This window comes from Scleropages formosus, chromosome 3 (assembly GCF_900964775.1).
Source record: "Scleropages formosus chromosome 3, fSclFor1.1, whole genome shotgun sequence".
Taxonomy (NCBI): domain Eukaryota; kingdom Metazoa; phylum Chordata; class Actinopteri; order Osteoglossiformes; family Osteoglossidae; genus Scleropages; species Scleropages formosus.
Window position 1 is genome coordinate 38,381,210 of NC_041808.1, and position 72,089 is coordinate 38,453,298.

At 45.4% G+C, this 72,089-nt stretch overlaps 1 long non-coding RNA gene and 3 pseudogenes across 1 annotated transcript; 2 read left to right on the plus strand and 2 right to left on the minus strand.

Moving 5' to 3' along the window:
• Positions 1 to 14,361: 14,361 nt before the first annotated feature.
• LOC114910277 (uncharacterized) lies at positions 14,362 to 14,480 on the minus strand (annotated as a pseudogene).
• Positions 14,481 to 23,408: 8,928 nt separating this feature from the next.
• LOC108927536 (protein NLRC3-like) lies at positions 23,409 to 34,386 on the minus strand (annotated as a pseudogene).
• Positions 34,387 to 43,142: 8,756 nt separating this feature from the next.
• LOC114910216 (uncharacterized) lies at positions 43,143 to 50,013 on the plus strand (annotated as a pseudogene).
• Positions 50,014 to 69,057: 19,044 nt separating this feature from the next.
• Positions 69,058 to 70,254, plus strand: LOC108927538 (uncharacterized). Its single transcript, XR_001965598.1, has 3 exons — positions 69,058 to 69,110; positions 69,624 to 69,694; positions 70,180 to 70,254. It is a non-coding gene; the product is annotated as an uncharacterized LOC108927538 (long non-coding RNA).
• The last annotated feature ends 1,835 nt before the right edge of the window (positions 70,255 to 72,089 follow it).

Below are 72,089 nucleotides of genomic sequence, written 5' to 3' on the forward strand. Positions count from 1 at the left end.
GCCAGTCCGTCGCAAGGCACCCCAAGCGGGACTCGAACCCCAGACCCACCGGAGAGCAGGACTGTGGTCCAAGCCACCGCACCCCCGTGTGTATATATACACACACACACACACACACACACACACACAGACACACACACAAAAATTAGCTGCAGCTTTTTTGTATGTAATATTAGGAAACAAAAAATTAATAAATAAAAAAATGGGTACTGTATCAGTCAAGAACTCACACACTTTGTCTGAAACCACTTGTCCCAAGCGGGGTCACGGCAAGCCAGAGCCTAACCAAGCAACACAGGGCACAAGGCTGGAGGGGAGGGGACATACCCAGGACGGGACGCCGGTCCGTCACAAGGCACCCCAAGCGGGACTTGAACGCCAGACCTACGTGAGGGCAGGCACAGGCCAAACCCACTGTGCCACCACGCCCCCCACCAGTCATGAACTGTCCAGCGGAAAACGTCTTACATGGGGTCAATTAGAACAAAAGAAAAATATAAATCCAAAAGGCAGGAGAAGTGTTTGCCCTGAAGTCCTCGGAGTGATGCACAGCTTATCTGAGAACAGTCCACTACTAGGAAAGAATTTTCTGCAGTGGACAACTCAGATGGAACCCCTGCAAGACTCGATACGTGGAGCCGCACAGCCACTTTGACCACTGTACACCCTGGGTCTCTGGCACGCGCTCCCCTGTATATACATTTCAATGGGCTTCCGCCCCAAAGTGCATTGTTCTCGTAAAGTTTCATCACAATGTGGCAATGATACAAAAAGATATGGCACCACAGTGTTATTAATAACCTTCCACAACAGAATGAAAATTAATCAGTTGCATGTTACACAATCATCTGCCTACAACTCTGCTCACAGTTGCCACACTACTCTGCATGTTTGGTATTTATTTGTCTGTTATATTAGTTTCTACACAAACAGGAGAATAGGGACGCTCACACTGGTAACCTATATATTCAAGATACACAGGAAAAGATGTTATACCCCGTACATACTTTTCAACAGCTGCACACAAGGACCCAGTCCACCCACCACCTTAAAACCACAGAGAACAACACCCAGCATAGCCAACATACATCGTCATGCCCTGAAACTAAGATGCTTAACTGACCTAACCCACCCACCAAACCGAAACTAATCCCACCAACAAAATCCAAACCAATAAACCAGATTTAACGCACCAACAAATAACCAAACCAAGACTAACAGACTAATACAAAACACCTAAAGCAAGCCTAACCCAACAAACCAGCCATCCAGCTAACCACCAAACCACACCCAACAAATCCAAGCCTACAGGCCAATGAACAACCACCAATAGAAACAAACCAAGCCTGCTCCCACCAACACAAAAACTAAGCAACAAACCACACAGACCAGGTCTAACACGTCAACTCAGAACCATCCACCCATACCACCAGCAAAACCAACCAACAAACCAAGCCTAACAACCAACCATCAAACCACACCCGCCAACAAAAACCAAACCAACAAACCAAATCTAACCCACCAACACAAAAACCAACAAACCATATCCACCAACAAAACCAAACCAACAAACCGCACCTGATCCACCACCAAACCAAGGCTAACCATCAACCAACCCCAACAAAGCCAAATCAACAGACCAAGCCTAACTCACTAACCAAACCAACAAACTACACCAGCCAGGCACCAACATAAGTATTTCATTGAGGTTATCAAGTGGGCACCTCCCTTCATCCTTCCAGTGAAAAACAGCGTCAATCCTTACATGTCCACTTAACTTATAAAGCTGCTTTGGTAAACAATTCAGTACTAAGTTACAAGTCCAGTCTTTTCTTTTCTTACCAAAATGTGGCTCAGTGACTCCCACATGGTTCTGTCAATTGAAGATGCTCCAAAGAAGCAGAATTGGGGATGGCATGGTGGCAGAATGAGTAGCGCTCCTGTTTGACAGCACCTGGGTAGTGCAAAAGGATGTGGGTTTGATCCTCTGCTCAGTCTGTGTGGAGTTTGCATGTTTCCCTGTGTCTACATGGGTGTGCTCTGGTTTCCTCTCACAGTTCAAAGACATGCTGTTCAGGTGGTTTGATGACTCTGAGGAACCCATAGTGTGTGAGTGACAGTGTGTTCCATTGATGTAGGGATGAGTGACCCATTGTAAACAGTGTACAGTACTAGCAGTGTAAGCCTCCTTGGCGAATAAGGTGTGTGTGGGCTGAAAACACTACATGGAGTTCACTGAAGGTCATTTTGGAGAAAAGCGTCTGCTAAATGAACTAATGTTAATATTCGTATAGATATGTTGTGTGATACTTTGTCAAAGTGCCATCGGTTCTAATCAAGTTAACGGTCCCAACAGTTTCATGGTCAAAAGTAATCCAAAATATTATTTTTAAGAAAAAAAAAAGTACAATTCATCCAAAAATCTGTAAAAATCATTTGATGAAACTACTTGGGTATAAAGTCAGTAAGATTCAAATTATGCTTTTTAATTCAGGAAGTTTTATTTCATTTAAAAAAAAAAAAATGCTTTAATACATTGTCTTTATTCCTTTTCTTAATTTTTATTGGTTCCATGAACAGCACAGGGTCACAATGGCCAACAGGGACAGTACAACATGTAACTGTGCACATATTGTACATACAGCAAGGGCTCAGATTCAACAGGTTGCAATATTTCACAGATATGATCATGATACATGTGGTATAAATACTGTATATATACAGCATTGTGACACCTAAGAGCATGAGAAAAGAAGCAGCACCATGGACAGCTTTTAGAGGCTTGGGCCAACAGCACTGAGAGCTGTCTCAAACACTCAGCTGAGGGCAATTGGCTCATTACAGGGGGAGATGAAAAGCACAGGAGATGCTGGAAGGATGTCCTCCTTGTTCCCTTATCATCAGAGCAGTCTGGAGGACCTGACACGGTCGACAGTACATGTCATGCCCTCCACCTCCGCGCAACAGGGAACACATAAAAGGGAGCTTGAAGCACAGCAAGATGCGGAACCTCCGTTCAGCCTTAGTACTCACTTGTGCATCTTACCTCAGCTCTCCTGACTTCCCAGATTCCTCGTCCCCATCCTTGTTTCCCCGTTCCTTCTCCTGTATCTCCACAGCTTCCTGGCTTTTCTCGAATTCTTGCTTGTGTACTGGATTACGACTCTCAGACTCTCCCTTCGGATATCGTTCGCACATCGGTGACCATTTGTCTGTTTATTTGACCATGTCTTTTGGAATACCCCTTGAGAAACCTTCCTGTGCTCTGCACTTGGGTCCGGTGCTTCCGCTCCGGGAGGACACCGTGATGCTACAGAAATTGTGAAAGCCAACCCAATGCAGTGGCATTTTACCAGGAGCACAAATGGACTGTTCCAGAAACTTCTACAGCAGATCATATCACAGACAAAAATAAAACACAGCGATAAGTACCATCTGTTGAATGATATAATAAGTAAATCTAAAAGTAAAACAAAAGTAATATAATAAAAGGAAATCATATTATAATCAGAGTAATGATAACTATGTAATAAAAATAAGCAGCTGAGAGGACACCGAAAAAGGGAGTAGTGACCAGAATAACAGAGGATCACTCTAGTAAAAACCCAACAATTGAAGTGACCATGGACCTGACCTCTTCTGTTTCTCTCCCCAATGTGGGGAGGAGGATGGACTGGTGACCCAAACCTTTTCCTGTCTATGGAATTTCTGTTTTAGAGGGAAAGGAGCAGTACAAAACACTGTGATTAAATGCAGTGACATTTTTAAACCCTAACCTGGAGAAACGACACCTTTCAGAACTGTGCTGGCAAAGAGGGCTTCAGGTATTGGAAAAACTGGGTCTGTGCACAAATGTGTTCTTGACTGGGGGAAAAGGAAGTACTTCAGGAAGAGATTAAGTGCTGAGGATGTCACCAACAGGATCATCACACATGTGAAGTCAACAAGGAGTCTCTACATCATGTGTCATATTCCTGTCTTCTGTTGGATTCCAGACACTGTCCTTGAGAAACCTGCAATACAGACTGATGAAATCCAGGAAAGCTGTGATGGTCACTTTTCAGACAATATTTAGAAAGGTTGATCGATATGAAATAATTCTAAGTGTGATGAATATGAATACAGTTTGAATGTGTATTTGTTTAATTTTTGCCTATTGTCCCTCATTGAAAAAGTTCAAAGAAAGCTAAATTCATAGTTACTGGGACATCTGTTTCTTAGTGTTAGAGTATTATTACATTTTGCATTTACTGCAATCTCTCTGAATGTCCCACCATCTTTTATTAAGGAGGTTAACAGTAAAATTTTAAATTTCACAAGGAGAAACACACCATAGTATCTACAAAACCTATCTCACGCAACCCTGTAGAAAAGGAAGGCCTTGATGTGCTCTGTTTCTATATTTCAAATATATTTAAAAACACAATTACATTAAAAAATAATGAAGATAAAATTTATATTATCACCAACCATATTCAGACAAAGAGGTGGTAATAGATTTAAAACACAATTTTGATGTACATAACATCCCAGTTAAATTATATGATTTCCATTAACAAGTTTTGATGTCTTGGAAGCTTTTGCATAAACACAACTTCTCACTGCAGATGTGCAGAATTTGGAATAACATATTAGAGAAAGAAAACTACTTTTCAAATCATGGTATAGCACTAATATTAGATTTGTGAGGCAGTTGCTTGATAAGAACGGCCTGTTATTTAGTTACTCTGAATTCCTTCAAAGGGCGGTGCGGTGGGTTGGACTGGGTACTCTTGCGGGGAGGGTCTGGGGTTCAAGTCCTGCTTGGGGTGCCTTGCAACAGACTGGTGTCCTGTCCTTGTTGTGTCCCCTCACCCTCCAGCATTACACCCTGTGTTGCTGGGTTAGGCTCTGGCTCCCTGCGACCCTATACAGGGCAAGCAGTTCAGACAATGTGTGCGTGTGAATTCCATCCGAAGTATGTGATCTGTACCACAATTAAACAATTCAGAATTGTGTTGGATGTTTTTCCCCAAAGTGCTCCCCCCCTTACATGAGATGGTATTCATACATCTGACAAGAAATTTAATAATGCATTCTTGAAGTCATCATGTAGAGAAAATACCATTCCATGGTGTAAATCACAATGGTGTTCAAAATACAGTGATGTACAATGGAAAGTAGTATGGACTATGTGGGAGAGACTGCCTCACTACATTGATATTCATTTAGCAGATGCTTTTCTCTAAGGGACTTCCAATGAACTCTATAGTATTACTAGCCCACACACCTTACTCACCAGGTGACTTACACTGCTAGATACACTACTTACAATGGTTCACGCATCCATACATCTGTGGAACACACTCTCTGTCACTCACACACTGTGGGTGATCCTGAACAGCATATCTTTGGACTGTAGGAGGAAACCCACCCCCACCCACCCACCCACCCACCCACACACACACACACACACACACACACACACACACACACACACACAGCACCACCCTCTATTTCACCTGACTGAGGGTGGTGCCCTGGGTTCTGTTCTAACCAAAATGTTATATCCCCATCTAGTATTTCAGCAACAGAAAACATTAAAATTCTCCAAACATCTTGTAATTAAAACCCAAAGAAATTAACAAGTTATTGTCCAATACAAAACCCCAATCCCATCAATGATCAAACAAATCAAATGCATATTAACGAAACGTAAAGAAAACGAAAACTTCACAAATTAATACACTCCAATATATTACAAACAACGAATGACCTCACCACTACACTTCAACACACAACGCAACGGGCTCGAGAATTTATCTGCAGAACCTTCTTTTTGCGCGCACACATGATTAGTGCCTCGAATACTCCGGAGTATTTCAAAACACCCCTCGTTGCAGGCCTGATGATCGCCGCTTGTGTACGTTGAGACCCAAAATGGTCGCTTCACCCTTGCGAGTAGTGCAGAGTAAAAGGACCGCAGTTTACTGTGTCAGCCGTCTACTTGCGTTCAGGGCAGGTGAAAACTCCAGCGGAACCCGAGGAACTTCACGCGTTGTCGTAACACGAAGCGCTAATCGGGTTCACCTCAGTCCTCCTGACTCTCGCAGCTCGACGCGACGGGCTGAAAACTCGTCGTTTCTTCACGGACTGTCTCGTGAGACCACGAGTACACCACGGCACTTAAACCTTGGTAATATGCAATCAACGCGAAATGATATTTTGCCCCTTGGTTGTTCTTCGAGCAACCAGGAAAATATCACCTCACACTCTGGAGCGCTCTCTCTATCCCCTTCTCAAAAAGTTTAGAAACTTTTCCTATTCGCTGCACCCCTCTTTTCTCTCATTGGTTCTACGCCAAACCGAAACCCAATCAATTTACAATACATGCAAAACTGACATAATTGGTAGGTTGCACCTGTTCCAACATATGTTGGTATGGCTTCAACCAAACTATAAATCAGATTGATGAAGCTTTAGTTACACCTTCCTAATGAACACACAACCAGTAGTGCACAGGGACAACATGCAAACTCTGCACAGACTGAGCGGGGATCGAATCCACATCCTCTTATACCACCCAGGCGCTGTGAGACATCAAATCAAATCACTTAATTGTCACTCACCATACCACAAGTGTACAAATGGTGAAAATCTTAGGTGCGTTCTCCGCAGCTGCTCGGCATGATAAGTTACAGAATATACAAACAGCAAAAAATATATACAATATTATACACAATAAACACCTATACAGTATGTACAGTGTACAATATTCACATAATAAAATATACAGCATACAATATCCAGTGTTGGCGGTAAGTGCAGTGCATGGAGGTAGAGTGAGTAGTGCATGTGGTGGAGTTATTAGTTATTTGTTGAAGTTCAACAGTCTGATGGCCTCTGAGAAGAAGCTGTCCCGTATCCTGCTGGTGCAGAATCTGATGCTGCCATACCGTGTGCCTGATGGTAGCAGAGAGCAGTCGATGGCTTGGGTGGCTGGAGTCTCCGATGATCCTCCGTGCTTTCCTTACACAGCGCCTGGTATAGATATCCTGGGGGGAGGGGAGCTCACCTCCGATAGTGTGCTGGGCTGTCTGCACCGCTCTCTGCAGAGCTTTAAAGTTGAGGGTGGTGCTGTTCCCATAGCAGGCGGTGATGCAGCCAGTCAGGATGCTCTCCACGGTGCAGGTGTAGAATGATTTGAGGGTAAGGGGCCGGTGCATTGTGATTTGGGCAGTGATCGGGGCCGAGTACCCGGCCGACCCAAACCTCGGGCGCCAACTCTGGTTTTTGGGACTTGGAATGTCACCTCACTGGCGGGGAAGGAGCCTGAGCTGGTGCGGGAAGTTGAGAGATACCGTCTAGATATAGTCGGGCTCACTTCCACTCACAGCTTGGGTTCTGGAACCACTCTTCTCGACCAGGGGTGGACTCTCCACTATTCTGGCGTTGCCCAGGGTGAGAGGTGGCGGGCGGGTGTGGGCTTATTAATAGCCCCCCAGTTCAGCCGCCATGTGTTGGAGTCTACCCCGGTGAATGAGAGGGTCGTCACCCTGCGCCTTCGGGTCAGGGAACGGTCTCTCACTGTCATTTGTACTTATGCACCTAGCGGCAGTGCCGAGACCCGGCCTTTTTAGAGTCCCTGGGGGGCGTGCTGGAAAGCGCTCCCACTGGGGACTCTGTCGTTCTACTGGGGGACTTTAACGCCCACGTGGGCAGCGACACTGACACCTGGAGGGGCGTGATTGGGAGGAACGGCCTCCCTGATCTGAAACCGAGTGGTGAGCTGTTATTGGATTTCTGTGCTAGTCACGGTTTCTCCATAACAAACACCATATTCATGCATAAGGGTGTCCATCAGTGCACGTGGCACCAGAACGCCCTAGGTCGGAGGTCGATGATCGACTTTGTAGTCGTTTCTTCTGATCTTCGGCCATATGTCTTGGACACTCGGGTGAAGAGAGGGGCTGAGCTGTCAACTGATCACCACCTGGTGGTGAGTTGGATTCGATGGCGGGGGAAAAAGCTGGACAGACCTGGCAGGCCCAAACGCATAGTGAGGGTTTGTTGGGAACGTTTGGCGGAGGCCCCTGTCAGAGAGGTTTTCAACTCCCACCTCCGAAAGAGCTTCAACCAGGTCCCGAGGGAGTCTGGGGACATTGAGTCCGAATGGACTATGTTCCACACCTCCGTTGTCGGGGCGGCGGTCCGGAGCTGCGGCCGCAAGGTCTCCGGCGCCTGTCGCGGCGGCAATCCCCGAACATGGTGGTGGACACCGGAGGTAAGGGATGCCGTCAAGCTGAAGAAGGAGTTCTATCGGGCCTGGCTAGGTCATGGGACTCCTGAGGCAGCTGACGGGTACTGGCTGGCCAAGTGGAACGCGGCTCTGATAGTTGCCGCGGCAAAAACTCGGGCCTGGGAGGAGTTCGGCGAGGCCATAGAGGAAGGCTTCCGGTCGACCTCAAAGAGATTCTGGCAAACCATCCGGCAGCTCGGAAGGGGGAAGCAGTGTTCCGCCAACACTGTTTATTTTGTCCTCAGTGCGTGTCTAACGCAAATCGATAGATAGCTAACAAGCTTCCAGAGAAAGTCAGAGGCTGGAGTAAAGTTGAATGCCTTTACTGTTGTCTTCCTTCTCATGAAAGTACAGTCTTTTTTGTAAAACTAAAACAATACAAAGCAACACTAATTACTAAACATTAGTTACATATCGTTAAATACAAATACCCATAAATACACCAAATAATGTCTACACTATTAACATAACATAAATATTACATTCACGCTACTATAATTTACTAAAAACGTAAATGCAACTTACAAGCGATGCTTTCCAAGGCACAAACAAGGAGGGAAGGCACTGGAGCCGCAAGCCGACCACATGGCACACATTGACTGAAGACACTTCCCAATTCTTACACCATATCCACGCCTGTGTCACGTGGCCCATCCATCCAATAATGTAACAGTACGAAATAACGTAAAGAATAACGTTATTCTCCCAAATGACCACTAGGTGGCAGAAACCCAAAACAAATCTAAAAAATATCTCACAGAACAGTACACTGTTTACAGTGGAAGTGGTGCGCTGCTGACCTCAGCTGAGGATGTCCTCGGGCGGTGGAAGGAGTGCTTTGAGGATCTCCTCAATCCCTCCGACACACCTTCCGTAGAGGAAGCTGAGGCTGGGGACTCGGAGGGGGACTCGTCCATTACCCTGGCTGAAGTTGCTGAGGCAGTCAAAAACTCCTCGGTGGCAAGGCTCCGGGGGTGGATGAGATCAGCCCCGAGTTTCTCAAGTCTCTGGATGTTGTGGGGCTGTCTTGGCTGACACGCCTCTGCAGCACTGCGTGGAGTTCGGGAACGGTGCCTCTGGACTGGCAGACCGGCGTGGTGATCCCTCTTTTAAGAAGGGGGACCGGAGATTGTGTTCCAGCTATAGGGGGATCACACTCTTCAGCCTCCCTAGGAAAGTCTATGCCGGGGTACTGGAGAGGAGAATCCGACCGATAGTCGAACCTCAGATTCAGGAGGAGCAATGCAGTTTTCTCCCTGGCCGTGGAACACTGGACCAGCTCTATACCCTCACTAGGGTGTTAGAGGGTTCATGGGAGTTTGCCCATCCAGTCCATATGTGTTTTGTGGACCTGGAGAAGGCATTCGACCGTGTCCCTCGTGGGATCCTGTGGGGGGTGTTTCGCGTTTATGGGGTTCGGGGCCATGGTTCCTCACTATCTGCTGCCTGTCTGTCAGAAAGTTAGTGATCCACCGACAGATGGAGGCGGGCTCAGAGAGTTGTGTTAATTTGGACAGGAGGAGGTGTGGGATGACGGTGTTGAAGGCTCAGCTGAAGTCCACGAACAGGATTCTCGCATAAGTCCCTGGTTTGTCCAGATGTTGTAGAATGTAGTGCAGTCCCATGTTGACTACATCATCCACAGACCTGTTTGCTCGATAAGCAAACTGCAGGGGGTCCAGCGATGTCCTTCAGGTAGTCCAACACCAGTTTTTCAAGTGACTTCATGACCACAGACGTTAAGGTGACAGGTCTGTAGTCATTAAGTCCTGTGATTTTGGGTTTCTTTGGAATGGGGATGATGGTGGAGCGTTTGAAGCAGGAAGGAACTTCGCACATCTCCAGTGATCTGTTGAAGATCTTTGTGAAGATAGGGGCAGCTGGTCAGCACAGGTTTTTAGGCAGGCCGGTGAGACACCGTCTCATTATATATGTATATAATATATATAACATCATTGTAATTAAAAGCGCGACCTCCTACTGAAGTCTTATTGATCACAGGTACTTTAAGGTAACCTGTTTCCAATAAGCAAAGATATCGTCCTGGGATATAAGAATCAATAATCTCACAAAGGTAAACCGGAGCAATGCCATGTACTGCCTTATAGGTCAAAAATAGGATAATCAACTCTATAGGCGACCGGGAGCCAGTGCAAGGATTTAAGTACCGGTGTTATATCGTCGTACTTCCTAGTTCTAGTAACAATTCTCGCAGCAGCATTTTGTACCAACTGTAGCCTGGGTACAGTCTGGTATGGACAACCCGACAATAAAGCATTACAGTAATCCAGCCTGCTGGAAACAAAGGCATGAACCAATTTCTCAGAATCCCCTATACAAAGGAATCGCTGCATTTTAGCTATGTTTCTTAATTGAAGGAAGCACGACTTAGTCAAAGCATTTACATGCGATACAAATGACAGCTTTCCATTCAGCAGGACACCCAAATCCTTGACACAATCCGGATGCTTGAAGGTAATACGATTTGTTGTAAAGATTGGTGTGATTATGTCAAGAGTTTTAGCATCACCACCCACCGCAAGTACCTCTGTTTTACTGGCATTTAGAGATAAAAAATTTTTACTCATCCATAATTTTATACTGGTAAAACAATTAGTTAACAACACCATATGTGATGGATCATCAGACTTGAACAATACATAAAGCTGTGTGTCATTGGCATATGAATGGAAATTAACATTGTGCTTGCGAATAATATCACCCAGTGGTAATATGTAAAGTGAGAAAAGTAATGGACCCAACACGGAGCCCTGCGGCACGCCATACTGAACCGTAGTAGAGATGGAGGGGGTGCAGTTGTCAGATTTCAATTCAAATTGTGCATGGTTAGCTAAATACGATTCAAATCACTTCAGAACGGTACCTCTTAGTTCAACCAGGTTTCCAAGTCTACTCAGTAGGATACTACGGTCTACAGTATCAAACGCAGCACTCAAGTCTAGTATGATAAGAATAGAGATCTGACCAGCATCAGAAGAAATGAGAATATCATTAACAACACGTATAAGTGCTGTTTCAGTGCTGTGACCAGCGCGGAAAGCAGACTGAAATTTTTCAAATATATTATGGTGATTAAGATATTTTACAATTTAGGACGCTATGTTTTTTTAGAATTTTGGATAAAAACAGTAGATTGGAGATCAGTCTATAATTACATGGTTTATTACAGTCCAGATCCGATTTCTTTAGTAGGGTCTAATAACAGCGATTTTAAGAGCTTTTGGAACACAGCCATTTAGTAACGACATATTAACAATATTAACAATACGGAAACTGCGGCTTTCAGTAATTTAGTGGGGATTGGGTCTAAAGGACAGGTAGTACTTTTCATAGAGCGAATTAGCATGGTAATTTTTTCTACAGTTATTACGTCGAAGTTACTGAGATAGCGCGGACAACTAATATTATTGTCAGAAGCGCTCATGTTTGCTAAAACCGAACTAGAGGGCTCTATGGATTTGCGGATATTCACTAATTTATTATTGAAAAACGACATAAATTCATCATTAGTAATGGTAGCAGAAATACATTGTTTATCTTTGTGTTTACCAGTTAAGTAAGCGATGGTATTTGTCATGGTCGGGTCTGAAGGAAGCTGCAGACCCAAGTGCGGCGCGGTAATCGTTGTAGTGTCTTCAGAGAAATCCAAGAGAGGAGGTCAGAGGACGGACAAAGGGTCTTCGAGGTGCAAACGTCGTACAGGGAGGATCCAAAAGGCGAGGTCAGTACATAGGCAAGAGGTCGATGATCAGAAAGAGGTGGTAGATCGGGGGAACAAGAGACGGGTTCGGGGAAGGCGTTCGGGAACAGGAAATGGCTGGAGAAGGTCGCTAACGAGGAGGCAGATCAAGGTTCCGCATCAGCTGGTGGTCTGACGCAGCCTTTTATGCTGTAGTCTGCGTTGCGTCCCAGGTGTTCCGTGTTGGCCCGAAGGTGTGGGCGTGGCAGTATTAAACAGGAAGTGAGCGTTATTGTGATGTTCATCAATTAACTTTGTGTAGTATTCGAATCTGGCATGAAAAAGTGCCTTTTTATATTTTTTTAGACAAGCGGGCCAGGTTATATAATAAACGTTTAGTTTAGTTGAACGCCATTTACACTCTAATTTACAACATTCTAACTTCATTGCATGAGTTGATTCGTTGAACCATGGCGAGTATCTTACAGTTGGAATAAATTTAGTTTTTGGTGGAGCCGCAGAGTTTAGGGTGTAGTGCCTTGTGTAGTGCACGGATGTACAGTGAGTAAGCTCATTAGCAGCAGAAACTGCACCATGATGAAGGACTGCAGCACCAGCCCTATGCTGTGGCTCAGCAACCCAGTGGACAGCTGCATGAAGCTGGGACCCCATTAGAAGGGACCTTATGAAATTGTGCAAGTTACAAATTCATGTGGAGAACCTGGACTGACTTACCATATTTTCATTCCATTTGACTCTGATGAGAGAGTGCAGGTAGTGCATTATAATAGACTGAGGTCTTATACACTACCTGTTTCAAGTTCGAGTTTAAAGTTTCAAGTTTTTTGTCATAGATACAAGTACCATGTACACGTATCATGAAAATCTTCCTGAATGCTTCTCCACAGCCCGTCCTGGGTGTGTCCCCTCCCCCTCCGGCCTTATGCCCTGTGTTGCCGGGTAGGCTCCGGTTCCCCCGTGACCCCGTATGGGACAAGCGGTTCTGAAAATGTGTGTGTGTGTGTGCTTCTCCACAGACTATGGACAAAGACAATAGAAATACTGCACAAACAAAACAATGACAATGACAGTGAGTAGTGCAACAGCAATAACAATAAATAATGGTAACAGTAGTAACAATAATGCCAGTAGACAGCCAGAGAACTCAGAACATGAAAGTGCTTGAAGTGGCGGTGTAATTTTCCAATGTGCTTGGGTGGAGCAGTCCAACTCTAGTTACTAAAGGTAGCACATTGGTTGGTGTTGTATACTCTTACAGTACACACACACACACACACATTTTCAGAACCGCTTGTCCCATACGGGGTCACGGGGAACCGGAGTAGTGAGGTAAAACTGTTCCTGTACCTAGCTGTGCAGGTTCGAATAGACCTAAGCCGTTTTGCAGATGGCAGGGAAGAAAAAAGTGCCCGTGCGAGGTGACTATGATCTCTCATGATGCGCATCGTCTTTCTGAGGCAGCGTGTGGTGTAGGTGTCCTAGACTGCTGTTGCAAAACCATACATTGTGCGACATTCCTGAGTCATTGCCAAATTCCCATTCTTTGAGTCAGACAAATCTGCGGAAGCAGAGTGCATTTCTCCCCAGAAAGAATTGAGCAATTTACCTGAGACAAACTGTTCATGTGAGAGGTCTGCTGGGTTAGGCCCGAGCATGAATCGGACTGGGAGGATTTTCAAACCTCCTGGCAATTGAAAAGACTTTTTCATTTACTAAATAACTGCTTACTCTGTGTCTGGGTTCCCAAAAAAAAGAAAAAAAAAAATTTTAAGGAAAGTGTTCTATTGCAAGACTGTTGTAATTTCTGGACCTTGTGCTGTATACTTTCTGTTTTCATTGCACTTTTGTGGTTGTTGATTGTTTATTGCCGTTTACAGGGGTTATTGTTATTGATAAACAAGGATGTTTATTCTGGAAGGGGGGACATGTATAAAAGATTAATTTTGGTTGTGGTGACGTTAGGACACTTCACTAGTAGGTCTTATGTGTGTCTAATGAGTTTCTTCTCCCCTCGAGGCTTGCCATAGGCGAGACTTTGTACATGCATACTGGTGTACATCAGCCAGTCTGCTTGTAAGTTACACACGTGTTGCATCTAATAAAAACTTGGAAAAGGTTTGTAACCAACCAGGACAGGTATCGTTCGTTATTTTCTGGAGCCCTAAATGTCTAGGCGACCCCAACAAGAACGCTCAGTTACACATTGAAGATTGAGTGTTTCCAGAAAAAAAAAAAAAGCCCTTCTCCTGCGTTTCCAGGTGGGAGCCCTGACTGGAGCCTGAGAAAGCGAGGGGTGATGGAGAACGGTTCTTCGCGTGCAAAAGAAAACAGAAAATAGAGGAGAAAATAGGAAAAAAAAAAAAGCTTGCAGCACCTGGTATTCCCAGGTGGAATTCCATCCAAGTACTAACCAGGCCCGACCCTGCTTAGCTTCTGACATCGGACAAGATCGAACTTATTCAGGGTGGTATGGCTATAAGCAAGGGAAGGTGGCGTTTGCACCCAACTTGTAGTTGTTCCCCCACCCGCGAAAGGTGCACACAAAGAGCGCTCGAGCATGCGGCGCATACTTGGGCTTTGGCCACATGAAGAGGAGCGCACTTTTGCCTGCCTCTTGTGAAACGCTCACGAGAGTCCAATGAAAAGTAGTCATGACTTTCAGTATCTGCGATCAATGTCACATATTAAAATCACACACCAAACAGGACAAAAAGAAAGTAAGGAGAAGAATAAATAGTTGTGACAAAAAGAAAGTAAAGAGAAGAATAAATAGTTGTGAATAAACTTCGAGAGTCACAAAAGTGTTAAACATGCCAGACAACAATTAAAATCCAATGAAATCCTGCTACAGAAATGAAACACTGAAGAGAGACTGTTTCCAGACAATAATCGCCCGTCTCCTGCCCTCCCAGGTGGGAGCCCTGACTGGAGCCTGAAAAAGTGAGGGGTGACGGAAAGCGGTTCTTCGCGTGCAAAAGAAAATGGAGGAGGAAAAAAAATACATTTTTAAAAAAAAAAGCTAACAGCATCTGGTATTCCCAGGCAGTCTCCCATCCAAGTAGTAACCAGGCCCCACCCTGCTTAACTTTTGCCTCTCTCGTGAAACAGAGGAAGGTTTTTTAAGGGGAAATCCAAAAGACATAGTCCAGAATACAGGCAACCGGTCACCAATGTGCTAACGTAAGAGTCCGAGAGTCGTAGTCTAGGAAACAGGCAAGGAAAACCAGGAAGATGTGATGACACAGGAGAAGGTACAAGGAAACGGGGACGAGGGCAGGAAGTCGAGGAACGCAGGAGAGCTGAGGTAAGGCATGCAAGCAAATTCAAGGGCTGAACAAGGTTCCCCATCAGCCTGGGCTCCGAGTTCTCCTTTTATGTGCCCGTCCCGCGAGCCTCCACAGGTGTTCCTTGTTGAGATGAAGCGGAAGGCGTGACAGAAGTTGTGTCCTTTTCACAACCCATGCTAACGGCTGCCAAAAGTTATATGTCTTTGGATTGTGGGAGCAAATCAGAGCATCCAGCAGAAACCCACACAGACAGAGGGAAAACAAGTAAACTTCACACAGATTCAGTTGGGTTTGAAATTATGCCCAAATAGCCCAAACACTTTGAGGTGGCAGCAGTACTCTCCGTGCCACTATAGCAGAGAATTATGTTGAGAGAAAAAAAAAATCACCACTTACAACATCAAATCATTGGCTGATCGTTGATAGTTGTGTCCATGCAGACATTGACGCAGAGAGCGTTCCATGTAGGATGTCAGTCTTTAGAAGGAATTGGATGCTCAGCTCTGTGTGTGTGTGATATATTCTCTTGGCTCAAGGACCACTTACATCGCACAATACGCCAAGAGTGGACAAGTCACTGGGGAGAAATGTTCTATCAGCGCATTGACCCTCTTTACCACGGTGTCCCTCTGAACCAACCCCTCCTGGGATTCCAGTGTAGTCCATGTCGGCTTTCTCTAACTTGGAGGAGACACCTTTTGTGAAACATCACACCTGAGCTTCAGCAATCCACAAAACACCATTTAGGTTTTCAGTGTTGGCCGGACTCAGGATTATCACTAGGACAGATGATTCAAAGTGTGAATATGTGTGTGTGTGTGTGTCCCAAAATTACATGTTGAATGTAGTGTCTTGTTCTTCTTGTTTCTACACTTTGACAACAATGAGTCCACAGAGCAGTAGACCACACTGACTCCAGTAGTGACATAGAGCAGAGTGCCTAGAACGAAAATATTTTATTTATCATAATAATGCAGGTTACAATGTATCACAGGTATGATGGTGTCTGTCACACTTTCTAACAACTTCCGGAAGGATGTCCAGACATTCCAGAATTCTTTAGAACTGTAATGCAAACCAAACATTAATATTACGTTAAGTGGAGAACAATGTCATGTTTTCATGCTGAAGAACTTACACGTATTTTCCTGTTCATACACCTGGGAAATCTAGACTGGGGCAATTTAGGGTAAGTAAGTAAGTACTGCATTTGAAGGTATTGCAGCAGCAGTGGGACTGTCATGATGTCATGTGCAATGCCTGCTCATAAGTACCAGAGGGCTCTCTGTCCCACGTCCTCATCACTGCTCTGCACATGTGGGTGCGGCCCTTGCAGAGCTGCAGTTGTTTGTTTCCTCATTCTGGCAGCATCATCTCGTTGTGCTTTGCATTTCTCAGTGACTTGTGTTGCTGTCCAACTTCTCTGAGCTGCTCCTTCCTCAGCATTTGTGTTTTGTTTGTGGAGCTGCTCTCCTCTTGTTTGGAGATCATCACCTCTCACTGCCAGTTAACGTCTGTACCAGGTTTCACCATAATCTTATCCTGGTGTCATTACGTATGTGGATCTTTACAAGGCTACAGCCTGAACCGTGGTTTACTGTGGTGAGGAATTTCCTGCGGGCAGTTGGGTCTTTGGGTTTATTGTACATTGAGAAGTTTGTTACTTTTTCAGATCATTGCAATTGCAGCGTAATTACGGTATTTCTGTCGATTTATGTATGTGCCATTTCTCTCACTTCCGTTAACTGCTTCACCTTGTCAGGGTCACAGGGGTCCAGAGCCCATCCCAGAGTCGCTGGGCACCAGGCTAAGAGGGGTAAACCCTGGGCATGACCCTAGTTCACCACAGTATAGCCACACACAAACTGTGGGCAATTCAGAATCACTGATGAACCTGAAACACGTCTTTGGATTGTGGGAGGAAACCAGAGCACCAGGAGGAAAACCCATGCAGAAAACATGGAAACTGCACACAGGCTGAGCTTGATTCGAACCCACACCCACACTGGCCAGGCCCTGTGAGACAGCAGAACCATCCACTGTGCACTTTCTCTTGCGTAGAATTACTGAGAAAAATGGACATTATACCCTGCAGGATGTCTCACGTCATCTGTATGACTGGAGAGATGTCAGATCTCAATGTTTCCATGACCTAGAGAGGTCGGTAAATTGACCTGCTGACGACTGTTACTGAGCTCCACACTTTCCACAAAATGGGAGTGAAAGTGTGGAGGTGAGGAGCAGTTGTGACAAACACAAGATGAGCTCAGTCATCACTGGAGGAGCTGAGGACTAAGACAAGTGAAAGAGATACCTGTGTCTGGAGTCCCATCCTCACTGGATGCTATGGTGCCACCTGAGGGTGTTGGAGGATGGGAAACCATTGAGGGTGACAGCAGCAGGTTTACCAGGGTGAGGAGCTGTGAGATGAGAGAGGTCATGTCTCCACTTGTCCTTCATGAACGTTTCTGATGGTGTCCTGACATGTAGACGATGAGTGGCTCTGGGTTGTAGATTAATGGCACAGTCCCTTTCATTTTATGTTCATCAGGTGATAGTTTGGGCACTCAGCTGTCACTCCTACAAAAATAACAGCTTAATCTGTTTCTGCTACTCTCATAACTATTGACTTGCACTAACTTTATGTAGATATAGGGTGTATAGGGTTTGGCAGTCCATTACTACATGAGTACTGCTGTCTGTGTTGTGTCCCATGTTGCATCAGGTTAGAAAAATGTCCGACACTCAAGTGGCCTCTGGTGCTCAGCCCAGATGTCATCACCCTCGTGGCAAAAAAAAACATTTCTGCAGCAACAGTCTGTCCTCGTCCCATAATTTGTGACACAATTATGACTTTTGCTGTGAATTTGCATAACGCAGCGCAGTCGCTCCTAGAGAAAGCAGAAACAGAGACATATCTGTCGTTTGTCCTGTGGAGGAGACAGTGAGGTTTACCAGGGTGAGGAGCAGTGTCAGCAAAACACTTCTTTACTATAGTATGAGGTGAAACAGTGTGACAAACCGTAGCATTGAGTACCGTCACATACCTCTGTGAAAGTGTCTGCAATGGACCGTTCCACTGCACACCAGTATGTCCCAGTGTCTGTCTTCAGTCTAGTGATGGTCACCCAGAAGGTTCCTGTTCCATCATCATACAATGAGAACTTCCCGTTCTTCTTATTCCTTTGTTCTTCTTCATTTTTATTGAGAACATCACCATTGCTGGAAGAGTGTCCCTTACAGAACTACTTCCCATTACTTCTGCCACGCCCACACCTCCGAGCCGACACGGAACACCCGGGACGCAGCGCAGACTGGGGCATAAAAGGCTGCGTCAGACCAGCAGCTGATGCTGAACCTTGTTCAGCCTTGTTGTTTGCGACCCCCTAGCTCTTCTAGTTCCTATTCCCTAACACCTTCCCCAATCCCGTCCCTTGTTCCCACGATCCTGTACCTCTTATGACCATCGACCTCTTGCCTGTGTACCGACCTCGCCTTTTGGATTCTCCCTGTAACGACGTTTGCACCTCGAAGACCAATAGCCTGTTCTTTGACCCCCTCTCTTGGATTTCCCCAAATACACCACGTATACCGCTCTGCACTTGGGTCCACCGCTTCCCTCCAGAACCAGACATGACAACTTCATGCCAAAGAGTGAGAGCACTGGATAGTGACGTCCTGTCCTTCATGTCCAGTCACTGCGTCTACTTCCAACCATGAAAGAGCTGAAGCATAAAACAGGAGTTGATTGTAAAGAAGAGACATCAACTGTGGTATTACTGTAAAGATCATGCAACTATCTGCAATGACATGTTACACCACACACTCCACTTTTAGGGTTATTTATTGGTGTGCAGTAAAACGGTGTAGCGACAAACAGAACCAACAGATTGGGTCAGTAGCATGGTAACAATAGCTAAGCCAAACAAAATTTGTATATGTCTCAACCCACAAGACTTAAACAAGGCAATCAAACGAGAACATTACCCATTGCTTACGGTAGAAAAAGTCATGTCAAAAATGCCAAATGCCAAAGTCTACTGTGTACTAGATGCAAACCAAGGGTTTTGGCAGATTACATTGGATGATGAGAGTTCTAAGCTGTGCACATTCAACACACCCATAGGAAAATACAAATTCCTGCGTTTACCTTTTGGAATATCATTGGCATCAGAGGAATTTCAAAAAGCAATAGCACAGATGACTGAAGATCTGGATGGTGTAATCAACATTGTAGATGATCTGTTAGTATGGGGAGAAACCATACAAGAACATGATCGCATACTAAGAAAACTCCTGCAAAGAACAAGAAAGTATAATCTTAAACTGAATTAAAAGAAATGCCAAATTAGAACGTGACAGGTCAAGTACATCGGTCACGTACTCACAGATGATGGACTCAAACCAGATGATGAGAAGGTGAGAGCTGTAATCCAACTTTCGCCATCAGAAGACAAACAAGCTCTACAAAGATTTCTGGGTATGCTGCAGTTCCTAGCCAAGTGCATTCCCAATTTTTCAAAACTAAGTGCACCACTGAGAAACTTGCTTGAAAATGACACTAAATGGAACTGGTGAAGTGAATAAGAAAAAAGTTTTCAAAAGTTGAAAATATCAGCAACAACACACGCACGCATGCATGCATGCACTCCCATTGACTGAAACCGCTTTTCCCATGCGGGGTCATGGTGAGCCGGAGCCTAACCCGGCAGCACGGGGTGTAAGGCTGGAGAGGGAGGAGATACACCCAGGGCAGGATACCAGTCCATCACAAGGCACCCCAAGCAGGACTTGAACCCCAGACCTGCCAGAGAGCAGGGCCTGGTCAAACTCCCTGCACCACCATACCCCCCATTAGCAACAAATGCAGCAATATTAAAGTAGTATGAGATCAACAAACCACTAACCCTGGTGGTAGATGCTAGTTCTGAAGGCATAGGAGCTGTCTTATTGCAAGTTCAAAGACTAGTAAAATACGGATCACGAGCGCTCACAGATTGTCAATGTAAATATGCTCAAATTGAAAAAGAACTACTTGTCATTGTTTACGGATGTGAGAAATTTCATCAGTATTTGTATGGAACAGAAGTTCCAGTACAAAATGATCACAAACCACTTGAGAGTATTTTCAAGAAATGACTCCATCAAACTCCTTGTAGACTGCAGAGGATGATGCTCAGACTTCAGAAATACAACCTTAAAGTTATATACAAGCCAGGCAAACAAATGCACATAGCAGATGCATTAAGTTGTGCATACCTCAAAGAACATACAGAAGAACTGCTTGAAGATGATAACACCTCAATTGCTTATCTCAGACAAGAAACTACAAGAGTTCAAGAAAGCTACAGCAGAGGATCCAGAAATGATAATGCTGAGAAATATCATCATGAATGGGTGGCCTGCTGAAAAAAGTGCTGTTCCAAAAGAAATACAACCATACTGGATGTTCAAAGAAGAGATCAGTTACACATCAGGACTGATGTTTAAAGCAGCAAAACTCATTGCACCAAGTCAGCTGAGAGAAGAAATGTTGGACAAAATTCATCAGTCACACCTGGGCGTAGTGAAATGTAAAGAGAGCGCAAGAGACATCCTCTTTTGGTCAGGTATGTCAACTCAAATAGAGAACAAGGTAACTCAGTGTGCTAAGTGCAATGCTCATAGAAACACACACACACATTTTCAGAACCGCTTGTCCCATACGGGGTCACGGGGAACCGGAGCCTACCCGGTAACACAGGGCGTAAGGCCAGAGGGGGAGGGGACACACCCAGGACGGGACGCCAGTCCGTCGCAAGGCACCCCAAGCGGGACTTGAACCCCAGACCCACGGGAGAGCAGGACTGCGGTCCAACCCACTGCGCCACCGCACCCCTTTACGCTCATAGAAACAGTAATGCAAAATAACCATTAATACCACACACATTGCCAGGTAGACCTTGACAAAAATAGGTGCTGACTTATTTCAACACAATGGTTCTGAATACTTACTTTGTGTAGACTATTACTCAAAGTTTATGGAAGATGCAAAGTTGACTGATGACTAGCGAGAACATCATCATTGCCATGAAATCTACATTTGCCCAACATGGAATACCAGTTGTAATATGTAAGTGATGTAATATAGACATGATTACGAAGTAGGAGATTCATTGTGCATTCATGCAAGATGGCAGGATAAAGAAACCACGTTAACAGCCACGTGTCAAATGGCTCATTAAACCACAAACAAAACAACAAACGTTACAACTTTGATAATTACCACAGTGCCGGTGGCACTTCTCAAAACACTTAGCACAACAATCAGAACACAATGTCCATGCTACAAAACCTTTCAATTTCACTGCAAATTGAGGTATTGCGTACATCTCCCTTAATACTTTTATGATATCTGTGGATTTTTCTCAAAACTATGTAAACATGGTAACCAATGAGTAGAGAAATTAACAAAAGATTGAATTTCCTTTAAGAAAACATACTTAAGTCAATGTTTTGCAGTCTCATACAAAATAAACAAATACTTTAAAAATATTTAGTTCAGGGGACAGATTTATGGAGACACATGTTGAGATTTATACAGAAGAGCTTGAGAGACTGAGCAGGGATTGAATCCATGTCCTCTAGCACCACCCAGCCACTGTCAAACAGCAGAGCTCCTCGCTGTTCTACCATGCCACCCAACTTCTCATTAGTTTAGGCTACTGTGTTAAGTGATCTGAAAACAGGTAACTTTGTTATGAGAAATCTGACAAAAACTGTATTGGTCCAATCTTTGATCCCTGTCAGGCCAGAGAACTTCATCTGCATCACAGTTGATATTTTCACTTGCGAGGCACCTGGGAAAAAAATGACCGGAATGTTGAATCCAACCCTGGCATGCCTCCTCCATGGCATGCATAAATGTTTCCTTTTCATATGGGTTGTGATCATATACTCTCCACCTCCAGGCTAAAAAGAACTCCTCAACAGGATTTATGAATGGTGAGTATGGGAGAAGAGAAAGTACCTCAAAATACAGCTGAGCTTCAAACCATTCACGGACATGTGGTGAATGGTGGAACTGGACATTGTCCCATATGACCACATGTACCACATCTGGTCCCTCTTGGTCTCCTGCTTGTCTGGGTAGGAGTGCATCTCTGAGTGCATCCAAAAAAGCAAGGAGCTATTCTGTATTGTAGGGACCCAGCACAGCATTGTTACATACTACACCCTGCCTTGTTATAGCGGCGCACATTGTGACATTTCCTCCTCTCTGTCCAGGGTCGATGACCGTGGTGCGTTGACCAATGAGATTCCTTCCTCACCTTCTTTTCTCGCAGAAAATAAATCCAGCTTCATCTACATATACATAGTTGCATACTCCAGGGCTGCCATCAAGTTCCATAATTCTCTGCAAATACAGTGTAAGGTGAACAGGCATGTAGTTACATAAGGTAGCGATACAACATTTTGAAACAGAATATTGTACAATAAAGTAATTGTAAAAGATGCAGAAGGGAGACAGCAATAGACGAGACAGGAGACAACAGGTGTAGTGCCCGTCTGCTGATGTTTATTCACTCCCTCACAGGGAAAGGAAGGGGACGGAAAAGGGGGAACCGGGAACGGGTAGGATGGGGTTTTGGGCCAGTCCTGTTGGCGTCGTCTGCGGGTTTGGGTTTGGGTTCGTGCTTGTGCTCATGCTTTCTCTTGTTCACCTGTGTTGGCTCTCCTCCGCCATCTTTCTCTCTCACTGCCAGATCTAGAGGAAGAAGTAGGCAAGGTGATTAACCCCAGCTGCGGCTGCTTAGTCCCCATCTCTGGCCCCTTCCCCAGCCACCTAGGCATGTTCCACCCCTCCACCACCGCTGTCAGGCCCCCAGTGGGCGGGGTCATGGGGGCCTCACCATTCCACCCTGCCTGAGCCCCAGCCCCTCAACCATGAGAGGAAGCTGGGGACCACCTGATCCTGACCCAGTCGGTCAACCACCCAGAAGTGAAAGGGCTGTAGGGCTAAGTGCCTGCGGGTGAGGCAGGAATTCGAGGCCTTCGTAGTGTGTAACCATTGCAGGGGAGCGTGGTCAGTACACAGGTCAAACTCCCATCCCAGGAGGTAAAAACGGAGGGAGAGGACCGCCTACTTGATTGCTAAGCACCCTTTTTCAATGGTGCTGTAGTTGCGTTTCAGGCCTGTTAGCTTGCGACTGAGGTACAGCAGGGGCTGCCACTCCCCTTTTGCCTGCTGGGAGATGACTGCCCCCAAACCCTGATCAGAGGTGTCTGTCTGTAAGAAAAAAGTCAGGAGAAGCAAGGACAGGACCCCCACATAGCATTTCCTTGATTTTCTGGAAAGCGATCTGGCATTGCTCTGTCCACTGGACCAGATTTGGGGCTGCTTGGCAGGTGAGGTCCATCAGGGGTGCGGCTAAGGTGGAGAACACCGGGATGAAGCAGTGATAGTAGTTTGTGACCCCCAAAAAAGACCTCACCTGTTTTTTTGTCTTGGGGACCGGACAAGCCGCAATAGCGGCTGTTTTGTTGACTTGGGGCCGAATCCGTCCATTCTCCAAGAGGAACCCCAGATACCGTATGTCCCTCCTCCCAATTGCACACTTTGCTGGGCTTGCTGTGAAGCCCACCGCCCTCAAGTGGGCCATGTGCCACGACCAGTCAGGAATGTACACCAATACACCGTCTAAGTAGGCCACGGCATAACTGGTGTGGGGCGCGAGGACCTTGTCCATGAGCTGCTGGAAGGTGGCTGGGGCCCCATGTAAACCAAACGGGAGCGTGACAAACTGGTGTAAACCAAAAGGAGTAGAGAAAGCCGAGACCTCCTTGGACTCTGGAGACAAGGGAATCTGCCTGTAGTCCTTGGTGAGATCCAGTGTCGAATAAAAACGAGCAGATCCCTGCCGGTCCAGCAACTTATCCACCCAGGGCATGGGGTAAGCATCAAACTTTGTGACCGTATTGACCCGTTAGAAATTAACACAAAAGCGGGTGGAGTCGTTCGGCTCTGGGACCAATACCACGGGGCTGCTCCAGTTGCTGTGGGACTCACTGATTCCAGTTTGCAGCATTTTGCCAAGTTCTTCCTGTATCACTTTTTGTTTGCAGACAGGAATACGATACGGCTGACTACGCACCGCCCACCCCCAGAGGGGCTGAATTCAATGCTGTATGAGCATTGTCCAACCTGGCAGAGGGGAGAACACATCAGCAAACTCCTGCTGCACCTGTGCCACCTCCTTTTGCTGGGCTTCGGTGACACCTGAGCCTACTGTGACAGGAGAGGGGTCCTTGCCTAGGTTGGGCAGTTCTGGGCCCAACTCGTCCCGTACCAGGACTGTGGTGGCCAGGGAGGCAACCAGAGCCTCCTGAGGTGGTATATCTGCCGCGCCCCACCTTTGTCGGATTGGAGGACCTTGTAGTCGACCTCCCCAATGCGCCGTGTAACCCTGAAGGGCCCTTGCCACTTAGCGAGCAATTTAGACTGCAAGGTGGGAAGCAATACAAATACCTTCTCACCCAGGGTGAAGTGACGTAACTGCGTCCCCGTGTTGTATGAGCGCTCTTACCTCTCCTGGGCCTGCTGTAGATGTGCACAAGACAGGTGTCTGAGAGCATTCAACCGCTTTCTTAGGTCTAGGACATGCTGCAGCTCATTTTTACTGGGGCCTTCTTCTCATTCCTCCCTAACAATGTCTAGGACCCCCAGAGATGACGGCCATAAAAGAGTTCAGAGAGGGAAAACCATGTGGAGGCCTGGGGCACCTCCTGCACTGCAAACAACAGGGGGTCCAGCAGCTGGTCCCAGTGTCTGGGGTCTTCAACCACGAACTTTGTGATCATGTTTTTCAAAGTTCTGTTAAACCGCTCCACCAGCCCATCTGTTTCGGGGTGAAAAACACTGGTGCGAATGGGTTGAATCCCCAACAGTTTGTACAAATTCATGAGGGTGTGAGACATAAATGTGGTGTCCTGGTTGGTGAGGATCACCTTTGGTACGCCCACCCTTGTGAAAAGTTTAAACAGTGTATCTGCCACCATGCGCACCATCATATTACGCAGGGGAACCGCTTCTGGGTACCACATGGAGCAATCAACCACTACTAAAACAAACTGAAAACCCCACACGCTCCACTCTAAGGGCCCGAGGAGGTCTATTCCCACCTGGTCGAACGGGGTGTCTACTAGGGGGAGTGGACATAGCATTGCATGGGGTATGGCAGGTGGGTTTACTCGCTGACACTCAGGGCAAGCGGCACAGCAGCAACGGACATCCCCGCAAATACCTGGCCAATAAAACCGACCCAGGAGTGGCCATAAAGTCTTATCCTGCCCGAGGTGGGACTTGGAATGCACCATGGGCTTGGAATGGGCTGTGTGGAATAACATTTCTCGATGACTGTGGGGTACTAAAAGTTTGAGGCTGTCCTCCGTGGTGTCCAGATCCAGGTGTGCGCGGTAATAACAATCATTAACTACACAAAAGTATGGGTAGGTAAGCGACTGACCAGGGCGAACCGGCACCCAGTCGGTCTTAGCTATTTGCTGGCATGCATGGTGAAGCATATCATCCTGCGACTGCTCAAGGAGGAAGTCACTTACCTCTGCGAGCTGCACGATGGACGCCAGGGGGTTCGACGCTCCGGTGTTTGGCATGTCGCCTCCCGGCGTGTTCGGGAGGCAGCAGGCCTCCCCCCTGAGCTAGTCCTGCGTACATATGGGGCAGGACGGGGCGGGGGGTGTCAGGGGCAGCCAGGGCTTCCGCCAGAGCCCACCGCTCTGTGAGCTGGACCGCCATGACTGCATCCAGCAACTCCCGCTGCTGCAGTTCTATGAGCTGGAGAATGCGTTCAAGCTCCTCTCCGTCCATCCTGCTGGTACGTCCTGGGGTTTGGCACCAATGTAACAGACGAGACAGAAGACAACAGGTGCAGTACCCGTCTGCTAACGTTTATTCACTCCCTCCCAGGGGAGAAGGAAGGGGATGGAAAATGGGGAGCCTGGAATAGGTAGGATGGGATGGGGTTTCCGGCCGGTCCTTTTGGCATCGTCTGCGGGTTCGGGTTCAGGTTCAGGTTCAGGTTCAGGTTCGTGCTCGTGCTCGTGCTCTCTCTTGGTTCTTCTCCGCCGTCTCTCCCCGTCACTGCCGGACGCAGGGGAAGAAATAGGAAAGACAATTAGCCCCAGCTGTGGCTGCTTAGCTCCCATCTCCGGCCGCTTCCCCAGCCACTTCGACGTGTTACAGAGACGAACCTGTACAAACTGACATTTTGCTTCTTTTACTCTCAATTTCTTTCAAAAGGTATTCTATAAATTTATTTAATTCAAATTGAATTTCTCTTCAACACCCTGTCAACTGTTGCCACACTGCAGCTCTGGATGTTTCTGAAAATGTAATCCTCCTGAAAAATCCACTCTTAAATTTCTTAATTTCTACTTGTTTTTAGCATTGTAAGTAAAACATTTTATGAACATTCAGACCCACAGTAGCAGTTAACATGGCATACCTGTTTTCCCTCTTAAATGTGTGAATGACTGAAGCCACCGTTGATCTGCACACATGCGGCTATACTCTTCAGCTGGCCTCACTCAGGCATTCCACCTCGTAATGTAATTCCACCTGCCTTGGTTGTTTTTTATCACAATTATAAAAATGCATATTAAATTTACTTAAGTAATAAATTATTAACTCTATTCTATTTTCTCGTTGAGCACTGCGTCGCTACATAAGACCTGAGGAGGCCGGCCAGTGGTGACAGGCGAATCCTGTGCTGACAGAGGATGATGTTCATCTGCCATGATGATCGAGACATTCCATGCTGAGCTAGGGATCCAAGATGCCATTTACCAACAATATCATTACTTGTTACACACTGGCTTACAATTGTTACTTTCTAGAATGCCCAGGAGGGGTGGGAAACCACTGGCCCGTGGACCGCCAGAGATTTTTTTCTCCCTCAGCCTAGGGAGTTTCTGTTCCTTTCCCCGGGGGCCAGTAGGTATACTTATAGCTCTACAAAAAGTCCTTCATTATGGTAACCATTAGTCGACTGTCTTCTTTGTTTGTATCTGTCTTTTTTGCTTTATACCTGTGTTAAAGTGCTCTGTGTCACTGGGTGAGAAGAGCGCGCTATAAAAATAAACTGAATTGAATTGAATTTACAAGGGGGAGCTGAGCCATAAGGCAAAGGAGGAGTCGTTCTAACATTGTTCTTACCTGGCAGATGTGCTCTTCCTGGGTCTTGGAGAAGATCAAGATGTCGCCCAGGTACACCAGGACACAGTCATCCGTGAGGTCTCCTAGTATGTTATCAACAAACCCCTGGAACACTGAGAGCACATTAGACAAACCGAAGAGCGTGACCAAATACTCATAATGACCCAGGGTGGTGCTAGAAGCAGTCTTCCACTCATCCCCCTCCCTGATGCTAATTAAGTTGTATGCACTCCGAAGGTCCAATTTTGTAAAAATCTTTGCACCATGCACTCGTTCTAAGGCTGCTGTGATCAAAGGCAGAGGATGGAGGTATCACACTGTGATAGCTAATGGAAGAGCACAGGCCCCCGTCCTTCTTTCCCATAAAAAAGAATCCTGCGGAGGCTGGCGACGTGGAAGGTTGAATGCACTGCAAGACCCTACAGCGAGTGTTAAGAACAGCTGAAAAGATTATCGGTGTTCCTCCTCCCTCACTGTAGGGTCTTGCGGTTGGAGACTGTACAGTTCCCGTATCACACGGTGAGACAGCTGGTGAAGACGCTCTCCGTCGTCCCCCTATAGTTTGGATCTCTTTAACCTCTGTAAGAAATGGAAACACTGCTGGGCCTTCTTGGCTAGGCAGGTGGTGTCCAGGGTCCAGGAGAGGTCCACTGTCATGTGCACACCAAGAAACCTGGAGCTTTTGACTCTCTCCACAGCTGTACCATTGATGTGTAGAGGTGAGTCATCTATTTGGGTCCTCCTGAAGTCAACAATTATCTCTTTAGTCTTCTCAACATTTAGACATAGACTGTTGCCTTTACACCATTCTGCAAGCTGGTTTGTCTCCTCTCTGTATGCTGACTCGTCATTGTTGCTGATAAGGCCCACAACTGTAGTGTCGTCAGCAAACTTGATGATATGATTTAAACTGTACTTTACAGTACAGTCATGAGTCAGTAAAGTAAACAGCAGTGGACTGAGCACATAGCCCTGGGGAGTGCTGGTGTTCAGTGTGGTGGTGCTGGAGGTGGAGTTGCCGATCCTGACGAATTGTGGTCTCCCAGTCAGAAAGTCCAGGATCCAGTTGCAGAGGGAAGTAATCAGACCCAGCAGGCTCAGCTTTGTAATCAATTTCTGAGGGGTGATTGTGTTGAATGCTGAACTGAAGTCAATGAACAGCATCCTTACATAGTTGTCCTTTTTGTCCAGATGGGTCAGAGAAAGGTGGATGGTAGGAGATATGGCATCTTCTGTTGAACAGCTGGGACGGTAGGTATACTGGAATGGGTCCAGTGTGGTGGAAAGACTGCTCTTTTTGTGTTTCATGACTAGCCACTCAAAGCACTTCATGATGATAGGTGTGAGTGCAACCGGTCGGTAGTCATTCAGACAGGACATCGATGTGATTTCTTTGGCACAGAGATGATTGTAGTCGTCTTGAAGCACACAGGGACAACTGCCTGGCTCAGATAAATGTTAAAGATGTCTGTGAAGACATCTACAAGCTGAACAGCACATTCCCTGAGTACCCGGCCAGGTACGTTGTCAGGACCTGCAGCTTTCTGTGGGTTGACTCTGGAAAGAGTCTTCCTGACATCTGCTGCAGACAGACAAAGTACCCAGTCGGTGGGAGTTGGGGTGGCCTTATCTGCTGGCATTTTGTTCTGTGCTTCGAACCGTGTGTAGAAATCATTCAGCGCGTCTGGGAGCGAGGCATTGCCATCACAGACAAGAGATGTAACTTTGTAATCTGTGATAGCCTGAATGCCTTGCCACATGTGCTGTATGTCCTCGGAGTTTAGAAAATGACGGTGGATTCTTCCTGTGTAGTTGCGCTTCGCCTCTCTGATAGCCTGGGACAGATTAGCCCTTGCTGTGCGGTACGCTGCCTTGTCACCAGACCTGAAAGCAGTGTCTCGGGTTTTCAGCAGTCATCCACGGTTTTCGGTTTGCCTGTATGGTGATGGTCTTCAAGAAAGTCACATCATCTATGTACTTACTGATGCAGCCAGTCACTGATTCTGTGTATTCCTCCAAGTCTGTGATGTTATGGTATGTAGCAGCCTCTCTGAACATAGTACCTTTGAAGGTAAGGCCTTTCATTGTTCATGCCGACTGAGTGTTGGGGATGGACGTCACGTGGAGAAGTTTGCAGATACGTGTTCTGCGTGTCTACGCTCGGTGGAGGTCAAGTCCTGCATCGCTCTGTTTCCATGTGTCTGTGTGGGTTTATTCTGGATGCTCCCGTTTCCTCCCACAGTCTAAAGACATGCTGTTCAGGTTTCCCCGGAGTGTGTAAGTGACACAGAGAGAGTGTGTGTGTTCCACTCATGTATTGTTGAGTGACCCATTGTAAGTAGTGTATCTAGCAGTGTCAGTTACCTTGGTGAATAAGGTGTGTGGGGAGATAACACTGCACAGAGTTCATTGAAAGTCACTCTAAATGTAATGTATTTTGGACAAATCATAACAAGCACCCAACACATTATTGAGGGAGAAGTTCAGCTACTTGTTGAAGTATACAGTGAATGTGTGTGGAGGATAGAACAAGTAAGCCATTAAATATTACAGAATAATTAAAGAATGGGAAACAGCCTTGTTTTGTTGTTATCATACCTCATGTAAGTGTCCAAATTCAATGAGGTTGAGTGATATTTTACCATAAATGGGCATCACTTTCGGAGCTCAGGAACACAAACTTTTTCCATAGTAACTATATCTTCGAGTTATAAAAGTTTGTGTTACAAAGGGTTTTTCTGGAACACATTACCTTCATATGGTGGGGGGGAGGGTGTACTTAAAAATAACAAAACCTTCTGCAAAATTATGTATGTCACAACTGTGCTGAACTGACAACTCTCTTCTCCTGACCCAAAGCCATGATAAAAACTGATACAGCTTGTTTCTCTGATTATCTGTGACACTTAACATACTGCAAAGGCTCTACAGTCTGCTTTGGACACACACCTTACCCTACAGACTGAAAATATTTCATTTTTCTAACAAATCAAAACTAAATCTTAAAATGTCAACTCTGAAAATCCTCTCTAAACAGAAAACCGTTTCCCAAAGACATGTCAACGTTTTTTTCTCAAGATCTCAAAGTCCAAACTTTTTATAGTCTTTCATTTGTTAACTTTCAACACCAAGTGCTCATTACCATGGTAACAAGATGTAACCATGTGTAGCTCTCTGTCTGGGAGCTTAAGGATGAAGTCTGTCGCACTGACTTATCTCTCTCCAGTTTACACTGTGTATTCTGCAGTAGTACTGACCTCAGTGTATCCAGTTTACAGTGTTTGTTCCACAGTCCAGCAGAGAGTTTCTTCACTCCTGAATCCTGCAGGTCATTGTCACTCAGGTCTAACTCTCTCAGGTGTGAACAGGAGTTTGTGGTGAGAACTGAGGACAGAGCTTCACAGCATCTTTTTGTTAGTCCGCACTGGTTCAGCCTTGAAAAGGTAAGGTTTGGATGGATATTTGTAAGAAGAAACAATCCATTAATTTGCAAAGTAATGTGTGTGGAGATAACTGTAAAGTGCCTTTCAATCATATTACCATTCTAAACTACCATTAGACCAGTGTACTTACAGAGCTGTTTTGGAGATCTTGACCACTGGCAGCAGCCTCAGAAGACCTTCTTCTGATCTGATGTATTTCTTCAGGTCAAACACATCCAGTTCCTTCTCTGACATCAGTAACACAAAAGCCAGAGCTGACCACTGTGCAGGTGAGAGGTGTTTGGCTGAAAGATTTTCTGAGCTCAGGTAACCTTGGACTTCCTCCACTAAAGAACTGTCATTTAGTTCATTAAGACAGTGGAACAGATTGATGGTTCTCTCAGGAGACAGATTCTCCCTGATCTTCTTCTTGATGTACTGCACTGTCTTGTGAGTATCAAATGATCTGATTCTTCTCTCTGTCAGTAGCCCTTGTAGCAGAATCTGATTGGAATCCATTGAAAGGCCAAGAAGGAAGCGGAGGTAGAGGTCCAAGTGTCCATTCCTGCTCTGCAAGGCCTGATCCACTGAACTGTTCAGAAAATAAGACCAAGTTTCTCTTTGGTTTGCAGTCTGTTTAAAAAAACTGGATTTTTTATTTCTGTTTAACACTGAATACAAAGCAGCAAGATACTCCTGAACACGGAGATGCACAAAGCAATAAACCTTCCTCTGATATAACCCACACTCCTCTTTAAAGATTTCTGTACACACTCCAGAGTACACTGACGTTTCACTGACATCAATGCCACACTCTTTCAGATCTTCCTCATAAAATATGAGGTTTCCTGTTTCAAGGTTTCTAAAAGCCTGTTTAAGAAGGAACTCTCACCCAACTCTCACCCAACTCACCCAGTTTAAGAAGGAACTCTCTGTCTGAATTGAAAATCTGAGGAAGCTCCATTACTTGTTTCTTCTGATACTTCTTCTTTAAACTTGACTGAAAGATGAGAAAGTCTGTGTACATCTGAGTCAGAGTCTTGGGGATTTCTCCACTGTCTTCATTACCAAACAGCTTCTCAAGAACAGTGGCTGAAATCCAACAGAAGGCAGGAATATGACACATGATGTAGAGACTCCTTGTTGACTTCACATGTGTGATGATCCTGTTGACCAGGTCCTGATCACTGAACCTCTTCCTGAAGTACTCCTCCTTCTGAGGATCATTGAACCCTCGTATCTCTGTCACCTGGTGGACACACTCAGGAGGGATCTGACCTGCTGCTGCTGGTCTGGAGGTTATCCAGATGAGAGCAGAGGGAAGTAGATTCCCCTTAATAAGGTTTGTCAACAACACATCCAGAGATGTTCTTTTTGCCACATCAAACCAGCTCTGATTGTTCTGGAAATCTAGAGGAAGTCGACTCTCATCCAGACCATCGAAGATGAACAAGATTTTACACCTTTGAAGATCAGCTGATCCAAACTCCTTCAGTTCTGGGAGAAAGTGGTGAATGAGTTCTATCAGACTGTAGTCTTTGCCCTTCATCAGATTTAGGTCCCAGAAAGGAAAAGCAAATATGAAACTAATATCTTTATTTGTGTGTGTGTGTGTGTGTGTGTATTTTCTCTCCCTTCTGCCCAGTCAAGAATAAATTTGTGCACAGACACAGTTTTTCCAATGCCTGCAACCCCGTTTGTCAGCACGGTTCTGATAGGTGTCATTTCTCCAGGTAAGGGTTTAAAAACGTCACTGCATTGAATCGCAGTATCTTGTGTTGCTGGACTCTTGGTGGCTGTTTCAATAAGTCTCACTTCATGTTCATCATTGATCCCTCCAGTTCCACCTTTAGTGATGTAGAGCTCTGTGTAAATTTTATTGAGCAGGACTGGATTTCCTTGCTTTGCATTCCGTTCAAGCACACACTCAAAGTTCTTCTTCAGGTTACACCTGTATTTATGTTGGCATTTTTTCAGGAGTTCATCTGAAAAAAAAAAAAAGACAGGAAAAATGGGAGAAAAATATATATTATGAATAATTATTTAAGGAAATATTAATTCTAATACAGATCATTTAAAATTAATTGAAGGAACATAAGAAATATAGTTAGGACTAGTTTAATTTTCTTCAAATGTTCATCTGTTTTGGTGCAGTATATATTTCAGGTACATGAGACTAAAGATAAAGAAACACAAAGTTCTTACTCTTCTCCAATGTGTTTGCGAGATCCTTCTGGTTCATGGTCCTCAGGATGTACAGTGTGATCTTCAGAACCCCCTCTCTGCCACACATCTTCTGTATCTGAGATTCACTCTCCAGGTCATTGCCATCCTGAGGCTCAAAGCATGCTGGGTAATCCTGACTCAGATTCTTCTTCAGCTTGTTCAACTCGTCTCTCAGGAACTTCACAGCTTTGTCCTCAAGTAGCTAAAAAGAAATATTGAACTTTTAGACCAATAATACAATATGGTTCTGTCTTCCTTATTATAAATATGTATAATCTGACAAGCTGCTGATTAAGTTCACATTTACCACACCAAGGAAGCCCTCTAAACTGATTTAGTGTTGTAAATGTAGCAAGATATATAAAAGGTAAATAAAAAATGGAGAAAAAATAGAAACATCATTAACCCAATAAACTGATATTATACATAAGACCAGCAAGGAGAAGGAAAACAAGACCAAACTATCTGAAACATGTTAACAGTCAGTCCACATATCAACAGAGGAAACTACCAGTATAAAGTAATGGAGAAAGGGAATGAGAGGAGAAAAGTGTGGAAATATGAAAAATGTAATCAGTACAGGGGGGGCACGGTGGTGCAGTGGGTTGGACCGGGTTCTGCTCTCCAGTGGGTCTGGGATTCGAGTCCCGCTTGGGGTGCCTTGTAACGGACTGGCGTCCCGTGCTGGGTGTGTCCCCTACGCCCTATGTTACCGAGTTGGGCTCCGGTTCCCCGCGACCCCGTATGGGACAAACAGTTCAGAAAATGTGTGTGTGTGTGTGTGTGTGTGTAATCAGTACACAGTAAAACTGAATATAATATTAAAAACTGTCAGTTACGGTGGTTCTCAGAAGGAGTTCATTTCACCATGTCGCAACTCATTTTATCTCTTCTAATTTTGTACAGAACATCAAATACATTATATATGTGTGTATCTCCTAGTTGGGTAAAAACAAAATAAAATAAAAAGCAAGTTCAGTCTCTGTGTAGAAACTGTCCAGAAATTTTTTCTGTGTGTAATGATAATAATAATCTCATGAAGCCTTTTCCTAAAACAGTATGAAGACAGATATCAGTTGTGTAGAACATTGTTCTTGTCTATAACCATATGAATCATTACACAGTGCTATTCCTCACATGGTTCACCAAGAGCAGTGTTGGAGCAGCCAAAGAGAGCCAACCCTGGGACCAGAGCAATGGCCCTTTATACACTTGAGGGAAACACCTGAGGGACTCATCTTGTTCCATTAACACCTACTGCCTTGGGCTTTGGTACAACTCCTTTGGGGTAGGATGTGTCTTCTCAACAACTATAAGAACCTGGAACATCATGTAATACAGTTTCATTTGTTATGAATGTTATGTGACAAATGTTATAAAGGAAACAACACAAGAGAGCAGAAGAAGCAGGTCATGTTCTGGATCCTACATCACAAATAGATGTCAGTATTTACATGTTGATGACAGCAGCAGTCTGTCTTCATTAACTGCTGTCAGATATGGAACTGAACCAAAGTGAAGTGTGTGTTTTAGTTTTGGTACAAACTGAGCAAACAGAGGACAGCAGGTAGTGAAGGGAACATATTTGTAATCTGATGGTTTCTGATTCAAGACTCAAGAGAGGTCTGTTATTGTAGTCTGGAGAAAATAATGTGAATTAAATTGGTCTAGTAAATATCCTGTTTCACAGACTGGAAAAACCACTCAGGATAAAAGAGGTCTAAACATAAAAATAATAACAACAGCCATGTACTATAGTAATAATGTGGTACCTTGAAAACTGCTGATAAATCCACCTGTTGATGCGTCAAGTCACATCTCTTCGGCTGATTTCTGTTGATTAAACATTAGATTAAATACACTTAAATATCTCCTACTATATCTCCTCCGTGAACCGCCACCTTACCGTGGTTGAGGGGTTTGAGTGCCTGAATGAGTCCAGGAGCTATGTTGTCTGGGGCTATATGCCCCTGGTAGGGTCTCCCATGGCAAACAGGTCCTGGATGACAGACGAGACAAAGTGCGGTTCAAAAACCCCTTATGAAGGAAAAATCAAGGCTTTCGTTTACCCCGCCCGGTATGGGGTCTCCGGGGCCCCACCCTGGAGCCAGGCCTGCGGGGGGGGGGGCTCGCATGCGAGCGCCTGGTGGCCAGGTCTATGCCCACGGGGCCTGGCCGGGCTCAGCCCGAAGCCATGACGTGGAGCCGCTCTTCGGTGGGCTCACCACCTGCCGGAGAGACCGTAAGGGGCCAGTGCATTGTGATTTGGGCAGTGATCGGGGCCGAGTACCCGGCCGACCCAAACCTCGGGCGCCAACTCTGGTTTTTGGGACTTGGAATGTCACCTCACTGGCGGGGAAGGAGCCTGAGCTGGTGCGGGAAGTTGAGAGATACCGTCTAGATATAGTCGGGCTCACTTCCACTCACAGCTTGGGTTCTGGAACCACTCTCCTCGATCGAGGGTGGACTCTCCACTATTCTGGCGTTGCCCAAGGTGAGAGGCGGCGGGCTGGTGTGGGCTTATTAATAGCCCCCCAGTTCAGCCGCCATGTGTTGGAGTCTACCCCGGTGAATGAGAGGGTCGTCTCCCTATGCCTTCGGGTCAGGGAACAGTCTCTCACTGTCGTTTGTGCTTATGCACCTAGCGGCAGTGTAGAGTACCCGGCCTTTTTAGAGTCCCTGGGGGGCGTGCTGGAAAGCGCTCCCACTGGGGACTCTGTCGTTCTGCTGGGGGACTTTAACGCCCACGTGGGCAGCGACAGTGATACTTGGAGGGGCGTGATTGGGAGGAACGGCCTCCCTGATCTGAACCCGAGCGGTGAGTTGTTATTGGATTTCTGTGCTAGTCGCGGTTTATCCATAACGAACACCATGTTCATGCATAAGGGTGTCCATCAGTGCACTTGGCACCAGGACACCCTAGGTCGGAGGTCAATGATCGACTTTGTAGTCGTTTCTTCTGATCTTCGGCCATATGTCTTGGACACTCGGGTGAAGAGAGGGGCTGAGCTGTCAACTGATCACCACCTGGTGGTGAGTTGGATTCGATGGCGGGGGAAAAAGCTGGACAGACCTGGCAGGCCCAAACGCATAGTGAGGGTCTGTTGGGAACGTTTGGCGGAGGCCCCTGTCAGAGAGGTCTTCAACTCCCACCTCCGACAGAGCTTCAACCAGGTCCCGAGGGAGTCTGGGGACATTGAGTCTGAATGGACTATGTTCCGCGCCTCCATTGTCGGGGCGGCGGTTCGGAGCTGCGGCCATAAGGTCTCCGGCGCCTGTCGCGGCGGCAATCCCCGAACACGGTGGTGGACACCGGAAGTAAGGGATGCCATCAAGCTAAAGAAGGAGTTCTATCGGGCCTGGCTGGCTCATGGGACTCCTGAAGCAGCTGACAGGTACCAACGGGCCAAACGGAGCGCGGCTCTGGCAGTCGCCGTGGCAAAAACTCGGGCTTGGGAGGAGTTCGGTGAGGCCATGGAGGAAGACTTTCGGTCGGCCTCAAAGAGATTCTGGCAAACCGTCCGGCGACTCAGAGGGGGGAAGCGGTGTTCCACGAACACTGTTTACAGTGGAAGTGGTGCGCTGCTGACCTCAGCTGAGGATGTTCTCGGGCGGTGGAAGGAGTACTTTGAGGATCTCCTCAATCCCTCCGACACGCCTTCCGTAGAGGAAGCTGAGGCTGGGGACTCGGAGGGGGACTCGTCCATTACCCTGGCTGAAGTTGCTGAGGTAGTCAAAAAACTCCTCGGTGGCAAGGCTCCGGGGGTGGATGAGATCCGCCCCGAGTTTCTCAAGTCTCTGGATGTTGTGGGGCTGTCTTGGCTGACACGCCTGTGCAGCATCGCGTGGAGTTCGGGAACGGTGCCTCTGGACTGGCAGACCGGGGTGGTGGTCCCTCTTTTTAAGAAGGGGGACCGGAGATTGTGTTCCAACTACAGGGGGATCACACTCCTCAGCCTCCCTGGGAAAGTCTATGCCAGGGTACTGGAAAGGAGAATCCGACCGATAGTCGAACCTCGGATCCAGGAGGAGCAATGCGGTTTTTGCCCTGGCCGTGGAACACTGGACCAGCTCTATACCCTCACTAGGGTGTTGGAGGGTTCGTGGGAGTTTGCCCAACCAGTCCATATGTGTTTTGTGGACCTGGAGAAGGCATTCGACCGTGTCCCTCGTGGCATCCTGTGGGGGGTACTTCGGGATTATGGGGTTCGGGGCTCGTTGCTACGGGCTGTTCGTTCCCTGTATGACCGGAGCAGGAGCTTGGTTCGCATTGCCGGCAGTAAGTCAGACCTGTTCCCGGTGCATGTTGGACTCCGCCAGGGCTGCCCTTTGTCACCGATTCTGTTCATTATCTTTATGGACAGAATTTCTAGGCGCAGTCAGGGAACGGAGGGTGTCTGTTTTGGTGGCCGCAGGATCTCGTCTCTGCTTTTTGCGGACGATGTGGTCCTGTTGGCTTCATCAAGTCAAGACTTGCAGCGTGCACTGGGGAGGTTTGCAGCCGAGTGCGGAGCGGCGGGGATGAGAATCAACACTTCCAAATCTGAGGCCATGGTCCTCAGTCGGAAAAAGGTGGATTGCCCCCTCCGGGTTAGGGGGGAGTTGCTCCCTCAAGTGGAGGAGTTTAAGTATCTCGGGGTCTTGTTCACGAGTGAGGGAAAAATGGAGCGGCAGGTCAACAGACGGATCGGTGCGGCGTCCGCAGTAATGCGGTCATTGTACCGGTCTGTTGTGGTGAAGAGGGAGCTGAGTCGTAAGGCGAAGCTCTCAATTTACCGGTCGATCTACGTTCCTACCCTCACCTATGGTCATGAACTCTGGATCATGACCGAAAGAATGAGATCGCGGATACAAGCGGCAGAAATGAGTTTCCTCCGCAGAGTGGCTGGGCGCACCCTTAGGGAAAGGGTGAGGAGCTCAGTCACCCGGGAGGAGCTCGGAGTAGAGCCGCTGCTCCTCCACATCGAGAGGAGCCAGTTGAGGTGGCTCGGGCATCTGTTCCGAATGCCTCCTGCACGCCTCCCTGGTGAGGTGTTCCGGGCATGTCCCACTGGGAGGAGGCCTCGGGCAGACCCAGGACACGTTGGAGAGACTATGTCTCCCGGCTGGCCTGGGAACGCCTTGGGGTTCCCCCAGAGGAACTGGAGGAGGTGTGCGGGGAGAGGGAAGTCTGGAGGACTCTGCTCGGACTGCTGCCCCTGCGACCAGGCCCCGGATAAAAGCGGAGTAAGATGGATGGATGGATGGACACTTAAATATGGAAAATAAATATCTATACATAATTCATAAATATAAAGAGCTCAGAAGTTAGTTGTAGAAGTCTTTGGTTCGAAACACATCTACCTTCCATATGTAAAAACCTGCTCCATTTGCAAGGAAATAGGTGGATCCATTGACCAGTCACTCTTCATGGACACACAGCTGGGTTCAGGTAAGTCTCTTCTCTCCTGCTGGACTCTGGGCTCAGGGCCTGAACAGCTCCCTTTGCAGCAGGATCCTGGACTTTCTGTCAGGCAGATGCCAGGTGGTCAGAATTGGCAGCAACATTTCCTCCCCGTTAACCCTCAACACTGGAGCCCCGCAGGGCTGTGTTCTCAGCCCTCTCCTGTACTCCTTATACACCTACAACTGCATGGCCACACACAGCTCCAATTGCATCATCAAATTTGCGGATGACACAACGGTGGCAGGTCTGGTCACCGACAAAGATCAGACGGTCTACAGAGAAGAGGTGTATACTCTGACACACTGGTGCCAGGAAAACAACCTCTTACTCAACATCAAAAACACCAAGGAGCTTGTAGTGGACTTTAGGAGACAGGACAGGGAGTTCACCTTCATCACCATCGACGGGATGCCAGTGTAGCGGGTTAACAGCTTTAAGTTTCTCGATGTTCATATCGCTAAGGACCTCACACGGTCCACTCACACTGAGGCAGTGGTGAAGAAAGCTCACCAGCGCTTCTTCTTCCTGAGAGGGCTGAGGAAGTTTGATATGAGCCCCAACATCCTCAAATCATTCTACATCTGCACCGTGGAGAGCATCCTGACTGGCTGCATCACCGCCTGCTATGGGAACAGCACCACCCTCAACTTTAAAGCTCTGCAGAGAGCGGTGCAGACAGCCCAGCACACTATCGGAGGTGAGCTCCCCTCCCCCCAGGATATCTATACCAGGCGCTGTGTAAGGAAAGCACGGAGGATCATCGGAGACTCCAGCCACCCAAGCCATCGACTGCTCTCTGCTACCATCAGGCACACGGTATGGCAGCATCAGATTCTGCACCAGCAGGATACGGGACAGCTTCTTCTCAGAGGCCATCAGACTGTTGAACTTCAACAAATAACTAATAACTCCACCACATGCACTACTCACTCTACCTCCATGCACTGCACTTACCGCCAACACTGGATATTGTATGCTGTATATTTTATTATGTGAATATTGTACACTGTACATACTGTATAGGTGTTTATTGTGTATAATATTGTATATATTTTTTGCTGTTTGTATATTCTGTAACTTATCATGCCGAGCAGCTGCGGAGAACGCACCTAAGATTTTCACCATTTGTACACTTGTGGTATGGTGAGTGACAATTAAGTGATTTGATTTGATGTCTCACAGCGCCTGGGTGGTATAAGAGGATGTGGATTCGATCCCCGCTCAGTCTGTGCAGAGTTTGCATGTTGTCCCTGTGCACTACTGGTTGTGTGTTCATTAGGAAGGTGTAACTAAAGCTTCATCAATCTGATTTATAGTTTGGTTGAAGCCATACCAACATATGTTGGAACAGGTGCAACCTACCAATTATGTCAGTTTTGCATGTATTGTAAATTGATTGGGTTTCGGTTTGGCGTAGAACCAATGAGAGAAAAGAGGGGTGCAGCGAATAGGAAAAGTTTCTAAACTTTTTGAGAAGGGGATAGAGAGAGCGCTCCAGAGTGTGAGGTGATATTTTCCTGGTTGCTCGAAGAACAACCAAGGGGCAAAATATCATTTCGCGTTGATTGCATATTACCAAGGTTTAAGTGCCGTGGTGTACTCGTGGTCTCACGAGACAGTCCGTGAAGAAACGACGAGTTTTCAGCCCGTCGCGTCGAGCTGCGAGAGTCAGGAGGACTGAGGTGAACCCGATTAGCGCTTCGTGTTACGACAACGCGTGAAGTTCCTCGGGTTCCGCTGGAGTTTTCACCTGCCCTGAACGCAAGTAGACGGCTGACACAGTAAACTGCGGTCCTTTTACTCTGCACTACTCGCAAGGGTGAAGCGACCATTTTGGGTCTCAACGTACACAAGCGGCGATCATCAGGCCTGCAACGAGGGGTGTTTTGAAATACTCCGGAGTATTCGAGGCACTAATCATGTGTGCGCGCAAAAAGAAGGTTCTGCAGATAAATTCTCGAGCCCGTTGCGTTGTGTGTTGAAGTGTAGTGGTGAGGTCATTCGTTGTTTGTAATATATTGGAGTGTATTAATTTGTGAAGTTTTCGTTTTCTTTACGTTTCGTTAATATGCATTTGATTTGTTTGATCATTGATGGGATTGGGGTTTTGTATTGGACAATAACTTGTTAATTTCTTTGGGTTTTAATTACAAGATGTTTGGAGAATTTTAATGTTTTCTGTTGCTGAAATACTAGATGGGGATATAACATTTTGGTTAGAACAGAACCCAGGGCACCACCCTCAGTCAGGTGAAATAGAGGGTGGTGCTGTGTGTGTGTGTGTGTGTGTGTGTGTGTGTGTGTGTGTGTGTGTGTGTGGGTGGGTGGGTGGGGGTGGGTTTCCTCCTACAGTCCAAAGATATGCTGTTCAGGATCACCCACAGTGTGTGAGTGACAGAGAGTGTGTTCCACAGATGTATGGATGCGTGAACCATTGTAAGTAGTGTATCTAGCAGTGTAAGTCACCTGGTGAGTAAGGTGTGTGGGCTAGTAATACTATAGAGTTCATTGGAAGTCCCTTAGAGAAAAGCATCTGCTAAATGAATATCAATGTAGTGAGGCAGTCTCTCCCACATAGTCCATACTACTTTCCATTGTACATCACTGTATTTTGAACACCATTGTGATTTACACCATGGAATGGTATTTTCTCTACATGATGACTTCAAGAATGCATTATTAAATTTCTTGTCAGATGTATGAATACCATCTCATGTAAGGGGGGGAGCACTTTGGGGAAAAACATCCAACACAATTCTGAATTGTTTAATTGTGGTACAGATCACATACTTCGGATGGAATTCACACGCACACATTGTCTGAACTGCTTGCCCTGTATAGGGTCGCAGGGAGCCAGAGCCTAACCCAGCAACACAGGGTGTAATGCTGGAGGGTGAGGGGACACAACAAGGACAGGACACCAGTCTGTTGCAAGGCACCCCAAGCAGGACTTGAACCCCAGACCCTCCCCGCAAGAGTACCCAGTCCAACCCACCGCACCGCCCTTTGAAGGAATTCAGAGTAACTAAATAACAGGCCGTTCTTATCAAGCAACTGCCTCACAAATCTAATATTAGTGCTATACCATGATTTGAAAAGTAGTTTTCTTTCTCTAATATGTTATTCCAAATTCTGCACATCTGCAGTGAGAAGTTGTGTTTATGCAAAAGCTTCCAAGACATCAAAACTTGTTAATGGAAATCATATAATTTAACTGGGATGTTATGTACATCAAAATTGTGTTTTAAATCTATTACCACCTCTTTGTCTGAATATGGTTGGTGATAATATAAATTTTATCTTCATTATTTTTTAATGTAATTGTGTTTTTAAATATATTTGAAATATAGAAACAGAGCACATCAAGGCCTTCCTTTTCTACAGGGTTGCGTGAGATAGGTTTTGTAGATACTATGGTGTGTTTCTCCTTGTGAAATTTAAAATTTTACTGTTAACCTCCTTAATAAAAGATGGTGGGACATTCAGAGAGATTGCAGTAAATGCAAAATGTAATAATACTCTAACACTAAGAAACAGATGTCCCAGTAACTATGAATTTAGCTTTCTTTGAACTTTTTCAATGAGGGACAATAGGCAAAAATTAAACAAATACACATTCAAACTGTATTCATATTCATCACACTTAGAATTATTTCATATCGATCAACCTTTCTAAATATTGTCTGAAAAGTGACCATCACAGCTTTCCTGGATTTCATCAGTCTGTATTGCAGGTTTCTCAAGGACAGTGTCTGGAATCCAACAGAAGACAGGAATATGACACATGATGTAGAGACTCCTTGTTGACTTCACATGTGTGATGATCCTGTTGGTGACATCCTCAGCACTTAATCTCTTCCTGAAGTACTCCTTTTCCCCCAGTCAAGAACACATTTGTGCACAGACCCAGTTTTTCCAATACCTGAAGCCCTCTTTGCCAGCACAGTTCTGAAAGGTGTCGTTTCTCCAGGTTAGGGTTTAAAAATGTCACTGCATTTAATCACAGTGTTTTGTACTGCTCCTTTCCCTCTAAAACAGAAATTCCATAGACAGGAAAAGGTTTGGGTCACCAGTCCATCCTCCTCCCCACATTGGGGAGAGAAACAGAAGAGGTCAGGTCCATGGTCACTTCAATTGTTGGGTTTTTACTAGAGTGATCCTCTGTTATTCTGGTCACTACTCCCTTTTTCGGTGTCCTCTCAGCTGCTTATTTTTATTACATAGTTATCATTACTCTGATTATAATATGATTTCCTTTTATTATATTACTTTTGTTTTACTTTTAGATTTACTTATTATATCATTCAACAGATGGTACTTATCGCTGTGTTTTATTTTTGTCTGTGATATGATCTGCTGTAGAAGTTTCTGGAACAGTCCATTTGTGCTCCTGGTAAAATGCCACTGCATTGGGTTGGCTTTCACAATTTCTGTAGCATCACGGTGTCCTCCCGGAGCGGAAGCACCGGACCCAAGTGCAGAGCACAGGAAGGTTTCTCAAGGGGTATTCCAAAAGACATGGTCAAATAAACAGACAAATGGTCACCGATGTGCGAACGATATCCGAAGGGAGAGTCTGAGAGTCGTAATCCAGTACACAAGCAAGAATTCGAGAAAAGCCAGGAAGCTGTGGAGATACAGGAGAAGGAACGGGGAAACAAGGATGGGGACGAGGAATCTGGGAAGTCAGGAGAGCTGAGGTAAGATGCACAAGTGAGTACTAAGGCTGAACGGAGGTTCCGCATCTTGCTGTGCTTCAAGCTCCCTTTTATGTGTTCCCTGTTGCGCGGAGGTGGAGGGCATGACATGTACTGTCGACCGTGTCAGGTCCTCCAGACTGCTCTGATGATAAGGGAACAAGGAGGACATCCTTCCAGCATCTCCTGTGCTTTTCATCTCCCCCTGTAATGAGCCAATTGCCCTCAGCTGAGTGTTTGAGACAGCTCTCAGTGCTGTTGGCCCAAGCCTCTAAAAGCTGTCCATGGTGCTGCTTCTTTTCTCATGCTCTTAGGTGTCACAATGCTGTATATATACAGTATTTATACCACATGTATCATGATCATATCTGTGAAATATTGCAACCTGTTGAATCTGAGCCCTTGCTGTATGTACAATATGTGCACAGTTACATGTTGTACTGTCCCTGTTGGCCATTGTGACCCTGTGCTGTTCATGGAACCAATAAAAATTAAGAAAAGGAATAAAGACAATGTATTAAAGCATTTTTTTTTTTTAAATGAAATAAAACTTCCTGAATTAAAAAGCATAATTTGAATCTTACTGACTTTATACCCAAGTAGTTTCATCAAATGATTTTTACAGATTTTTGGATGAATTGTACTTTTTTTTTTCTTAAAAATAATATTTTGGATTACTTTTGACCATGAAACTGTTGGGACCGTTAACTTGATTAGAACCGATGGCACTTTGACAAAGTATCACACAACATATCTATACGAATATTAACATTAGTTCATTTAGCAGACGCTTTTCTCCAAAATGACCTTCAGTGAACTCCATGTAGTGTTTTCAGCCCACACACACCTTATTCGCCAAGGAGGCTTACACTGCTAGTACTGTACACTGTTTACAATGGGTCACTCATCCCTACATCAATGGAACACACTGTCACTCACACACTATGGGTTCCTCAGAGTCATCAAACCACCTGAACAGCATGTCTTTGAACTGTGAGAGGAAACCAGAGCACACCCATGTAGACACAGGGAAACATGCAAACTCCACACAGACTGAGCAGAGGATCAAACCCACATCCTTTTGCACTACCCAGGTGCTGTCAAACAGGAGCGCTACTCATTCTGCCACCATGCCATCCCCAATTCTGCTTCTTTGGAGCATCTTCAATTGACAGAACCATGTGGGAGTCACTGAGCCACATTTTGGTAAGAAAAGAAAAGACTGGACTTGTAACTTAGTACTGAATTGTTTACCAAAGCAGCTTTATAAGTTAAGTGGACATGTAAGGATTGACGCTGTTTTTCACTGGAAGGATGAAGGGAGGTGCCCACTTGATAACCTCAATGAAATACTTATGTTGGTGCCTGGCTGGTGTAGTTTGTTGGTTTGGTTAGTGAGTTAGGCTTGGTCTGTTGATTTGGCTTTGTTGGGGTTGGTTGATGGTTAGCCTTGGTTTGGTGGTGGATCAGGTGCGGTTTGTTGGTTTGGTTTTGTTGGTGGATATGGTTTGTTGGTTTTTGTGTTGGTGGGTTAGATTTGGTTTGTTGGTTTGGTTTTTGTTGGCGGGTGTGGTTTGATGGTTGGTTGTTAGGCTTGGTTTGTTGGTTGGTTTTGCTGGTGGTATGGGTGGATGGTTCTGAGTTGACGTGTTAGACCTGGTCTGTGTGGTTTGTTGCTTAGTTTTTGTGTTGGTGGGAGCAGGCTTGGTTTGTTTCTATTGGTGGTTGTTCATTGGCCTGTAGGCTTGGATTTGTTGGGTGTGGTTTGGTGGTTAGCTGGATGGCTGGTTTGTTGGGTTAGGCTTGCTTTAGGTGTTTTGTATTAGTCTGTTAGTCTTGGTTTGGTTATTTGTTGGTGCGTTAAATCTGGTTTATTGGTTTGGATTTTGTTGGTGGGATTAGTTTCGGTTTGGTGGGTGGGTTAGGTCAGTTAAGCATCTTAGTTTCAGGGCATGACGATGTATGTTGGCTATGCTGGGTGTTGTTCTCTGTGGTTTTAAGGTGGTGGGTGGACTGGGTCCTTGTGTGCAGCTGTTGAAAAGTATGTACGGGGTATAACATCTTTTCCTGTGTATCTTGAATATATAGGTTACCAGTGTGAGCGTCCCTATTCTCCTGTTTGTGTAGAAACTAATATAACAGACAAATAAATACCAAACATGCAGAGTAGTGTGGCAACTGTGAGCAGAGTTGTAGGCAGATGATTGTGTAACATGCAACTGATTAATTTTCATTCTGTTGTGGAAGGTTATTAATAACACTGTGGTGCCATATCTTTTTGTATCATTGCCACATTGTGATGAAACTTTACGAGAACAATGCACTTTGGGGCGGAAGCCCATTGAAATGTATATACAGGGGAGCGCGTGCCAGAGACCCAGGGTGTACAGTGGTCAAAGTGGCTGTGCGGCTCCACGTATCGAGTCTTGCAGGGGTTCCATCTGAGTTGTCCACTGCAGAAAATTCTTTCCTAGTAGTGGACTGTTCTCAGATAAGCTGTGCATCACTCCGAGGACTTCAGGGCAAACACTTCTCCTGCCTTTTGGATTTATATTTTTCTTTTGTTCTAATTGACCCCATGTAAGACGTTTTCCGCTGGACAGTTCATGACTGGTGGGGGGCGTGGTGGCACAGTGGGTTTGGCCTGTGCCTGCCCTCACGTAGGTCTGGCGTTCAAGTCCCGCTTGGGATGCCTTGTGACGGACCGGCGTCCCGTCCTGGGTATGTCCCCTCCCCTCCAGCCTTGTGCCCTGTGTTGCTTGGTTAGGCTCTGGCTTGCCGTGACCCCGCTTGGGACAAGTGGTTTCAGACAAAGTGTGTGAGTTCTTGACTGATACAGTACCCATTTTTTTATTTATTAATTTTTTGTTTCCTAATATTACATACAAAAAAGCTGCAGCTAATTTTTGTGTGTGTGTCTGTGTGTGTGTGTGTGTGTGTGTGTGTATATATACACACGGGGGTGCGGTGGCTTGGACCACAGTCCTGCTCTCCGGTGGGTCTGGGGTTCGAGTCCCGCTTGGGGTGCCTTGCGACGGACTGGCGTCCTGTCCTGGGTGTGTCCCCTCCCCCTCTGGCCTTACGCCCTGTGTTACCGGGTAGGCTCCAGTTCCCCGTGACCCCGTATGGGACGAGCGGTTCAGAAAATGTGTGTGTGTGTGTGTGTGTGTGTGTATATACACACACACACACGGTATGTATCCAAATAATAATACTAAAATACATCCCCCAGAAAGCAGAGAAATGCAACTTTTACTACAAATAACAAGTAATGGAAACAACCCCATTCATTCCCAAAGGGTATTGTCATGGATGGACAGCAGTGTGCAAGTTTGTGAGTCAACTGCAGAGCTCCTTTACAGTGCTATTCACAAAAGTGAAATGCAAAGGGTATCAGTGCTGGTTTGGTGAAGGGGTGCATGCACAATGTGGTGTGAAAAATTGTATAAGTAGTTAATATTTTCAAGTGATTATGTTCTAATGTCTGTTGCAAACCCGGCTTCAGTGCCTCAAAGTGGCGCAACAGTGGCAATGGCTGTCTGGTAGCTATGGCGGTTGGATATACTCTGTATATCCTGGCAGGTTCAACCATGCCGCATTGGTACCGGACTATCGGTCATGCAGGTGGATCGCCTTAGCAGAAGCGGGCGTATGGTCCATCCTGTAGAGGCTGGAAGCTAGCTAAACTGAAGAGGTACAATGGCCTGCCCGCCTAGCCAGCGGGGTGGCGTCACACACACACACACATTTTCAGAACCGCTTGTCCCATACGGGGTCACGGGGAACCGGAGCCTACCCAGCAACACAGGGCGTAAGGCCAGAGGGGGAAGGGGACACACCCAGGAGGGGACGCCAGTCCGTCACAAGGCACCCCAGGCGGGACTTGAACCCCAGACCCACCGGAGAGTAGGACTGCGGTCCAACCCACTGCGGGGGTGGCGTCATTTTCTGGCTAAAACAGCACGAAGAAATGGGCCTCAGTACCCTGCACGTCAATCGGACCGTGCCACGGCGGCGGTACGCCATCCGAGCGACGAGAGGCCGCTAAGAATCTCAGGTTCCAAGAAGCCGCCGCGGAACAGGACTAACCTTGCCATTTGCACCTACAACTGCAGGTCTTTGGCAAGGGGGAATGGATTGAACCACCTGATGGAGGAGAAGATGAAGATCAGATGCGACGTGTTGGGTCTGTGCGAGACTCGGCAGAAGAAGGAGATGAGTGCGAGGTGGGAAGATGGATGCGCTGTAAGACTAGGAAAAGCGGATGGTAGCAGATCAGTTGGGGGTGTCGGGTTCATCATAAGCAAAGAATGGACTACGAAGATCGCCTCATGCCATTTTGTGTCATCGCGTATCGGAGTGCTCAACGTGAACCTCTCGGGAAAGGCCACCCTTAAGATCATCCAGACCTACGCTCCCACCAGTGCCAGCGACGACGATGAAGTGGAAGAGTTCTATCGCCAGCTAGACATGGTGCTAGCTCGGAAATCCACTTACACCGTCGTGATGGGAGACTTCAATGCAAAGGTCGGAAAAGGGAGGTAAGGTGAAAGGTACGTTGGAAAGTTTGGAACTGGAGAAAGAAATGAAAGAGGGGAACGTTTGGTCACTATGGTAGAGGCGAGAAAAATCTACATCGGGAACAGCCTGTTCAAGAAGAACAGCGAGAAAAGATGGACCTGGATAGCCCCTAACGCTGCACATCGCAATGAGATCGACTGCATCCTGGTCGACAAGCGGCACATTCTGCAAGACGTCTCTGTCGTAACGCCATTCAACACCGGCAGCGATCACCGCCTGCTCAGGGCCAAGATCGTCATCGACAGGACAAAGGAGAAGAAGACACTGCATCTGACGTCGAGGGAAGAATGTGTGAAGGTCTACGATGGAAAGCGACTGCAGGAAGCGATGGAGAGGAAATCCTGGTGCCGAATTGACGGAATTGACGATGATTATGACTCACTGATCGAGAAACTGAAGGAATGCTTGAGGGAGGCAAAGGAGGCGGGCCCAAGGGAGCAGAAGGGAAGAATCTCGGAAGAAACCAAAAAACTTCTCGAGAAGAGAAAGAACATGAAGAGGACTGCAGAAGATCACCTTGAATATTCCATTCTCAGCAGGGTGATACGACTGCAGCTGAAGAGAGACTTCGAAAAATACCGGATGGAAAAGCTCCTGAAGGCCGCCGAGGAAAGGAAGAGCCTCAAGAAATGTGAAAGGGGGATGGCACTCTATAAATCGGAAGTGACGAAGCTGAAGAACTCGGATGGTGCTACAGCCGATGAAAGAGGCGAGGTGGTAAAGATCTGTAAAGACTTTTACACTAAGCTTTTCAAATCTGCTGTGAAGATTGAACCACCACCGTCACTTCAAAGGAAAGAGAATGTGCCCCCCATTCTCGTAAGTGAGGTTGAAAGGGCCATCAATTTGATGAAGAGGGAAAAAGCACCAGGGAAAGATGGCATAACATCTGAAATGCTGAAGTTGGGCGGAGAACAGCTCTGGAAAATCCTCGCCGAACGGTTCAGTCACTATCTGAACACGTGCAAGATACCATCGCAGTGGAAAGAGTCGAGAACCATCCTGCTGTATAAGAAGGGAGATAGAGAAGACCTGAAGAACTATCGTCCCATATGCCTCTTGTCCCACATCTACAAGCTGTTCACGAAGATAATCCTAACACGATTATCAGAACACTTGGATGGACAACAACCAAGGGAACAAGCAGGCTTCCGAAGAACCTACAGCACGATGGATCACATCTTCACTCTGACCCAATTGCTGGAGCGAGCGAAAGAGTACAGGCTGCCACTATGCGTCGCGTTCGTGGACTACGAGAAGGCCTTCGACAGCGTCGAGATCAACGCAGTGCTAAAGTCCTGGAGATGCAAGCAGTCGAGGCGCAATACATCGAACTCCTACGGGAGGCGAATTCCGGATGTACCACCGACATCGCTCTGCTGTCGTCGCCGATTAGAATACCAGTCGAGAAGGGCGTCAAACAAGGAGACACCATCTCTCCGAAGCTCTTCACCACATGTCTCGAGCAGATCTTCAGAGACATCGACTGGAAGGGCGGCGTAAACATCAACGGCGAGCTACTGACCCACCTCCGTTTCGCTGACGATATCGTCCTCGTCGCCGAAACCACAGATCTACTTCAGACCATGTTAACCGAGCTAGACATCAGAAGCTCGAGAGTAGGCCTCAAAATGAACCGCATGAAGACCAAGTTCATGCGGTCAGATTACGCAACAAGGGGCCGAATAGTGGTTCAAGGCGATGAAATAGAGGAGGTAGAGGAATACGTCTACCTTGGACAAGAAGTAAATATGCGTCGAGACATGGAGAAGGAAATCTCGCGGAGAATAAGGGCCGGATGGAAAGCGTTCAACTCCATCAAGGATGTGCTCAAAGGAAAGTTGGATAAGACCACCCGCGCGAACCTCTTCAATGGCACAGTTTTACCTGCAATGTTATACGGCAGTGAAACTTGGGCCACCACGAAGAGAGAAGAGCAAAGGTTGGTAACTGCTCAAACGGCGATGGAGAGATCTATGCTGGGAATATCACTAAGAGAACATATCCGGAGTGAGACGATCAGAGAGAAATCCGGCGTGAGGGACGTCATCAACGAGTACGAGAAGCAAAAGTTGAGATGGGCCGGACACGTTGCTCGGTTCACCGACAATCGGTGGACTCGCGCAATTGTCGAGTGGTATCCGCGTGAGCGGAAAAGGCCACGCGGAAGGCCTCCAAAACGATGGATTGACGACATAAGAAAAACGTTTGGAGCTACGTGGATGAGGAAGGCGCGATCCAGAGAGGAATGGAAAGCGTGCTGTGACCAGCGGAGTCGATTCGACGCCCGATACTCTGGTCGGTCAAGTGATCAAGTGATGTTCTAATGTGATGTAAGAGTAAAGATGTTTAGAAAATGTATGCTGTCTGTTTAACGCAGTGGAGAAGTGTTGATAGGGAAAACGAAACACAAAGAAGGTTTAACCTTTAGGATGTGTCCTGACACACTTCTTAAACAGGGACAAATTGTTCGGAGCAAGGTCACTTTTGCGTCGGATGCAAGGGAAGTTTTGAAAGTGCTGCCATGCCTTATGATAATGTATGTATAAGCTTGCAAATAAAAGGAGGCAACGCAAACCAATCAAGAGAGACACCCAGCTGTTTGGGGCTCTCTCATCCACCAGCATTGCTGTGAAAGGTCTCTACATGTCTGAGTGTTTTGTGCGGATCTCCTGTGTCTGATTGGTTCCCGAAAAAGGAAATATAATTTCTTTCACAACAACAAAACAAAGATTTGGGAAAAACAAAATCTGGAGAATCCAGGGTACAATGACCAGGAGACTCAGCATAGGTGGTGATCCAGGAACATGTTGAAGACAAGTTCACACAGGTTAAAGGAACACTAGAACATGGAATACTGGGCAGATCTTCTGAAGGAAGGCAAAAAAAATGCTCTGCCATGGAACAGCAAGTAACATAATGTTCGAGGTTAGTTCCTTTTGACCCAATGGTCACAGGTTCAAATCCCACCTTCAGTTTTAGTACCATGGCTGTATAAACAGGTAAATAACTGTAATCGTGCTTAAGTTGCACTCAGGTTCCTAAGCATGTCCACACTCAACTGTTCAAAAGCACAGCCGTCAGAATGTCCTCCCAGCCACCTTTGCTTCCACATTCCATGTCCTTAAATACCTGTTAAAATGTCAGCCTGTAAACATTTGTGCATCATACTACATGTCCAACTAAACCAAATTACGTACTCTGGACTGACAAATGATATTTGCTGAGAATTATTCACAGATTTATTCAAAAGCATATGGTTTTATTAACGTTGTTTCACTAAAACAGATCTTTATGTATGAAATTCACATAACTTTATGGTATCGTCATGTGTGTCATGAGGAGTGATGAAAGGAATCACCAGAAGTCTAGGTCCAAATCACCTGGCAGAATGTGGCTCAGCTGTTCCTAGTGATTCCACTGGAGAAGAAGCTATAAAAGACAAACAAGTGTGCAGAATTGTGGCTCCTTGGTCATTTATCTGCTGTGGGTCTCAACAGGGTGCACTACTGAGCATAATAATAATAATAATAATAATAATAATAATAATAATAATAATAATACACTTCTATCTTGGGCAATTCTCAACTGATTTCGATGAACTATAGCATATTTTATAGCTAAATATATTTTCTATGAGTTGATCTAACCAGACATGTAACATGTAACCCTTCTCAGACTGATGTATTTACTTCTTCTTCATCATTTCTGGAATTTCTTTCAACTTTGGCATAGTGTGTTACTGGGTAAGACCTTTTAACCAACTTAATGCAGTTGAAAAAGTTCTATTTAAGAGTTGATTTGATTGAACAGGGCTGGGAGTAATTGGGCCTGGTTGCATCTAGTGGCCACTGCTCCTCTGCCTGGACCTCCACCGTCGCAGGCGCTTCTTCTTCCCGGCACCGTTCTTCCGTCCCGGTGTCGCGCCAATTTCCCTTTCTTCACGGTCGGTGTTCAGCTGCTCTCTGATCCAGCCTCATCCCAGTTCTAACACCAATGTGGCATGCAGTACCGTGGGTTTGGATGGGGCGAGGAAGGACGCGGAGACAGCGTTCATTATGAACGATTTATTAGAACACCGGCACCAGGGAAATAATGCTCTCGGTCCAAGGACCCCGTTTCCTCTAGGACCTGGAAAAAACACTTTTTTTTTGGTGTTTCTTCAGCAGGAAAGTGTCATTCAAAGATTACCCAATCAGTGCTATTTGGGAAAATGCTTGCGATCTTCTGTGGAGGGTTGGAACTTGTGAGAAAACTGTGGTTTTATTTAATTTAGGAGACCGAGCCGTGTTGGGTTCCTTCTCATTCCGATACTTTAGCTGCATGAGTGAAATAGCCACTGGACGTGCGGTGGTCAGTTTAGCTTCGATTAACTTAAGTGGAGGAGAAGGAGTTGAGAGCGCGTGTTGAAGACACCATTGCACCAAGTTTCCGACTTGCGACCATACGGCGTAGTGGTGGTGGCAGTGGAGGTGCCTGGGATTCGCCATCATTGCCCCACCCTTGCTGGAGAGAGAGGATCGACCGTAAGGACAGGTCACTGACTGACTGTTTCCTGCATCACATGGAACAATGACTCAGTACCGACGGTATTTCCTCATGGTGGACAAGTGCGCGCCAATGAGACGGTAGACTGAGTAATAAAAAAAACCGGGTATAAAGTGTTCACTTTCTGTAGTTGAGAGTACTGTAATGTTTAAGGTGTGGATTATTAGTTTTTCTATTAAATGTTATTTGGTTTTATATTTAAACTGGATGTTGTGTATTCTGTGTGTTTAATTAGTTTTTTGGGAAAGGAAGGGTTGTTAAGTGTGATGCATATGAGGTCTAATCTCACACAATATTAACAGTACAGCTTTGCACTGCGCTAACTGGGCCTCTCCTCACCCTAGCAAGAGTCATACACCTCAGATTGGAACGCAGCACTAGACACTTCCCAAAGTTATGTTGTTGTAGACACCACCAATTCACCTCCCATGCTAATACCGAAAAACCAGAATTGAGTGGTTGGGCTACACCTATTTCATTTTTTTTCTTTCTTTACATAGATATGTGAAGAAAGACTTTGTTTTGGGTTGTGGTCCCTTTTTGATTCCATGTTTTCAGTTAGAAAGTTGCTTGCCTTAAAGGGTTAAGTTAGGCTTTTTCTGTGTGAATACTCTTAACTTCTTATGTTTTTCTTATTGGCTCTTTATTTTGTGCACTCTGATTGTTCTCTCTTTTACATGAACATTAAACAAACATACCTTTTTGTGCATACTACTTCTCCTGTCAATTCATAACTCATAACTTGGTACAAAACTTTATTTTACACCGCTCTACACCCTAGACAACCTTGGAGTTGTAAAATAATCCTTTCCCCGCACTTGTTTTCCCAACAGCAGAAGAAAAACAAGGTTTTTGTACATCCCTCTGGACAACAAGGAAAACACAACATAACACAACAAGGAAAACACAGGAGAGAAACTAATACATACAATACACTGTATTTCTTTGTTGTCTGCTTATTATATTTTACTATATACATTATAATTATACATAACAAACATTTTACATTATATCAAAACTCATTCAGTAGGAAATAATCATATACTGGAACCTAACCCAGCCACACAGAGTGCAAGGCTGGAGGGAACACACACCAGACAGGATACCAGTCTGCTGGAAGGTACCCCAAGTGGGACTTGAACCCCAGACCCACCACACAGTGGGACCTGGCCAAGCCCACTGTGCTGTTACACCACCACACACCCCTAGAAATAATCATACAATATGTCAATCCAGTTTGTTTCTGTAACACTGAAGTCATTAAAAAACAAACAAAATGCTTATTAAACATCAATGAATGACTGGAATTATATGATATCCACCACTGTGGAAAATTAAAAGGCAAAAGGAGAAGTAGAGGAGATCTTCATCACATTGTGTGTACAGTGTCCACTGTAAAATGAGATGGAAGTAGTGTGTAGCATTCATTTCTACAGGAGTGGCAGAGAGGGAAGTTGTAAGTTGTTACACCCCTTGTAAGTAGCGTCTCTAGCAGTGTAAGTCACCTTGGTGAATAAGGTGTGTGGGCTAGTAACACTACATAGTATCCATTGTAAGTTGCTTTGCAGAAAAGTGTCTGCTAAGTGAACAAATGTACTGTTGACCATGTCTGCACTTCAACCAGCACCACCTGGCTCTGATTAAGCACCTGTTATTAATCAAAGCACTTGGCTACAAAATACCTCTCAGTCTCTTCCCAGTTGCAGAATCTCATTAGAGACAACTGTCCCCTCTATGGCCTATCTTGCCTTGATTTTCCTATGTCCTGTTCCTCTTCGTTTCCCAGCCCTGCCCCACGTCTCTTCAGTAACGACCACCTGCTATGTTCTCCGAACATAACTACTGATCCTCGCTCCCACTCTGACCGCCGATCAACCGACTGTTCGCCCCCCACAACGACAACATGCCCGATCCCTTGGTTCTAAATAAACAATCCTGCACTTAGGTCCAGTTCCCTCCGCATGACAAATACATCAATGAAATAATAATCGCACAACAAGTAAAACATGAATGTGACTATAAAAAATGTTACATTTACCCTGAAATGCTTTTGAAAAATGTGTAATTTTTTTTTTCTCTGTGTGTTTTATAAAGTGGAATGACTACAGCCAATTATGGAACTTATGATCTGCACATCCCTTCAAAATAAGTTGCACCATCAATGTACACAATTTCAAAGAAAAAAGTTACCCACACTGAAAAAGGAAGATCACCCTCTCTCATGTTTAACCCCTGGATCTCTATTTTATTACCCATAGTTGCCTGCACATTGCCTGTGGTTGAAGTTTTACAAGCAAAAAGTACAATGTGTCTTCATACAACATATTGAGAATGTTATTTAATTTTTCTATCGCAAGATATACGGCATGAGGAATCAACAGAATAAAAGAGTGAAAAAACTTGCGCACATCAGCAGAGCAACAGGAGTATCAGAGATGGGAGCTGGAGAGACACTGAACTTCTGTGCTCTGACTCTGCTCATCTTACCTGGTGAGAGCTACAGTAACATCATCAATTAATATACTTTCATTATGAGAGATGTGAAACATATTGATTTATTGTGATGTTTAGCATTACATGGTTAAGAGGATAAAGCATTTTTAAGTATTTTATCAGGAGTGTTTATTTTCAAGGGGGGTGTGGTGACGCAGTGGGTTGGACCGGGTCCTGCTTTCCAGTGGGTCTGGGGTTCGAGTCCCGCTTGGGGTGCCTTGCGACGGACTGGTGTCCCGTCCTGGGTGTGTCCCCTCCCCCTCTGGCCTTACGCCCTGTGTTGCCGGGTAGGCTCTGGTTCCCTGTGACCCCGTATGGGACAAGTGGTTCAGAAAGTGTTTGTTTATTTTCAAAATTGTCATTACGTGGCACATTGGATAAAAAAATTAGATCTGAGATCTATTTCTTTCTTATCAAAAGCATATTTGATTGTTTTCACCATTTCCTGTAAATAGGAATGATAACAGTACAAATCTAAATATATGCATATGATTGTTTAATTACTCAACTGATGTTTGATCTTACTACTTTTAATTGCAACTGGGAGGTGCAGTAGCGCAGTGGGTTTGGCCTCTGTCTGCTCTCTGGTGGGTCTGGGGGTCGAGTCCCGCTTGGGGTGCCTTGTGATGGACTGGTGTCCCATCCTAGGTGTGTCCCCTACCCCTCCGGCCTTGTGCCCTGTGTTGCTGGGTTATGCTCCAGCTCGCTGTGATCCTGCTTGGGACAAGCAGTTTTAGTCAGTGTGTGTGTAATTACAGCTGAATATAAATGTGGTTCTGAACGGTACAGTAGTAGAGCCCATACTAATCACTGATGCTGGAGATTCCCAAGGAGGAGGAAGTCAGTTATGCTTCTTTTTGGTTTAAAAAGAAGAAACCACCAAAGAAGTGAGCGCAGAATTTGGCTCATACTGGCTCATTTACATCCATAAAATAACATCAATAACTAGGGGCCAAGACATAGAATATTACTTGGAAAAATTTGGGGTATCAGAAAAAAATTGTTGATAGACTGTTAAATGACAGGGGATTTTGGGATAAAATATCCTATTAAACAAGTAAATTAATGCCATTCATTTAATATCTGTTGTTGCCTTAAGAGCGTGATGTTTGTGCTGGTCTCTGGTTCTGTCCAGGTCTGCAGGCAGTGAGCAGCAGAGCCATGATGATGGGTCACCTACAGTTTGTGTTTCAGTAAGTGTCTCCATTACCTTCAGAGGTCCAGCTCAAGACAACATTTGATGGAGGCATGAGGTATTTTATAGCCAAAAAAAATCAGTTTGAATTCCAAAAAGAATAGGTCATGAAGACGTTTAAGTGGAGAATGTCACTGCATATGGATAAGTATGTCACACTTTGATAACATTAATATAAAAGAGATCGAAATGTGTACTGTGAACATTTTTTTTCTATTGTGTGTAGCCTGTAAACAGGTTTTAAAACATGCCAGTTGTAAAGGTATGAACAGCACATGTGAAATGTCATTTCTTTACAAGCAAAGGTCAGTGAAGAGCTTCTCTGCAGTCAACAGCACACATACAGAGTCTGAAGATGCAGCTCTGAGATTTCCATCCTGAATCATTTTGTTATCTGTTGTTTCTAACTCAGTGCTTGTGTTTCATGTTCACAGGACTGTGTCTTTTAATCTAATGCCACTCTTGGAAACACACACACACACACACACACACACACACACACACACACACACACACACACACACACACACACACACACACACACACTTTCAGAACCACTTGTCCCATACGGGGTCACGGGGAACCGGAGCCTACCCGGCAATACAGGGCGTAAGGCCGGAGGGGGAGGGGACACACCCAGGACAGGACACCAGTCTGTCGCAAGGCAACCCAAGCAGGACTCGAACCCCAGACCCACCGGACAGCAGGACCGTGGTCCAACCCACTGCGCCACCACACCCCCCACTCTTGGAAACATATTGCCATGGAATACCAAAAAGCAATTTCGAGTGCTGATTGAAAGTGTGTGAACCCCTTGTGTCCCTGAGTTTTGTCACGGAATTGTTATTTAATGAGAAGCAATCTTTCACATTTGACATACTTATCAATTCCATATCTTGGTATAGAGGAAACTGTACGTGTAGTAGAAAAAAATCAATTTGTGCTGGTGCAAAAATAAGTGAAGCCCAAGAGTCATTGGTTAAACCAAGTAGGTAAATACAATCAGGTGGGTAAATCAATAATTTATTAATTTTATGACTTAATTTTTAAGATACATATTTTATATGTTTAATACTTTATGCAAGAATAATAACCATCCCAATAAGATTCACATATTGTCAAGCAGCACCGTACAAATGGGATTCTGTGTCAATCAAGTTTAGATCCTGTCCCCAGCTTTTAATGTATGCATATATCATCTGTGTATTTAATGACTTCACAGTATTTAAGCTCCTGTGTAAGGTACTTAGACCATTTTTATTATATCAATCTACCTGAGGAATGACCTTGAAACAGAGGCACTTTTCATGCAGCTTTTTTCCAAGAGAGCCACACATATTTTGCCTCCAGTGCTGAGTCTCACAATTTTTGTACGATTCCCCCATATTTGCTTTCATTTACCATTTACAAAATTCCACATCTTCCACATTATCTAATTGGTACTATCCAAATATAAGTATTGTGGTGATAGCAGCAGAGCTATGGCTCTCCAGTGACACATAGCTGCTGCCATGTGTTCTTCCCTGTGCTACATTTTACACTGCTATAGGGTCAAGGTGAAAAGCTTGTGACTCTGCTGGACAAGCAGTTATCAACACCGAGTGACAGTCACATGTACACTGCAACATTTTTTTAAATAAAATGCCCCAACACAGTCTGTGAAATACTGAGTTTTAAATGCAAAGTGAAAAAAAAAAAATCTGTCAAATAATACATATACACACACACATTCTCGGAACCACTTGTCCCATACAGGGTCACGGAGCCTACCCGGTAACACAGGGCATGAGGCCGAAGGGACACACCCAGGACAGGACACCCGTCCGTCACAAGGCACCCCAAGTGGGACTCAAACCCCAGACCCACTAGAGAGGAGAACCCGGTCCAACCCACTGCGCCACTGCACCACTGCGCCCCCTGTCAAATAATATTTAGGTAAAAAGCATCTGCTAAGTGAATAAATGTAAATTTGAAGAAATTTTAATTATTAACGAAGCTGCAACATGTATAAAGGCAGCCCCCGGGTCACAAACACCACCTCACTGACTTGAAGTTAATTTTTTTGTTACCTTTAAGTAACAATTAAATGAAAACTTCACAATGCTTTATAATAACAAATGGGCACTACATTGCGATGCGCATTAAAACTTCACGGTTCCACAGCGGTTTGTCAGGCCTTGGGCATGTGAGCCCGAGATAGGACAAAGATTGTGCCAGCTGCGGGGGACATGACACTTAGGAACGGAACTCATTCGTAATCTGGGAACTGTCTGTACATAAAAATAACCACAAGGATATTGGTTCAACAGAGCTAAGCAGAAAAAAATATATTATTTTAGAAGGTAAGCAAATAATTTAGTATTGGTGAATGTGTGCATACATCTGGGTAAGAAGGAAAAGCCTTCACCAGATCTTTGAACTCAAATATACTTTATCAGCTGAAAGTTGCAGGTTCACAAACACAATTCCGCAGTTAACAGTGACATATCAGGGTGTAAAGTATCATAAAGCTTCAATAGTTCCCTTTAAGTTGTCATTGTTCAGGGCTCTACAGACCCCAGTGCTATATGCGTAATAATAATAATAATAATAATAATGAAATGTACCTATTTTTTTCAGTTAGAGTATTTATGTTATTTCCTCTGAACTAATTAAAATGCAGTAAAAAGAAAATGACTGAGGCCTTAACCTTCCATTTTGCTACAGTGTAGGTGTGAATATTTCAGAAATGTGATTTAATCCATATATTACCATGAAACATAAACATTACACCAAAATATAATATTTCATGATGTATATGTTCAACTGGCTGCTTATGGACAATTATATATGTATTTTGTCTGTCAAAAAACATTATCAGAAAAAGAAATCTATGTTATTCAGGATGGTGATGCTATTCATGTTTTGAGTGAATTTTACCCCAAAGAGAACAGACTGTCCATTCATTGTCAACAACCGCTTGTCCTGAACAGGGTTGTGGCAAGCCAGAGCCTACCCGGCAACACGGGGCACAAGCCCAAAGGGGATGGGGACACACCCAGGATGGGATGCCAGTCCATCGCAGGGCACCTGAAGTAAAGCTTAAACCCCAGACCCTCACACAGCAGGTACTGGCCGAACCTACCACGCCATGCCACGCCTCTTAAGTTTTTGTAATGTGTAAATGTTCATGCACTATGACTTTGAGATTATTCCTGTTAAACGACTGATAAACCTTTAGGCAGCTACTTCTATAACGTAACATAAATTTGTATATATATATTAAAAAAAATATTATGAGGAAGGTGATTAGAAATAATCATCTATCCATCTTCTGTCCCGCTTGTCCTAAATGGGTCGCCATGGAAGCAGGGAAAGCAGAGAGGCCCAGCTGCCCCTGTCCCCCGCAATTTCCTCCAGCTCAACTTGGGGGATCCTCAGCCGTTCCCAGGCCATGAGATGTAATCCCTCCAGCGGGTCCCAGGCCGACCTTGGGGCCTTGTCCCAGTTGGCCGTGCCTGGTATACCTCCAAAGGGAGGCGTCCAGGGGGCATCCTTGTCAGATGCCCGAACCACCTCAACTGGCTCCTCTCAATGTGAAGGAGTAGTGGCTCTACTCTGAGCTCCTCCCGGATGTCCGAACTCCTCACCCTATCACGGAGGGTGAGTCCCAGCACCCTGCGGCGAAAACTCATTTCGGCCGCTTGTATCCATGATCTTATTCTTTCAGTCATCACCCAGAGTTGATGACCATAGGTGAGGGTAGGGACATAGATTGACCGGTAAATAGAGAGCTTTGCCTTATGGCTCAGCTCCCCCTTCACCACTACAGTCCGGTACAGCGACCGCATTACTGCTGCCGCTGCTCCCAGTCTGTGGCCGATCTCACGCTCCCTTCTTCCCTCACTCGTGAACAAGACCCCAGGATACTTGAACTCCTCCACCTGGGGCAAGAACTCTCCCCTTACCTGGAGGGGGCATACCATCCTTTTCCGTGAGAGAACCATGGACTCAGACTTTGAGGTGCTGATCCTCATCCCCACCGCTTCACACTCGGCTGTAAACCGTTCCAGTGTGTGCTGGAGGCAGCCATGTGATGGTGCCAAAAGGACAACATCATCGGCAAAAAGCAGAGACGTCACCTTCTGACTCCCACACAGAATGCCCTCCTGACCTCGACTGCACCTTGATATCCTATCCATGAAAACCACAAACAGGAGTGGAGACAAGGCACAACCTTGGCGGAGTCCAACACCCACACTGAACAGGGCTGACTTAATGCCGAGTATGCAGACACAGCTTTCGCTCTGTATGTACAAGGACCGAATGGCCCGCAGCAGTGGCCCCAGTACCCCATACTCCTGAAGCACTTCCCACAGAATTTCCCGGGGAACACAGTCATAGGCCTTCTCCAAGTCCACAAAACACATGTAGACTGGATTAGCAAATTTCCATGCCCCTTCAGTGATCTGTGAGAGGGTAAAAAACTGGTCCAATGTTCCACGGCCAGGGCGGAATCCGCATTGTTCCTCTTCAATCTGAGGTTCAACTATCGGCCGGAGCCTCCTCTCCAGCACCCCGGCATAGACTTTCCCAGGGAGGCTGAGAAGTGTGATGCCCCGATAGTTAGCACATACTCTCCGGTCCCCTTTCTTAAAGATGGGGACCACCACCCCAGTTTGCCAATCCAAGGGCACTGTCCCCGAGGTCCATGCAACATTGCAGAGGTGTGTCAACCATGACAGCCCTGCAACATCCAGGGCCTTAAGCATTTCCGGGCGGATCTCATCCACCCCCGGTGCTTTGCCACTGTGGAGCTTACCAACTACCTCAGTGACTTCCACCAGGGAAATGGAGCCTGACTCCTGTAAGGGAGGCATATCACTCAGGTTTAAGAGTTATTCAAAGTGCTCCTTCCACCTCCCGACAATGTCCTCATCAGAGGTCAGAGTTTCTCCACTCCTGCTAAACGCAGCCTGAGCAAAACTCCTCCAACCCCTTCTGAGCTGCCAGATGGTTCTCCAGAACCTCTTTGAAGCCGACTGATAGTCCTTTTCCATGGCCTCTCCGAACTCCTCCCATGCCCGGGATTTTGCTTCTGCAACCGCAGCCGCTGCTGCCTTTTTTGCCTGCCGGTACTTGTCTGCTGAGTCAGGAGTCCCCAGAGCCAACCAGGCCCTAAAGGCCTCCTTCTTCAGCTTGACGGCTTCCCTCACCACCAGTGTGCACCAGTGGGTTCTCGGGTTGCCGCCCTGGCTGGCACCAACAAGCTTTTGGCCACAGCTGTGCCCGGCTGCTTCCACAATGGAGGTTTTCAACAGGGTCCATTCAGACTCCATGTCCCCTACCTCCTCCGGGATATGTGAGAAGCTCTCCTGGAGGTGTGAGTTAAAATCATTCTGGACGAGGTCCTCTGACAGTCATTCCCAGCACACCCTCATTAAATGTCTGGGCCTACCGAGTCTGTCCATCAGTTTTGCCCGCCATCTGATCCAACTCACCACCAGATGGTGATTAGTTGACAGCTCAGCACCTCTCTTCACCCGAGTGTCCAGAACATGTGGCCTCAAGTCAGAAGAAATGACTACAAAGTCGATCATTGACCTTTGGCCCAAGGAGCTCTGGTACCAAGTACTCTTATGAGCATCCTTGTGTTCGAACATGGTGTTTGTTATGGACAAACCATGACTAGCACAGAAGTCCAATAACATTTCACCATTCGGGTTCAGATCGGGCAGTCCGTTCTTCCCAATCACCCCCTGCCAGATTTCCCAGTCTTTGCCAACGTGAGCGTTTAAGTCCTCCAGCAGGACTATGCAGTTTGTAGGTGGGGCTCTGTCCAGAACCCCTCCCACCTTCTCCAAGAAGGCCGAATACTCCGAACTGCTGTTTGGTGCATAAGCACACACAGCAGTCAAAGTTTTTCTGTCTGCAACCCTAAGTCGCATTGAGGCGACCCTCTCATCCACCGGGGCAAACTCCAACTGTATGGCAGCCAGCAGGGGGTTTGTGAGTATCCCCACACCTGCCCGGCTCCTCTCACCCTGTGCACCTCCTGAGTAGGAGAGGGACCACCCCCTATCGAGGAGTTTGGTTCCAGAGCCAGCACTGTGAGTGGAGGTGAGCCCAACTATATCTAGTTGGTATTTCTCAACCTCCTGCACCAGTTCCGGCTCCTTCCCCCGAAGTGAGGTGATATTCCACATACCAAGAGCCAGTTTTCGTTGCAAGGGGCCGTGACGCCATGCGCCATCCCGCCCCCTCCCGACGCCAGGTATATATAGCACCGGACCCCCATGCTGGACCTTGCAGGTAGTGGGCCCACATGGCCTCCCACGATGCCTTTTCGGGCTGAGCCCGGCTGGGCTATGTGGGCTGCCCAGCCACCAGGCGCTCGCCTAGGAACACTACCCCCAGGCCTGGCTCCAGGAGTAAGTCCTGGTGACCCTATTCCGAGCAGGGTAAACGTTCTCTTGTTTCCATTTTTCATGGAGGTTTTTGGATCGTGTTAGTCTGGATCTTCACTCCAGACCTGTTCACCTTGAGAGACCCTACCAGGAGCATAATGCTCCTGACAACATAGCCATTACCTTCATTGAAAACATGAAACTGAACTCTTTGGTAACTTAAAGCAACAAAAGAAAAAGAACAATTTGCTTACACATCATCATCATCATCATCATCATCCATCAGCGTTACAAAGGCATAAAAAACCTCTGCTTACTGCCACAACTTCCATAAGTGAGTGCAATCACAAATTGATTAGAAACGGGTAGGGGGTTGGACTTAAACATGTATCACGAAAGGTGTGCCATCTGGCCGACAAACAAGGGTGAACTCATACAGTCATGTTCAAGCACCTGCCCTGAAAGGTACTGACAACACAAACGCCACTGCTGTCGATTCATTGCCATATCCTGTAGAGTTTCTAGCCATTACTCGGTGAGTCTTTGGGACCCTATCCTGGAAGTTGCGAACTGCTTACTTTTCCAAGGTTCTTTGTGGATTTGTCCTCCTTGAGTTCTTTTCCATTCAGCATTTGGAATTGAAAACAGTGCTCCCCTTGGCAGGCGTGTGTGCTTCATACGCATACGCTTCTGATCCGTAAAGTAGGACGGATCGAACCACGGCATTATAGATGCGGCCTGTCACTTGCAGTGAGACATCCGCACTGAGCCAAAGATATCTTAGGCCAGCGAACGCTACTCTGGCCTTGGCAATGCGGGCACTGATTTCCTTTTTAACTGATCCATCATTTGTGACACAGCTGCCAAAGTAGGTGAATTCGTTTACAATGTCAAGTTGCATGTTGTCCAAGAAAAGAGCCGGGGTGGGCGTGTTCCAGTCTTGAAGCAAAACTTTGAACTAGAGGGTGCAAACCGTACTCCGTAGCGAAGAACAGCCTTTCCAAGATTGTCAGGCATTGTTTGAGCACTCTCAGCTGACTCAAATAAACAAACGATGTCATCCGTGTAGGGGGTGCGGTGGTGCGGTGGTGCAGTGGGTTGAACCACGGTCCTGCTCTCCGGTGGGTCGGGGGTTCGAGTCCTGCTTGGGGTGCCTTGCGATGGACTGGCGTCCCATCCTGGGTGTGTCCCCTCCCCCCTCCGGCCTTACGCCCTGTGTTGCCGGGTAGGCTCCGGTTCCCCGCGACCCTGTATGGGACAAGCGGTTCTGAAAATGTGTGTGTGTTGTCCGTGTGCTCTAGATCACACAGCCTTTGACCTGAAATAAGTTCTACTCCTATGTTGGGCAGACTCGTCATCTACAACGAAGTTGAAAAGGAACGGGAAAATCGGACATCCCTGACAAACACCGCTGCTTGTTTTGAAGGAATCAGTTAGGTTGCCATATAACTTTACACGGCCCGAAGTGTGTGAATAGAGCGCTCGTAAAAGGCTAACATATTTGTCCGGCATTCCTTTTCGGTGAAGGGCGCAGAAAAGTGCTGAGCTGTCCACAGAGTTAAAAGCTGCTTTAAGATCAAGAAAGACTGCAATTGTTGGGCAACAGAATGTCTGATGAAATTCTAGAACTTGTCGAAGAGTGAAAATTTTATCGATACATTCGTGTCCAGGGCGGAATCCTGCTTGTTTTTCGCGAATGTTTTTTTCTTTGCTGGGTGTGAGACGATGCCAAATTATGGATGCTAAAATTTTTGTTGTGACTGGGATGAGGCTGATACCTCTATGATTTCCATAATCTTCTCTTGATCCTTTCTTGAAAACTGGAATTATCATAGATTCACTCCAGGTAGCAGGAATGCATTCTTGATTCTAGATCTCGGCCAGTAGACGAGCTATTGCAGTGGTTAAGATATCTCCCCCTTGTTTGAATAGTACAGGTGGCAGGTCATCTGGTCTGGCTGCCTTGCTTCTCTTAAGAGCCCGAATGCATTTGGAAACTTCAGCTTCCATCGGAGGGTCTGCAGACACATCCCAACCCGACTTGGTGCGTTTGACCGTTGGCACCTCGACTGAAGGAGGACAACAGAATTGCTCTTGAAAGTGCTCCACCCAGCGAGCCATCCGTCATTCCTTACTATGGATAAGTTTTCCCTCTTTGTCACAAATGGTCTCGCTTACAGGTTTCTTCCGATCACTAGTATCCCATATCAACTTGAACAACCTCTGACAGTTTCCTGAAGCAGCAGCCTCTTCCATCTCACTGGCGATTTACCCCAACCACTCCTCGTGATCTCTACGTAGAGATTGTGCCAGCTGTCGTTTAATCTTTCTTCTCTCAGTGTTGTGCTCTTTGCCTTCAGTGATAAGAAGGCGCAAATGAGTTGAAATCCAGTGTTCACGGCGGTGTCGAGTATGGTGACCGCATACGAGTTTGGCGGCTAATTGCATAGCATGCCTGATATGATTCCACTGCCCCTTCAATCCTGCTTCGCAAGAGGCTGCAAGTTTCTCATTCAGATGTTTCTGAAAGACAGCACAAACATTAGGGTCATCGAAATATTGTACAGCAAGGCGGTCCACTTGAGTACGCCGTTGACCAGGGAGCTGGAGTGAAAACCGTGCCATTACTAGGGCGTGATCAGAATCCACGTAAGTGTTGCAGTACGATCTGCAATCTTGGATTGATCCTCACCAGCGGCGGCTAATAGCAATGTGATCGATTTGGGTCCAGTGGCCAGTGGAATTTGAACGCCAGGTGGCGGTTCATTTTGTGTTGTGTCGGAAACTGGTGCACGACAAGAAGAGATGATTATTCACACAGAGTTGAAGAAGTCGATCTCCGTTGTCTGTTCTCTGAGCAGGTAGGGAAAATCTGCCTCCCATGCTTGCCTCGGATTGGAGGAGTTTGCCAACTTGCGCGTTGAAGTCACCTGCAAGGACGATGATGTCCGAGCTCTTGACCATTTTCACTAGGGAAGAGAATCAATCGAAGAATAAGTCCTTGGAACTGTCTGCGCTGCAGTCGGTTGGCGTCTATGCTGAAATTACAAACAGGCATCATTTTGTACGCCGGTTCTTGGTGACATTGAAACAGAGGCCTACTGGAACTTTTCATGCAGCTATTTTCCAAGAGAGCCACACATATTTTGGCTCCAGTGCTAAATCTCACAAATTTTGTACAATTCCCCCATATTTGCTTTCATTTACCATTTACAAAATTCCACATCTTCCACATTATCCAATTGCTACTATCCAAATATAAATATTGTGGTGACAGCAGCGGAGCTGCAGCTCTCCAGTGGCACATAGCTGCTTCCCTGTGTTCCTCCCTGTGCTACATTTTACACTGCTATAGGGTCAAGGTGAACAGCATGTCTTTGGAGTGTGGGAGGAAACCCACGCAAACACAGGAAGGACAGGATTGAACCCACATCCTCTCGCACCACCCAGGCGCTGTGAGACAGGTGTAACATCCGGACCAAAAATGAACTTGGACATGTTTTACTGTACCATTCGGACACAGGAGGTAATTGCAATGATCCCAACCGCAGAGTGCAAATGATCTAATAATAATAATACGTGATAACGATCGAGACGTTCCATGCCGAGCTGGGGATCCAAGATGCCATTACCAACATTATAATTACTTCTTATACACTGGCTTACTTGTTACTTTCTAGAATGCCCAGGGGGGTGGGCAACCACTGGCCCGTGGACCCCCAGAGGTTTTTTTCTCCCTCAACCTTCAGTTGGGAGTTTTAGTTCCTTTCCCCGGTGGCCAGTAAGTATAGCCAATAGTTGACTGTCTTCTTTGTTTCTATCAATTTTTTTTGCTGTATGCCTGTGTTATAGCGCTCGGTGTCACTGCGTGAGAAGAGCGCTCTATATAATAATAATAATAATAATAATAATAATAATAATAATAACAACCCTCCGGGATCATTCGGCCATCCACGTCCCCCGCCAGCACAAAGTTACTCTCCCAGACCCAGCATGCTCAGTGTGCCTTAACCCCTCATTCATTTTAGGCTTCATAAGTTTTGAGTGAAGTGTAAGTGGTAGTGATATAGAGACAAAAATAAGGTATTCATAATTCAAGGATTATGAACATCTCACTTACGTACACCAGTAGTTATGAAACACCCCCTCACTAACTTGAAGTTAATTTTTTTGTTACCTTTAAGTAACAATTAAATGAAAACTCACAATGCTTTATAATAACAACTGGACACTACATTGCGATGCATATTAAAACTTTACGCTTCCACAGCGGTTTGTCAGCTCATGGGCATGTGAGCCCGAGATAGGACAAAGACGTCCTTCTTTTCAGTCAGACTGTAGTGCTGATGACCTTGCCCCGAATGTCTGCACCTACCCAAAATCACAGTATGACAGAGTATCAGTATGACATGGACCACATTGTTCTTTATAGCGTCTCATGTGTTACTGTACTTGGCTTCATTATTTTTTTTTTTTGTTTTTACTCTCTTAACCATGGTACCAAAGCATAAATGTGACGCAAGAGATGGTGATGCATCAAAGAAAAAGAAAATTATCACAACTGAAACTAAAGTGTAAATAATAAAACAATCGGAAAAAGGTGGAATGCCAACGAATATTGGAAAAGCAAACATTAAAGTTTCTTTAATGTTTTGATACCCACACCCACACACACACACACACACACACACAGATTCTCTCTCTCTCTAGTAAAAATACTTTAGTAACATTTATTATTATTTTTATTACTATTATCATTACATTGTTTTATTATTATTAGTGTATTAATATGTTGAAGTTGTAGTGTATCTGGAAATGTTTTTTATACATAGATAGAAAAGCCTTCACCAGATCTTTGAACTCAAATATACTTTGTCAGCTGAAAGTTGCAGGTTCACAAACACAAAGTTCTCATCGTTCAGGGCTCTACAGACCCCAATGCTATATGCGTAATAATAATAATAATACACACACACACATTTTCAGAACCGCTTGTCCCAGACAGGGTCGCGGGGAACCGGAGGCATAACACAGGGCATAAGGCCGGAGGGGGAAGGGACACACCCAGGACAGGACACCAGTCCGTCGCAAGGCACCCCAAGCGGGACTCGAATCCCAGACCCACTGGAGAGCAGGACTGCAGTCCAACCCACTGCGCCACCGCATCCCGGATTTTCTTTTTTTAATTAGAATTATTTTAATTGTTTTTTGAAAGCATTACTTGACATGAAGTGTTCACTGGCATGTGTTTTTTAGTTACTAAAGGAAAAAAAATTAAGTAAGTGCAGCCATGTTCAAGCGAATCTTTACAATACCTGTGAGGGTTTTCACTCATGTTTTAGCTTCCAAATACCTGATTCATTACAGAAGTGCTCTGCACATGAGACTGCTGGCTATAAGTGTACTGCATAGTCAGGGTTAAAAGAGAGTAATGACTTTATTGACTTAAAATGTAAAAAATAAAACAGCATTATTTGAAGACTAATAGATACACCACTGGATTACTGTGTGTGTTTGCATAACAATATATTTCAGCAGCAGATAAACATGTAAAAGCAAATAAAGACAGGGTGTGTAGGGTGTGTAACTAATTTAACAAGACATTCATTTCCCTTGTAAGTCCTCCTTCCACACTTTTAATTCAATTCAATTAATTTTTTATAGACTGTTCTTCTTTCTGGAGTGACATAGAGCGATGTACAAGATTGCAATACAAATTCAGTGATAATATACTAAAATAAATATGAATAACGACAGACAAAGCCGCATGGCCAGGGAGGAGAGGAAAGAAGAAACTCCCAAACAATAAGGAAGGAGAGTACAGAACCTCAGGCATCCAAACACCAGAAGTCTACTGAATGCTTCTTGTTATTTCCTAGTCAGGCTAATGGGATTTAGAACCATGGAAGTGTTTAATGAAATTAATACAGACACACACACACAAACGTGTGTGTGTGTGTGTGTGTGTGTGTGTGTGTGTGTGTGTGTGTGTGTAAATCCACTTGAATAGCTTGGTACACCCTGCACAGGACACTAGTTCATCAGAGGGTTTCTATTCACCCAGTCACACACTAAGGGCAATTCAAAGTCAGCAATTTACCTAAACTGCGTGTCTTTAGGAGGAAACCGCAGCACCTAGAGAGAACCCACACAGACACAAGGAAAAATACGTAAACTCCACGTAGACTGAGCAGGGACTGAACCCACATAGAACATGAGGTGTATGTACTGTACATACTGTACACACATATATATACTGTATACATATATATATATATATATATATATATCTTCATTTGCACTTTGCCAGTGGTAACACAATAGCAATAAAATAAAACAAAAAATTATGTACATTAAAGATGCAAATGTTTTGTCCCATTGAATTCTGGACAGCAGAAAGAAAAACGATCATATGAAGCTGAATATCAATATTTGCTTTATACCGGACTTGCATGATTTCCAAAGAGAAGGATGTGGACACCATGTCTTAATGTATCAGGCCTCACCCTTTGCTTAGATTGTATAAAAGCACCTGTAGAGTTTATATCATCACAGCACCCCTTCTCAGTCAAACACAGGTGGGAGAAAAAACTTTCACTCATTTTGGAATTTTGCGGTAAGGTCTTTGCTTGTGTTTTAGTCATGAAATAATATGCTTTAATTATCTACATCAAATCTTAATACAGTTTATACAACTTGCATTACAGCTCAGTAATAACATTTTCAAATATTTTTCTATTCACATCAGTAATTTAGATTTTCAGAATGCAATCATGCAAGGTTAAACTGTGTAGTGATCATAGAATTCTGCTCTGATCATAGGAGATCCACTGTGTCAATACATGAAAGTAGCAAGGTTTACTGCTACTTACTGCAAGGGTACTACAGCCAGAGGTGGAACTTGAACCTGCAACCTTTGGGTTCAACAGCAGCAGTGCTAATTACTATCCTACAAGCTGCCTGTGTTTCACTGCACCCTGGATTGCAATAATTTATGCTGTCCTCCCAGCTTGTTAATGCAGCTGGTATTCTGTTTGTTTCACTGGGGGTTCTATACTACTGTAATCTTGATTTGCTTCATGAATCTGTCTTGTTGGGAAATGTAAGGAGTCTTCCCATCTACTTACAGAAATCCATGATGGTCCATTATATAACAACAGTGGCTCTGCTGTTTCACCTGCTTCCGTGGCATGGCTGTGGGTACGTATATTTAAATCAAAGTGATTATCAGCATTTATACCTTGTAAAATGTACACCGTACATTAAAATGTTAAGATCAAAGAGACACAAAGTGGAGGCTTCAAGATGAATCGTTGCTTATAATTTTTAAAAATCCACCAAAATACATGATAAAATTTTATCATCCAGCAGGTGCACGCTCATTAGACTGTATAAATCAAATTCTCACAGAAAAGCCAAACTTTCTTAAATTTTTAAAGGGGGAAATGAACTTTAAATGTTTATACAAAATCTACTATATTATCAAAAGTATGTCACCTACATTTACATTTATTCACTTAGCAAACCCTTTTCTCCAAAGCGACTTACAATGCATACTATGTAGTGTTACTAGCCCACACCTTATTCACCAAGGTGACTTACACTGCTAGAGACACTACTTGCAATGGTCAATCATCCGTACATCATTCATCACTTAGAACTTTGTTTTTCTTTTTCACTTTCAGTGGGGAACAAGCAGCAAGATCGAAGAGATTTTTGTCAGTCTTATTGCCTCAGGAAAAACCAAACCAGAATACAGGTACAAAAATAGCAAGAGAGCATATCAATTTGAATTCTCTAATATTTCTTTATTTTGATCAATTCACTGACACTCAGGCTTGACCCTGTGTCAATGCAATAACATAAACAATATCAATTTTTTGAGCGTACAGTAACCCATTGATCCCTCTGTCTGTTTGTTACTAGTAACTGTTTACATTTATATTTATTCATTTAGCAGATGCTTTTCTCTAAAGCGATGTACATTTCATATAAAATTCCTTCGTACTTTACCCTTTGTGCACGGGACCACCAAGCAGGCAGATGTGGAAGAGCGTAACGGTCTGGTTGGGGTTTAGCAGTTGATCAAGTCTTGTAGATATGTGGGAGCAGTTCTATTGATGCTTTTGTAGGTAATGACCAGGATCTTAATTTTGATCCAGGCATCTATAGGCAGCCAATGCAGAGAAATGAGTAGAGGAGATACATGGGAACACTTTGGCAAATCAAACAACGCGTGCAGTAACAGTTCTGTATCAGCTGTAGAGGTTTGATGGCAGTACTAAGAAGGGCACACAGGAGAGAGTTGTGGTAGTCCAGACGGGAAGTCACCATGGCCTGAAAAAGTAGTTAGGCAGAGTCAGTTAGATAAAAACGGATCCTACGGATGTTATGTAGGATGTATCTCCAAGTCCAGGTTGTGGCTTTGAAGTTCTGAGAGAACGATAAACTTGAGCCAATTATTACGCCCTAGATACTTAGTCGAGGAGGTAGGCAAAATTAGCGAGTTATCCTCGTAATAATCTAATTTATTACTCACGTTTACCCAGCGCAAGGCCATGCTGGTATGAAGCCTATCTCAAAAACACAGGGCACAATGCAGGACACACTCTAGACAGGACACCAATCCGTCATAGAGAAATCACACACATTCATTCACTCATACACATGAATCCAGCAATAATGAAAGTTAAAATGGGACATGTTGCATTAGTGCTCATTTACAATAGCATTTGAAATTATGCATTCATCTATAATTGTAAACCCTTGCAGACTGATATAAACTTCATTTAGATCTTTTCCTAAGGGAACAATTTTTTTTAAATATTTTTTCCTGGCATTAACCTGCAGGATTATATGATCAGATTCTTCAACTGTGAAGTTCTGCCAAGGCTCCTGTCCAACCAGCTGGGTCAGCTTTAACAACCACTGTTTCCATATATCTCCTTCAAGAAGAACCGGGCTGATGCAGAGGTAACAGTGTCATGACTGCTAGCAGAAATTTAAAAATGTTATGATTTTTGAATTTAAGACATTATTAATTGTAATTTTTATGCAAAATCACTCCTTATGACTGCAAGTTAATGTGAATGAAAGAGCTTTATTGCCAAGTATGTTTACACATACAAGGAATTCATCTTGGTGACAGGAGCTTCCACAGCACAGACAGAATGACAGTGACAAGACACGGATAATAAATAGTAGAGTGGGCTAATAAAAGATAAAATATATAGAATATAAAGTACACAATATACAAAAAAGACACTAGATGTGTTTTTAGAGGTATGATATATACAATACAAGGAAAAGTAAATAAGATATATGATGTGAAAATAAATATAATTTGTCAAATATTGCATCCACCCAAGGGGGTGCGGTGGCGCAGTGGGTTGGACCGCAGTCCTACTCTCCAGTGGGTCTGGGGTTCGAATCCGGCTTGGGGTGCCTTGTGGCGGACTGGCGTCCCGTCCTGGGTGTGTCCCCTCCCCCTCCGGCCTTACGCCCTGTGTTGCCGGGTTAGGCTCCGGTTCCCGTGACCCTGTAAGGGACAAGCGGTTCTGAAAATGTGTGTGTGTGTGTGTGTGTGCATCCACCC